The following is a 72,089-nucleotide window of genomic DNA, read 5'->3' as shown; positions in this document are numbered from 1 at the left end:
GCCAAGGAAACCTGCTTTTCCTGGATCTGATCCCTGTAACCAAGCAAGCTTTGTGAGTTCCTTCTTATAATTAAAGCTTTCACTGATACATTTTTTTCTCTCCAAAGGTTCTAGACTGGTGTCACTGCTTTTAAAATTAATTAATTACTCTTTTCCAACATCAATTTTGTGATTAATTTTCAATATATATCCTATAAAATATACAGAGATGAACTTTCAAGGATCATGAATTACTGGGCAGAATTGGCAACACTGAAATACAGTTCTTCCATTTGACCACAAAAATCTTTATATCTTAGTTGTCACCAGTTTAAAGAGATGATTTAAAAGCAGTCAATTGGCCTTTAAATGCCTTCAGAGATCCCACATAATTACACAGATGCCAAGCTCTACCCACAGGCAATCTGCAAAATTTCCTAGTGCTCATAAATTTCCTCCATCTAGACTAAAAAAAGAAACTATTATTCTTGTTAATGTATCTGATTTTAAAATGACCCAAATCTCATAATAAATCAATTTTAACTTCCCTTCCTTGTTAATCTTTAAAATAATAAAATTTATAGAATATTTAATCTTAAATTAAAAACATTTATCCACTAAGAAAATTTATTAAGAATGGAAGTCAACATTACATTATAGGTGTCTCTTTATCAGTTGAGAAGTACTTCTTAGTCAATGAGGAGGGCAGTTAAAAACTTCATTAGCTTCATACAGAACAGAGGGCTTTCTATTTCAGGAATATCTGAGGAGAGTGTTCTGAAGTATCTTGTAAGAACACTTAGTCTAAATTTCCTATGTCTTGTTTTGGTCCCATCCTGTTTGCTTGCTTTGTAAGGTGCATGGGTCATATGTTGTTAATTTACTGTTATTTTACAAGTGTCATCTCTTATCCTCAGCGTAAATGAGCAATGACTGCCCTTGACAGTCTGGGGAGTTTAAAGGATGCAGACGTATAGCTGATTAGTAAAGAGTGGAGCTTGATCCTCATCTCCAAAGCATGCAGGACTGAAAAAGAAAATAGAGAAGGTGTTTGACACAGTGCATGGGAAGTGCTGAAAAGGCTTTTGCACTAGTGCAAATACAGAAGCACGGAAACACATGCAGTTTCAAATACTAAATATTTAATATCATGGCTGTGGAAAGGAAGGCTCCATCTAGACCCTATAGTCACATTTTCCACATGTGAGTGTATCTGGCTTGCTAAGTCTATTTCATACATTTAAAGTAGCACTAGCACAAATCATACCTCACCTGTCTAATTTGTCACTGTTAAATAAAAACATTAGAGGACTGCACATTGTTTGCAGTGCTTTGGATTTTTAGTTTTTTTTCCCAAATGATGTATTGGTTTTGCATTTCTTGGGTTTTGAAAATGAAAGAAAACACAAAATTGATCTGAAGGAAATCCCAAAGCCAAAAGCAGGGTTAAACATGCAGATGATCATTAATGAGAAAATGCAGAATATTTGGAAACATGGCAAAGAATCTGACTCTCTGAGTCATCAGGTAGCATGTACACTAGGACTCTCAGTAGCTCAATTTCTAATTCAGAGAACTAAATGAAAGTTGTGGAACTTTACATCACATCCTACGTTAAAACAATCATGTACAACACGTGTTTATCTTAATCCAGGAGCTAGGCGAATCCTATTTTTATGGGTTTATGATGCTACTTTTACCCTTAAAAAGGCCAAGTTGACTTGCCTGTGAAACCAGAGCTGTCGTCTCAACTCCCACTGAAGTTTTAGCTAACCTCCCTCTGAGGTTAGCAGTTTGTGAGTAAGTAGAAGCTTGCTGCTGCTACTACGTGTAATTACCACATAGGTAAACAGTAAAATTAAGACTACAACTTGCTCCATAACTCTGAAAGAAAAAAGCTAATTATCATTAGATAGAAAGAAGCAATGAAAGATAAACATGTTTTTTTAAATTTGTAACAATGCTTTTATCTTAAACTGACAAGAGCAGGAAGGAAAAATGCCAAAGAACAGTAGTAACTCAATGTGGGAATAAAAGAGGTCTTGCAAATAACAGCTGAAAAGGCATCACATATTTATAATGATTTTAGGGTATACGTATAGTACATTCTGTAAGAGAACAGGAAGGGAAAATAGTGACTATATGTTTGTTCAGCTGAGAACTTCAAGTTCTTAAAGGGAATAATGTGACTAATTTACTCTCTCATAAATCTAAACCAGAATAAGATTTTTTTTCAGCACTTCACTATTTTTAAGAATTCCCTCATGATAATTTTTAAATGTTCTCTTGTAACCACTTCCTCACTGTGGGATTTATTTATACATTTATTTATATGTAAGATTAAAAGACCTGAGAATTATATACCGAAGGCAACACCCAATAACCCCTTGTTTATGCTTTTTTTTTTGTGATCTTTTTACCAAGAGCTGGGCTCTGTGGACAGCCTGTAAGGCTGTCAGCCAGGCACGCATTCAGGTCAACGTGTTCTGGCTGATTGTCAAGAGCTCTGCTGATTCACAGGCCTTCAAATGGTTTGCATCTTGGAAAAAAAGCAGAGCTGTTCTTTAGGTTTAGGGGTTTGGATTTGTTTGGTGGATTTTCTGCGTCTATGACTGTGTGCCCACTCCTTCCTGATAAGTGGATATAACCTCCAGTTTAGCTGTGTGGCATGTCTCAGGACCACAGCAACACTATTCTGCGCATTCATCTGAAGTTGCTCTATACTGATCTTTGCATTAGGCTAAATGAGTTTTCTCTGGTCCAGTCTTTCACCTGAGAATGAAATTTCAGCCTGGTGAATCACCATGATTTCAGCCATGAGTCGGGCAGTCTCAATGCCCAGTCATTCAGTTACCAAACTGAAAGAGAAACTTCTTATTTCTTCTTTTTCCTTTCCTTCAGGTTGTCTACACAAGTGCCTCTCAAGTCATCTACTTGACAAAACCTGTGGGTTTGGAAGCAACATGTGTACTTTTCAGTACAACATTTCTGTAGTTTGCAGGAAGCAAATCTTGGGTTTGTACCTTACAACACTCCTCAGCCACAGAATAAATAAAGACAGTAAAATGTTCTGCAGTTTGTGTGATGGAATGCTACTAATCTTGCCCCATGTCTCCAAAAGTATAGGCAGTCAAGAGATGGAAACAAACTCCAAATTATTTTCTGAGTTGACATGGTCTCATGAGCTACTATTATAAAACAGCAAACCTGGCATTCAAAACAGTCTAAGCTGTCTGCTTCTGAGATAACTCTGTTCATTTTCTTGACTTGCTTTAGCACAAAGGTATTCTTATTTTCTGATCCGATGGTTCTAAACTGTGTAGGCTGCCAACTCAAGTTGCAGTAGGAAGATCACCTGTTAATCTGCATTAGTCAGAGGCTCTGTGTCAGCCAAAGGGAAAATTCTATCAGGGAAAACTGCTAGAACTTCTAAGAGTTCGGGTGAATTTGCAAATCAGACACAAAAATGTAGAAAAAAAGAGGGAATTATGTGATTTAGGATTGTTTTGAAAGACCTGAATGTTGATGATCTGTAATATCGTTACAGATTAGCATTTCTGAAGTTTTTTCCCACAGGGAATGATTGCTTGAGCCTATTCCTGTAAATAGTTCTTTAAGCTCAGCTTAAAATAACATTTTTCCCATTTCTTACATAAATTTAAAGTTTCCTCTTTTGCTCCTGCCCACAAGAACATCTGATTATTGGTGTTCGCAGCAATCTCTGTGGGAATAAAATCGCAACTAGCATTGTGCTCTGTCTGAGCTCATTCACTTGATTACTGTCTTTGACTTCTGATTGCAAATGAGCTTGTAACAATAAAGCCATACAAAAGAAATGAGAAAAATGTCAGCTCCAGATCCACCAGTCCCACCTGAGGCCTGCAGGATTGACAGAAATACCCAGTACAGCTGATGAAATGAGAAAAATGCCTTGTCTTTGAGCTCTGAGCTATAAACCTTCCCACTCAGCTGAGCTCACATTTAGAAGGATTGTTTGTTAAAGCATCCTCTGTTTCTGTGTTGTCTCTCAAATGCAGCTTAATCGCATTTATTTTCTTTATATTTTAGAAAGATAAGTTCTTAACATTAGGGAAAACTGATATGTTGGGTTTTATTTGACAGTTCAGAATATTGCGAAGGACATTGCATTTCATGGAAAGCTGATCTAGGGACATCAGTGAGTGGTCCTGAGTGCCAATTTAATGCTTCCAAGATTCTCTGTAAGTGAAAATTTTCTAGCACAGAGTTTTGATTCATCAATAGTAATTCCAGTTAACATCTCATCTAACTCCCCTTCTGTTCCCAAATCCAATTGCCTTACAATTGTTTGCTTAATTTTTGAAATGTTTAAGTGGCCAGTGTGGCTTTCAGCTGCTCTAAATCTTCCTATGCACCATTCTCAAAAAATGCCTTAATATTCACTGACAGAATTGAGCTTCTCTCAAAATAATACTGCAATATATGATCCTTACTGCAAAATCCATTAATGTGGCTTTTAGAGAACTTCAATGTAGGAAAGAGAACTTCAGCTCTTAAATCCAAAAGAATTAAATTCCCTTCTTCCAGCCTATGAGAAGATTGTTCAGGTCACATACTCTAGTAAGAGTGGGAGCACCCCCCGTCTCCACTTTCATCCATTCTCCTGTGTAGAAAATGATTCAATTGATTGAAAGTGCAGTCAAGTCAGATCAGATTATTATAGACCAGTATTTAAGGCATTTACCCTGGAGAAAATAGTCCATGGTTCCAGTTCCTTTAAGTACTTTTTAAGAAATTACATGAAATATTTCTTGAACAGAAACCATAAACTAGCTTCAGAGCTTCAAAATATTTGACCCCAGCTAGATTCTGGCTAAAAGGCATTTCTTACTTTCCAGTGAATAAGGGAGTCAAAGTTAATGCTCATGCTTGCCGTCATTTTCTGGTTTCACAAAGACAGGCAACAAAGCATATCAAGGTTTCCATAACTGGAAAACAGAGTAAGATGAACAGGTTAAAACTCCGTTTATGTACTGCATGTGTATTTGTATTAAGGCAATTTAAATTCTCAAGCATAGTGTCCTGGGTTCAGCAGTAGCAGTCATGTTTTTCCTTTGTGTTAGCTGGTGCAGTGCTGTGTTTTGACTTCTAGCTTGAGAACAGTGTTGGTGAAGCCGATGTTTTCGGTTGTTGCTAAGTGATGTTTACCCTGACCAAGGACTCTGTGAGGCTCGTGCTCTGCCAGGGAGGAGGGGAGGCTGTGAGGAAGCAGAGACAGGACACCTGACCCAAACTGACCAAAGAGGTATTCCATACCACAGCACGTCATGCCCAGGATGTAACTGGGAGTTAGCCGGAAGGGCTGGGAGACTGCAGGGTTGGAGGAGGTATCGGTCGGAGCTTGGTCGGGCTTGGGGGCGAGTTATCGGTCAGCTGGTGCTGAGGTGTTGTATTCTCTTCCCTTGTTATTTCCTTTATCATTATTATCATTGGTGGTAGCAGCAGTGATTGTGTTATACCTTAGTTACTAAACTGTTCTTATCTCAACCCGTGGGAGTTGCATTCTTTTCGATTCTCCTCTCCGTCCCTCCAGGGAGTAGGGGGAGGGAAAGAAGGGGGGGGGGGGGGGGGGTGAGTTAACAAGTTACCTGACTGGGTTTAAACCACGACACATAGTTATGATGTATGTCTTCTATGGAGACATGATTAAGCTGGAAATACCATTATGATAAATGATAATAACAGTAAAGAATGGTGCTTCTGATATCTAAACACTTTTTTTGGTTTTTTTCTACTTATGACTTCATTTTGCAGTTTTACAGACAAAGAAGTCATTGCAGATGGCTTGCGGATTATTTCTGAAAGCATTTATTTTGAAAGTCAATTATTTTCAGTGCTAGCTTCTTAGGTTCCACAGATCAGGATTTAGATAAAAAGCTTCTTCTCTTGCCAGGGAATTTGTGTGTTTTGAGAGGTAATACTCATTCATAAACACTGCTTCTATTCGGCTTTACAGGCAAGATACCTTTAAGGGTATTCTGAGGTGCTGCGATTTTAGGTTAGAGTTGTAGAATTGTTAGACCTTCTCTACTGTCATGGTTTAACCCCAGCCGGTAACTCAGAACCATGCAGCTGCTCGCTCACACCCTGTCTTCTTCCTCTCCCAGCTCCCAGAGGGATGGGGAGGAGAATCAAAAGAATGTAACTCCCACGGGTTGAGATAAGAACAGCCCAGTAACTAAGGTATAACACAAATCACTACTGCTGCCACCAATAATAATAGTGATAAGGGAAATAACAAGGGAAGAGAATACAACCGCTCACCACCCGCTGACAAATACCCAGCCTGACCCGAGCAGTGATCTAGCCCTTCTGGGTAACTGTCCCCAGTTTATATAGTGGGCATGACGTGCTGTGGTATGGAATACCTCTTTGGTTAGTTTGGGTCAGGTATCCTGTCTCTGTTTCCTCCCAGCTTCCCCTCCCCTCTGGCAGAGCATGAGACTCAGAAAGTCCTTGGTCAGTGTAAGCATTACTGAGCAACAACTAAAAACATCGGTGTTATCAACGCTCTTCCCAGGCTGAAAGTCAAAATCACAGCACTGCATCAGCTGCTAAGAAGGAGAAAAATGACTGCTACTGCTGAACCCAGGACAGTATCCACCCCTTATTCCATACCATTCACAGCATGCTCAGATCCCACATTTTCAATATACCGTCACTCTTATATATATATATATGTATATATATACACATCTACTAAAGAAACATAGCCTTTTAATACTGATCTAAGAAGTAGATCACGCATTCTGAATAGAACATCTGGGGTTTTTTGTTGTTTTTTGTTTTTTTGGGTGTGGCGAGTTGTTTGGTTTTTTTTTTTGGTTGGTTGGGTTTTTCTTTTTGCTTTTTTTTTAATTATTATTATTTACTGAAATGAAAAAATTTCCATCCAAAGAAGGTTGCTTGGTAAACATTTTTGCAACCATTTAAAAACAGAGTAATTTGGTATAATGCATTCAATATTCTGTGTTTTGGAGGCAAAAAATGATGAGCACATCTGTAGAAATGGGAAGACAGTTTCTTATATAGGTTTTTACTTTTTGCACAGATATTCCTGAAGCTTCTAACTCTCATTTTGTTCCATTAATGTTTTATCTTGATAACGTGTGTTATTTTGGTTTGTCCTGAGGCTAAAGTTGAAGTAATGTCACTTGGGCAAACCACTGCTAGGAGTGATTTAAAAACCTTTACAAAATCATACTTATTGCAGAATCATAAATTGATGAAGATCCTCAGCATTTGTTCACTTGGAATAATTCCCAGATAACAAAATCAAGTAAAATGGGTCATTTTACTAGAACAATTTTATTTTGCTGAGCATAAAAATTGAACATAGCTGTTTAGCGCTGAAGTATCTCTAACATAATAGAGTAGGTCACTGTGAATCCTGTAAATAAGCTTTGTTTTGACAGTTCAGTGGTTTACAGGCAACATTTGAAGTCAGTCTTTCTGCAGAGACCAGAGCTCTACAGCTTACTGTAGGTGTGTACAGTACTCACAGGATATATAGTGGTTCACATTTTATACATAAGTACTAGTCATAACAGAAAAGCACAAAAGGAAAACAAATTATTCAATTGCAGCCTTTTCATATTAATTCTGATTGCTATTGTTAACAAATTATTCATTCATCTAGTGATATATCATGTAACTAGAGGTGGGCTTTAGAATTACAAATACTCAGAAAGAATACACTTGCTTAAGTGATCAGAATTAATCTAAATTTCCCAAGTATGAAGTAGTCAAAATAAAGTCCAAATTACTTGGATCCTTGAGGGTTGAGCGTTTCCTGTTTAAATATAGAGCAATACAACATCTGCTGGTAGTCTTCCTTAAGTGGCCCATTCTCATACTTCTCTGTTCAGTGAGGCAAAAAAGAAATCAGTTGCAGTTCCCTTGCTGTGGATTCCTATACAGTACAAAAGGGACCTCCAGGAAGCAGAGAGTTATTTCTGTGTAGAGCTGGTCAAACATATCTTTAACTGTGCTTTTCTGGCTATTTTTCCTTTGCAAGTTCTTTGTATTGTATATGTAAAAGGCTCCTCTGATTCTGAAGTGTGCTGAGGTAACACCTTGTAGGAGTTCTACTTTATTTTGCTCGTGTCTATTTATGGCACATGTAACAGACAAATGCTTTGATGGGCATTCCCAGATGTGTTGTGCTTCCCTCACAATGTGCATGGAAACATAAACTGCATAAAGACTTGGTATACAGAAGATAAGAGCAGAAGGCATACAGCTGTGTTACTGATGAGGTACCACAGCACTTGAAGGTACCACTTCAAGTATTTGAAGAAGCAGAAGACAGCTCTTATTCCTTCCTGTCAGTTTTGGCATATACCACGAGTTCTCCTTGCAATTTGATTATGAAAAGAAGCTGGATGGATAAATGGAGCAGAGCTTGTCATGCTCCTGTGGTTGATAGGTGATGGAGAGGTTGTTTGTTTGGTTTTTTTGCATTAACCTAATCTGGAACTGCGTTACACAGAAAGATGCGTTTGTTATCTGTCTTCTGCTGTGCTGACAGGAGCTTGGGGCATTGGAATACTTGACCCTGGTTTCAGAATGAGCTGCTGGGAAAAAGCTGTAAAGTGGAAATCTTTGCATCTGTGGACTGTTCTAATGCATGTAGTGGGTTTTTAAAGTTATTTAATTTAATGTACATTCTCTATCTTTTTCCTCAGATGGAATATGCAGTAAGAGCAAAGTTAATTACTTCTGCCTTTGAAACTTTCTCCCATGAGTCATTCTCTCTATTTTTGCCTTTCTTTTCCAGAATTATAATTATTTTGCAACTGGATTTTTTCCCAGTTGTATTTCTCTGCATGTTATATCATAGTTTTGCAGTGTAGCGCTAATATTAAACAAATGTATGCTCTAAACATTGTGTTAAAGCTTGGTGTGAGTACCTAACAAATAATCAACATTTGTTATACCTTATATGGATCTAAGATGAAGGGGTAGCCACATAATTCTCTGGCACTGGCTTTTCCAGCTAATTTTTACCTCCCAAAGCAGCAGTTATTATGGCTGGCTGAACAGAGCAGGACAGAACTAGCATTTGGTGTGTCTCAAATTTACCAACTGTTTCATCTGTACCAGAAAAATTGATGAGTTGGCAACAGAAGTACTCCTCTGCTTTCAAAATCAAAACTGTAGCATGTTACATAGTTGCAGACTTAATAGAGCACCTTCAGCAGATGGAAGCCAGCAGTGTGTTCTGCACTGAAATACCGTAGTTTACCCACTTTAATCACATTGCACCAGAGTCAGATTATGCCTGAAAGCGCTTTCCAGTCAAAAGAGCCAGGATGATTTTAAATAAAGCCTTATATTCTTCTGAAAGCTGTGTCAGCATCAAAATAGCAACAGTTGGACTCTTTCCATCTGTACTTTCTGTTGCTGGATTAATTTTAGATTTACTACATATGGATTACGCATAATTTCCTGGTCTTGTTGCTGCTGCAACTAGCTCCACAGTAACTCTTCTGGGAATTTCATGTTCCAGAATGCAGGCCTTCTACCCTAGGAACAGGGAGGGAATACATGTATTGAAACCTAAAAAGTAACCGTGCATCAAAAATCAACGTTTGTGGCCCTAAAGATACCTGTGTCTGTGAACAGGAGAAGCAGCCACCAGATTCCATCAGTCATGACCAAGTTGATTGTTGTGTTTTGTCCAGAGCTGGATGTTTAGTGATGTGCTGGGCATCCCCTACTTCAACTGGGGAGCTCATGAAATTATTCCTCTCTGAAACTCTATTTAATTAAGATGCAAATAACAAATCTAGTTTAATTTGCTATAGTGTCCCTCTACAATATTTTCTAGTAACTTTTTTAATGATAATAGAAACAGAAACTGGTGGTTACATGACAAAATTATACCCCTCTGGTAGCTATGTCCCAGTTTTACTGCATAGACTGCCTGTATTTTACAGCTGCTGGTTGTTTAAATAGTAATGCTGTGTTTATTGCCATTTACATTAATCAATAATTCCTTTATCACTGAAAATACACCTAACACAGGAAAATGGGACTTCTGTTTTCTTTTAATTGAAAAAGTCAAAATCTTACTTTAGAAAGATAAGCATCCTTTGGTGATAACGTTCACAGAAAGTTGTGTAAATGAAGCCAAAGAAGGCAGTGTAGCCTTTTAAACTTGGAACCTTTCCTAGCACTGCACCCTTCTTGTAAAATATGTACCCATGAAGAATAAAAAATACTGATTTTTTAAGGCACTTAATTGATTTTTTTATGGATAGCCGTTTTATTTTTAAAATAAAATTTACTGAATATAACGAGAATGAACAATTTAAAGGGGTTGTTTAGTCAGCAGACTAATATTAGTGTTAAAAATCTCTTTGAGTTGCAGCTGCACCCAGCTGCAGTGGCTGGATGTGATTTTTCCAATGCCGACAGTGTGCCGACATTTTTCCAGTGCCTTCTCTTTGGCACCATTATGGGTGTTGTACTCTTACTATGTTTCTGAAACACAAAAATAGAGTACACAGAATGGAGTTTTTCCTTGAAAAATTACAATGTCCTTTGCTCCAACTAATGGAACTCAAAGACAATGGGTTCAGGGTCAAGGTTCTCTCCTGTATCACTCCAAGATGGGAAAAGTGATGACTTATTCCAGTGCTACTTTCTAAAAGATTAGACGATGTTTTCTGTGCATGTCCCAGCAAAGCTGCAGCAAAACAGCTGGAATGGAGAGCAGACCCACAAATGAGGTTATCACTGACTTTTTGTGGTGGAAGAGAGACATAGTGTTTCACTGTCATTGCAGGCACGGGCAATGGAGGTGTGCACCTACAGCACTTTAGTGGAGGGTGTTTGAGGCATTTCATCAGCAAGAGTTAATAATTTGTAAAGTTAAGATAGGGACCAGTTCAGAGTAAAATACATGTGAATGAATGCAGCATAGAAATGTTTTCTCTAGAGTTGTGTGAGATGGTATGAGCTGATCTAACCACTCAGTTTGTTGGCGGAAGGGAGGCTTTAGACCGTGCTAGATTCTGCACTGAAACAGTTGTGGCCCAGCGGTAAGCCATCACCTTCCCTCAGACAGCCACACATGGAGGCAGGCTCTTTCTTCAGGCTAGACCACTCTTGGTTAGCTGCTGCTGCCACTTGCAGCAAGCTCCAGCAGCTGCTGGAGGGTGGCAATAGCACAGGGTGCACTCTGGCCAAGAGAGGCAGGAGGGAAACCTCTCACTCTGGCTGTAAGGAGCATTTTGATTAGCTCAGCCATCTCTTATAGCTTTTTTATAACCTTCATTTAGCCTCTTAAAATAGAGAAATTACAGTATTGCCTTTAGACAAGCAATTCCTGGGCAGAGTTTAAGGGGTGGTTGCTTCACTGGATACTGCTGCTATTCACATATAGAAGGACCAAATGAAGAGGACTTCACTTTTCCAATGAGCAACACAAATTTCCCTAATAAGAGAATCTTGTTCATACAGATTTATGAACCAAGGAAAAATAAACCCACAAAGGCTTGTAAAATAATGTATACATCTTTTCTTTAATTGGTAGCCTGTGTCTACAGGTATTTCTTACTCCTCTGCCTTTGAAATAGATGAAAGATAGATAGATAGATAGATAGATAGATAGATAGATAGATAGATAGATAGATAGATAGATAGATAGATCGATCTATCTTTGGGTCCTCTTCCAGACCTTTGTGTCCATTCAACATCACATCCATTGCAAGCACGCTTTATTTTTCTACTTATGCTTGTCAGTATTTTGGTGCAGTCAATACTGGCATTTCAGCATAAATCTTTAGCACAGCATGGAAGAGTCACAAGTAAGAGTTAAGTTTTAGTACACCTGATAACATTTTTACTCTGTGTAACCTTTTCTCTGTATCTAGATTTCTCATTTCAAATCTAAATTCTAATTAAACTTTGTAAAAAGAACTTAAAGCCTGCTTTGTAAGGTAACTATGCACTGAGCTGAATAACAATGGCAGGAGATAAACATTAAAGCAGTAGTTCTTTAGAGTTTCCTATTAATGAATGCTAATGCATCTTTTCAGACACTGTAGCATCTGCAGTTGTCTTTATGTGCCTTTTTGGGACGAAGTATACATCAAAGTGACAGTTACATGTCAAATGGCAGGTGGAATAGTAATATATAGTTATTTTGCTTTCTATACAATTTTGTAAAAGAAAAGTTTTATTTTATGCAAATTGTAAAGAAAAGCTTCTGTCCTCATAATGACTCCTCCACTACTGCTTGCATAGAACATAGAATGCAGCTTTTCCTCTTGTGCTCTGTGGCCACTTTGTTAAGTAAAAGGGCTGTTTGTGTAAGGTTGTTGGAAACTTATAGACAGATAGGAACAGCCTCAAACTTGCAGGCCCTTGTTCTCCTGGAGGACTTCAACCACCCTGACATCTGTTGGAGCGACGGTACAGCCCGGCACAAGCAATCCAGGAGGTTCCTCGATTGTGTGGAAGACAACTTCCTTCTGCAAGTAACAGAGGAGCCGACAAGGAGAGGTGCCATGCTTGACCTCGTGCTCACCAACAGGGAAGGGCTCGTTGGAAGTGTGACGCTCCAGGGCAGCCTTGGTTGCAGTGACCACGATATGGTTGAATTTGAGACACTCAGGACAGTGAGAAGAGCGTGCAGCAAGCTCACTGCCCTGGACTTCAAAAGAGCAGACTTTGGCCTCTTCAGGAACCTGCTTAGGAAGGTTCCATGGGATACAGCCCTAGAGGGCAGAGGGGCCCAAGACTGTTGGTTGATATTCAAGGATCACCTGCTACAAGCTCAGGAGTGTTGCATCCCAACCAGAAGGAAGTGCAGCAGGAGGGCCAGGAGACCTCCTTGCATGGATAAGGAGCTCCTGAGGAAAATTCAATTGAAAAAAGAGGCTTATAAAAGGTGGAAGCAAGGACAGGTGGCATGGGAAGAGTACAGGGATGTTGTCCAGGAAGCTAGGGACCAGGTTAGGAAAGCTAAGGCCCAGTTAGAATTAAACTTGGCTAGGGATGTTAAGGATAACAGGAAGGGATTCTATAGGTATATAGCAAATAACAGACAGAGTAGGGACAATGTAGGCCACCTCTGGAAGTTATCAGGAGAACCGGCTACCCTGCATTTGGAGAAGGCTGAGGTTCTCCATGACTTCTTTGCCTCGGTCTTCACGTCAAAGGCTCTGACCAAACCACCCAAGTCTTGGAAGGCAGATGCAGGGACTGTGAGAATGAAGACCTTGCGCCCACTGTAGGAGAGGATCGGGTTCAAGACCATCTTAAAAATCTGAATGTGCACAAGTCCGTGGATCCTGATGAAATCCATCTGTGGGTCCTGAAGGAGCTGGCAAATGAAGTTGCTAAGCCATTGGCCATCAGATTTGAAAGATTATGGCAGTCAGGTGAAGTTCCCGACAACTGGAAAAAGGGAAATATAACCCCCATTTTCAAGAAGGGGAAAATGGATGACCCAGGGAATTACAGACCAGTCAGTCTCACCTCTGTGCCTGGCAAAATCTTGGAGCAGATTCTCCTGGAAGGCATGCTAAGGCACATGAAAAACAAGGTGCTTGGTGACAGCCAGCATGGCTTCACTAAGGGGAAATCCTGCCTGACCAAGTTGGTGGCCTTCTATGATGGGGCTACAGAACTGATGGACAAGGGTAGAGCAGTTGATGTCATCTACCTGGATTTGTGCAAAGCATTCGACAGTGTCCCACATGACATAGTTGGACAGATATCAATTTGATGGATGGACCACTCGGTGGATAAAGAACTGGCTGGATGGCCACACACAAAGAGTTGTGGTCAACGGCTCAATGTCTGGCCAGAGACCAGTAACGAGTGGTGTCCCTCAGGGGTTGGTGTTGGGACTGGTCTTGTTCAACATCTTTGTCGCTGACATGGACACTGGGATTGAGTGCACCCTCAGTAAGTTTGCCAATGACACCAAGCTGTGTGGTTCGGTTGATATGCTGGAGGGAAGGAATGGCATCCAGAGGTACCTTGACACGCTTGTGAGGTGGGCTGATGCCAACCTCATGAAGTTTAACCATGCCCAGTGCAAGGTCCTACACCTGGGTCAGAGCAATCCCAGGCACAGCTACAGGTTGGGCAGAGAAGAGATTCAGAGCAGCCCTGTGGAGAAGGACTTGGGGGTGTTGGTTGGTGAGAAAATGAACATGAGCTGGCTTCAGTGTGCGCTTGCCGCCCAGAAAGCCAACCGTATCCTGGGCTGCATCAAAAGGAGCGTGACCAGCAGGTCGAAGGAGGTGATCCTGCCCCTTTACTCTGCTCTCATGAGACCTCACCTGGAGTACTGTGTGCAGTTCTGGTGTCCTCAACATAAAAAGGACATGGAACTGTTGGAACAAGTCCAGAGGAGGGCCACAAGGATGATCAGGGGACTGGAGCACCTCCTGTATGAAGACAGGCTGAGAAAGTTGGGGCTGCTCAGCCTGGAGAAGAGGAGGCTGCATGGAGACCTCATAGCAGCCTTCCAGTATCTGAAGGGGGGCTACAGGAATGCTGGGGATGGACTCTTCATTAGGGACTGTAGTGATAGGACAAGGGATAATGGGTTAAAACTTAAACAGGGGAAGTTTAGGTTAGATATAAGGAAGAAGTTCTTTACTGTAAGGGTGGAGAGGCACTGGAATGGGTTGCCCAGGGAGATTGTGAATGCTCCATCCCTGGAGGTGTTCACGGCCAGATTTGACAGAGCCTTGGGTGGCATGGTTTAGTGTGAGGTGTCCCTGCCCATGGCAGGGGGGTTGGAACTAGATGATCTTAAGATCCTTTCCAACCCTAACTATTCTATGATTCTATGGTTCTAAATTTAGACGCCACAGATTTTGGCTCATGCAGGATGACATGAATGATATATGAACAATGTTTTTGATGTATGAACAATGTTTTTGATGTACGAGCAATGTATTCAATGTATGAACAATGTGATCCCTAAAATATTGGGAGTAGCTAAAAGTTTGGCTAAAAATCCTCACTGCTCATGTTTGCAAGTTTAAATGTAGGTTTATAGTATAATGCTGAATATACTTGCTATATGACATTGCAAATGCTGTAACTTTATAGGTTGTATTTTTCATAACAAGAATTCCATATATTATTGCTTATTTCCCTACAAGTGCTGAATGGCAGTTGGTCACATAAGGAATATTAGTGTATGTTGGGAAACATCCAGAATTTCCTGGGTATGTCAGATTTTATCAGTAGGATTAATTTAGAGTGGATATAACATTAATGTCCAGAAGTACGGTTTGAGAAAGAATGTCCGTTATGTAGGAGAGCGTGCCCTTAGCTGTCTACTTAGTATGCAAAAGTCTTAGGGAAAATAAAAACTGCTGTCTTAGATAATTAGACTAATTCAGGTGGAAAGTCCAGAGTACACTTTGATGAGAAGTGAGCTAATGAAGATTAACAGCTTTGTTCTTTCTCCAGTTATTTTCTTCTGTCACGCTAAAATTCTTTTCCCACACCTTTGCTCTCCTCCTTAGGATGCAGCCTGGGCTGTTCTGTGATTCAGTGATATTGCTGCTCCAGTTTAAAGCCACCTGTTCACCCTCTGCATTCGGGCAGCACTGTGAGTGTTTTAGCACTAGATTTTTTTGACCTTTAAAGGAGCATCAGAGCTATTTCTTCAAAAGTGGGCATAGAGTCCCCAGGGGAAGAAAATGAGTTACAGTTTTCACCTACCATGTTTCATGGTTGTGCTCTAAGCTGCTCCTTGCATTCCCACAAAAGATCAATATAACAGCCCCATCTTCTTGTTAAGTAGTAAATGGAGGGGTTTCATCTCTATAGTGTGTAGGTGAACTAAGTATAAGGGACTGTTAGGGATGCTTTTGAGGGTGCTCTTAAGCAGAAAAAACATCAGCAGAAAAGTCATAAAGTTTCTCCCATGAGAGAAGAAGAGGGCTGAAGCTGATGGGCAGTTAATAAAGACAAAGGATGATGGCATGGTGTTGTTAGAGATGGCCATCACAATGGGATAATCAATTGCAACTTGGATGGGCTAAATCATAAAAGGAATTCATGGGCAATGAGAAGACTTGCAGGGACAAAAGGGCAACCAGCACAATAAAGGAGCCTAGAGAATCTACAAAAGTTGTTTCAGTGACATTGTATTGAACAGAGAAGAAAAAGTTGCTAGAATCAAGGTTTTAGAAAGCTGAAGTTAAGCATATTATGTTGAAGGTTTGGAGTGTGTATGGAATGACAGAAAGGACGATGCAGTCGTTCAAGATGCGTAGGTAAATAAAACCAGCAAAACCTGAAGAAATACTAATAGAGCAGATCCAGAGGAATTGTGGAAATTATGAATTAAATGGAGAAAAACTTAAAAATTCCAGGACTATTATAAAATATATATGACAAAATAGTCATATAGGCTGTTTAGCTTAACTAATCACCTACCAGTGAAATATCATTAAGACTGTTGTGAGAAGAGCAAGCTATAGCTGTAGTTTACTAAATCAAACAGAAAAAAAACAGTTTATCTGGAATACTTTTCTCAGGCAATTTAATTCCAGCACATGCAAGCTGACTTCAAGCATATCTAATAGTAAAATGTTTTCTACAATGTGATGATAGCAATGCATCACCTTGCCACCTCGTTGGAAATTATTTCTCTGCAGAAAAGCTTACCTAGGAGAAATGCAAAAATCAGTTTCCCCGTCATGGTTATCTCTGCCTGACAGCAAGCACTATCACTGCAGAGTAAGTTATGTTACCTGATGGTCACTCCTGCCTAAATGGCTAAATGACATTTTTTTTGCTTTTATGATTTCCTTTACATCTTCCTGGTTATATATCCATTATTCTCAAGTATCCACAAAATATTTAAGGCTATCACCTTGGTTATAATTATGCTTTTATGATTAACTAATTATGATTAATTTCATCTTTTTTTAACACTGTATTTTATTTAAGTATATTTTTAAAATAATTTAACCTGCATTTAAACTGTGTCAGGAATGTTACACTTCAGTGTGAATAATTTAACAGTTTAAATTACATAAGGAATCTTCTCTAGAGCGAACTGATTTATGAAAAATTATAACAGAGAAAGGAAAAAAATAATATATAAATAAAACTTCTTTTTTTTTCCAAAGTTGCTTCCTAAAAGTCCATTGATCTAGGATAAAAGTTCAGTGTATCACTAAACTGAAATTCACTCTACCTCCCATCAATACCTGTGCTACAGACACTAGATACCAGAAGTGCTTCATGGATCAGAAATAGCTTCTGAGTTGTTTTTTTCTGTGTAATACAGAGAGAACACCACAGTTATGGTCTCACACAGATGTTTTTATATTTAATTATGCCTTGGAAATAAAATCCTCAAAGAAAATATTAGATAAACAGAAGTTGCCTTAGATTCAATGATGTTAATTCCACTCTCTCTCCTCATTTTTGCTTAATGGGGCTCTGTTTCATCAGACCACTTGAGCTCCACTTTAGCCTCATTTGATTTCAATGAGACTGACACATGATTAAATGCATGTTTATATGCTTTGCTTACTAATGAGAGAATTAAATATATGCTTAAGCAGTTTACTGAAGCAGAACAATGTTCTTTGCTTGCCTTTTAATTGTGGGAGTGTATCTATATATTCGTATCTACAAATATCAGATCTAGATGATCTTAAGGTCCCTTCCAACACTAACTATTCTATGATTGTATGATATGAAATGTACACAGGCACAATACCAAAAGAGTGCCTAGCCAGCAGGGCAATAAACACATTCAGAAGTTTCCCAGAGCCAAGCTGTCTCATGATTGGAGTTACACCTCACCAGACTTTTGCAGCACAGACCTTTGCACTATGGAAAAGTGCTGCATGCCAGACCCTCTAGAGAGGACACTCATAAGATTTCCTCTCTCAGTCAGACCTGACAGCAATATACAGTGGGTTCTGTTGTTGCCAAGATTTTGTAGGAGCTGGAATGGACTGTAATAATGGTGTCAAACATTCTCGATGTGGTAATCATATCTCATCTCTTCTTCAGGTGGGTTTATTTGATGCCCAATACCTAAAGGCATTCAACAGTCCTGAGAAAATATAGGAGAGTTCCCTGGCAATCCTGCTGTCTCTGTTTTGGGAAGGGCTGTAATTTTATTTTAGATGTTTTCTCACCTCTAAATCTCCAGGTTCCTGGTACTCTGCATCAATCTTCATACCCTTTATATCATTAATTTTGCCATTCTTGTTTCACTATGTGCTCTTATTTTTCAGCCATGTTTATCTTTTAGCATCTCTTTTTCATTCAACCTGCATTTGTTTCCTTGCTTCCATCATGAGTTATACTCTTATGTGCACATTCTTTAATTTCAAGCCTCGTTTACTTTATCCCATTGATCAGTCATTTATGGTACTTAAAGTACAAGTTGTAGCATACATCTAGCCATCTGTAGGGCCCTATAGCATTCATATTCAAGGTTTTATTACACCTTGTAGTCTATGCTATTAACTGAATGAAGAAGGTGAATGGGATATTCAACTTACGCCACATTCTCTTGTTCCATTTCACTCCAGGTGTTGCTTAGTTTTTGGCAGTCCTTCAGAGTTAAGGGATCTGTTTTGCTCAGGTTATGTCTGTGTGGACACAGCACCGCGTATATGTAACTCCCAAGCTACACGCAGCAGCTCAGTAGAAAGAAAAAAGCACTGTTCAGCCTATCTGAGAAGGAAGCTGAAGCTGTCTGGGATGAGCACTGGCTGGTGCTACCATGGTGGGTGATCATGCTGGCACAGCTTTATCATGCTCCTAGCATATGCCTTGCTGTACAGGAATGTCAAGTTTGAACTTTAATTGCTCAGTGATGTGTGTTTTGAGCATCTTCACAATGAACTCATTTGATTTCACTCAGACTCTCTTAAAGAAAAGCTCTTCTACAAGCTACTTGCTGTTTACAACCTCTATCTTTACCTGTTTTTCCTGGTCTGACTCATTCTGCATCTTTAGCCAGACAGGAAGCATTGCACTTCAGCTGATGGTGAATTTGAAATCTGGGATTCCAGGACAAAAATCCCAAGAATGTGTTAAACTGAAGTACCAACAGCCAAAACCACAACAAACACAGTACAAGAGAGTGAACAAGGATTTTGTTTTATGATACTGTACTAGAAAAGCACTTGATGTAACCACAGTTTTGATGAGAGAACTCCTTATGACTGTAAAAATAAAAACTTAATAATTATTCTCAGAGACACAAGTGGGTTCATAATTAACCTGTAGATGTTAAATTATCTGTGCTGACTGGATATCGAAGTACCAGTTAATAATATTGCATCCTGAACCTTTAGAAAAAATAACAAATAATTACCCTTTATTGAAAAATAGTTTCATAATGGGATATAAACCACTGTGGACTTAGGGAAACAGCAAATGCATGTGCTAACAAACCAACCCTTTCAAAAGTGTTTTTTTTCAGAATGCAGTTCATTCCCAAAGGAATAATTAAGTAGCTTGTAGAAAATTCAATTTGGTGTCATCCTTCAAAGTAACTTATGCTATTATTACATGCCTCCATTGAAGAACCTGCATTGTTGCTGACATAAGGTAGAAAGCTTAAGCATAAGGCCACAGGATCCTTCTTTTGTTCCAGTAGTACAGAAGCCTCTACAATATAGTCTTATCAGTCTATATGGCTCTGTATTTTACTTTCAGTAATAGTGGAGAGTACTGAGGCAGGTTTAGATTTATCTCTGAATTTTCTCAGTTCTACTGATTTCTGCAAGAATTCCCAATTTTCCCTGGTATTATAAATGTGGAGTTTTTTTGCCCAGCCAGGGGGTGTTTCATGCAGACAACTGAGTTTAGATTTAACATAGCTCTCATTCGCAAACTCCTACATCCTTTGCAGTATATAACGTGACTGTTAAATAAGGGGATTCATTTATTGCAGCTGTGTGGCAAAAAACTCTAAGGTAATCTATCTATCAGCCTCAACAACCTATGAAGGTCTTCTGATACTGTTATCAGTGCAGGATCAGATCTGTTATATCCTAAACAGTTCCTGAAACAGAAGAATGTTGATGGAGTAAATCCTTTGTCTGAAACCTACAGTGTTAAGATAGGAACATGTATTAGGTAAGAACATTCCTTTAAAATTAAAGAAATTACTATTTTTTCAGTAACAACCCGTGGTATGAGTTTGCTGCCATTTTGCATTGCAGGGAGTCATATTATTTAGTTGCAGTCTCCAACTGCAAATCCAACACCACAGTGTTTTTAACTGCCAGGCCAGATTTCGTTAGATATGATCTTGGACAAGATGCCCTGTTTTGAGTGTTCTCAGTTTAATTCACTGTAAAACCAGGAAAGCTTCTTTTCCTCTTTGGATCCATGGATAAAATGTGCAAGTACTTGTTATGTGAATTCTGAAACACTAAAGGACAGAAGGACCAGGAAAAAATTAAGTCAGCTCATTAAGTACGGATCCTATTACCATAGGTTAATAAATGAGCCAGTTTTTGAAATGCAAAACACTTATAATCCTTTCTCCTCTCAGTCAATTATAAAATGATGTTTTCCTTCAAATTCATTAAATTTGAGTTTCTATTCTAAAACAGTTTGACATACAAAATCAGTTAAAACAGCTCTAATCTGTAGCTCAGATCTGTTAATATTTAATTAGAAATGTAAATCACCTGTTACAAAACCTAAAATGTAAGATTCTGAATACACGAATATTAAACTATATAACTCCCTGACCATCTGTATCATACCCTTTTGGTCAGCAAAGTCAAATTTCACATTTAAAGTAAAGGCTGTATTTATCTGTGAATCTGTGTATGTCAATAATTTCTAATTTATGAGACTTAATTACTCCTTTTAAAAGATAGCAGAAAATGCAAATGCAAAGGCTAAAACTCATCCTTTAATCCAAGATTTTTTTGCTTGCTGGTTTAAATCTTAAATAAAAAAGACAATTTAAGAATTTCATCTTAACAGTATTGCACAACCACTAAAAATAGGTTTAACTCTAAATTTTTAGACTCATTTTGAAGAGAAAGTGATCTTCTGAAAGTGTAATTTTTTTATGCTGAATCATCATAGTGGCAGATCAAAGGAGATATAGTCTGGTCCTTTGTGACCTTTCATAGCCAGCATAAACTGGAAATTAGTAATGGCTGGTAATTTGGTGAACAGGATACAGGGATACAAAGAGGATGCACCCAGACACATCTATGCAACCCATAGCATATTTTATCAGTCACAGGCCCATCCTTCTGAGCTACTCATGTGTTTGAAAGAAGCCCATACCAAACAAATTGCGTGCTCTGATTGTCTCTTCCTATAAGAGGGAGAAAACAAATCCTATGTAGTAAAACATTCTCATAAAACACTGGAACAAATTTGTTTCATGGGTCCTCATAGGTGTAAATTATCCAGCCAGCAGACATATTTGTATGTCCCCAGCAAAAGGCAAAGCAGTTTTTTTCCGCTATAACCCACAAAAGGATTGATGTGCTTCAGTCTCTTTCAAAGTCTTTGCTAGCCAAGAAGTAAAATTCTGTACTTCAAATTAAAAATATTGAAATATTTATCAAAATATTCTAAATGAAATACTTATCCAAAAGGCAGAGGACAAAGATACCCATATAAGTTCATATCCTAAATAATCTCAGGACCATTTTCTTAAACAGAAGCTTAAACCTTCTCAGTGCTTTATCAAAACCAGTCAGTCTTTTCTACTACCTTGTTCACAAAATTACAATTTAGGCCCTACAGGCTGTATCTTGCAAATAAGAGTTTGAAGTCTAAATGGAAAAAGGTATATCTGAGTGAGCTGCAGTTTAGGGAACTATAGCAGGTAAAAAGAAATACGGTTTTGGAGCTCATTCAGTTTTTATGCTAGGTATGCATTTTACAGCCTGCTGCACTGTTTAACCAGCTAAGCAGGTAGGCCAATTCATGGAAATGGAAAAGATTTGATCTATTTACAGCCTCTTCTATGTGGTAATTAAACTCGACAATGTTTTTTCACCCTGTCAATTATCCGGGACAGTTCTAAAGGGAGCAATTTTAAAGGCTATAGAGTTCCTTTGCAGCAACAGAATATTTTTGAATAACATTTTAAAACTTGCTTTGATACAAAAGCTTTTATGCTTAACATCTGAAGATCTTTCACCCAGAAAAGTTATATTGGAGCAGAAAAATAAGAGGCTGCACATTGGAAATCTTGCTGTCGATTTCGAAGTTTTCAATATTGTATTTTGATATTTTTGGAGATGTTGCCTAGGCTTACCCACCCAAATCCAAGTTTATACTATATAAAATATTAATATATGATATGAAGCAGTTACTTTGTTAGCTTCATTACGCTCTGCTTAAGCATTTCTGAACTTCTGTGGGTAGCTAGGAATCAGGGAAAAATTCACTAGGCCAAATTCAAATAACAGAGCTTGCCCAATTTCTGTCATGAATTCCAAATGCTGAGTGTTAGGATGCAGAACATTCTTCATAAGGTCTCACTGAAGTGAGTAATATCACATCATTATTAATGTAATGGTTGAATAAGTGCCTCTGCTCCAAAGCCCTCCCTGTAAGTTATATTTTTCAGGTTGTGTTTAATGAATATTAATAACACCTGCTCAGTTTTTCATTAATGGGAAAAATATCAGTGTTTTCTTATTAGTCTTGTGAAGTTTCATCCATCTCCGAGATGTGAGGAAAACCCACTTTTGCATTTTGAGAGGATATTTTTAAATCACATCACAGACTTATGCTGTACTAAACAGTCAGAGGACAATGATGATGTCTCAGCCCTCTCTAAACTGGTCTTCCTCTCTGGGCTCCCTCTTTGGGTTTATATGCCTTCATTGCTCCCTGCAGACCTTGCTACAGAAAATTCACTTCCCCTTCAGGTTTTTTCTTAGGGTTTCTAGGTTGTTTGGTTTGTTTTTTAGTAAAATCAGCTGTCCTGCATTTTCCTAAAGCATATAATGAAGAGATCTTGGTATTGCTGAGGTAAAATTTAAGTACTAAATTATCTTAAACAACATCACCTTTAATATAAATGCATGGTTCCTTTTGCATGGCAAATATCAACTGCTGGTCAAGGCTAAAGACACAGCGATTGAACTGTGGTGTAGAGGAAGATATCCCAGCTTATAGGCTCTGGCATTATAGTGGCAAGGTCATAATAGGCATTTGGGTTGGTCTGGCAAAGAGAACCTTGGGGGTACAAGGAGAACTTTGGAGTAAAGTGTAGCCATAAACTTTGACAAAGGATTTTCAGGAGAGTCCTAATTGGCAGGCGGCTTTGATAAGAAACATCAGTATTTTACAGGGATTGAAAATAAACTTGCATTGAGAAACACTGTGAGGAAATGACCTGTTAAGTCAGTCAGTTTTCTGAGTATATGCATACATGTAAGATGAAATTGTGCAAGGGAAGGCATTTGTTACAGCCTGTTGGCATTCTCTGAGAAGCAAAGTGATGTGTGTAGCAAGAAAGGGCTGGTGGCGATCTCATCATGACTTTGAGTAAATCCATTTTCTCAGATTTTAAGTGAATAATCAATAATGGATCAAAATATCCATAATGAATATTTTTTTTTGTATCCAGTGAGTACTTTATGTGAAGAGCTAGTGATGTGCAGCACTAAAGACTCTGAAAAGTAAATATGAATCAGTAATTCAAGCAGCAATAACACAGAATTCAAATTTTTAGAGAAATTACTTGCATATACATATCAGTTGATTTTCATCCTACAGAAGTTCACTATTTATATACAAATTATGAGTAACACTGGTAATTATTCTTATTTACCATAACTTCAAAATGCATCATAACAAACAAATTACTACTGTTGCTAATAGAAATATGTCTTCAAATACACACAATGAAAAGTTGCAAATGAAGGTTTAAGTTGATCTCTGGTAATTATACTCATGAATATAATCATTCACGTTTTTATTCCTGTGCTAGCCGCAGAGTGCCTCTACAGACTTAGTAATTTTCGTTATATCTTAGTTGATCCTCAGAGAAAACAGTTTATGTTTTCGTTTAGTTAATTGAAGCTGGTAATATAATATCCATGACTTCATCCTCATGTTTATGCCAACATACTTTGAAAATAATTATATCAAATCCATTGCAGGACTTCTTAAGCTCCTGATGCCCAAAATGAAATGCCAGTTCCTATGTTAGGTATATAGGCTACTTCTGCACTGTCTGAAGAGGGCTGGGAGCCCAAAGGTGGAACCTGAGAGCATTAACTACTGTATTATATTTGAAACTAATTTCTGGATCTAGAATATGCCTACTATTTGGGGAGTTCATTCCTAGAGAAGGGCATCTATGCACTTTTCTTTCAAAGAAACACTTGCTATGGACTATGATTCTGACCCTAAGAAAGCTGATCCTCAGCTGTTACTCAATAAAGCACCAAATTACCAAGGTCTTCTGGATTGGTGATGGAATGGTTTCCCTTTCTGCTATTGAAGAATGCTCTTTCATGAGGAAAAACATTTATTTATGGCCTAACAGAATCTCTAGAGTCTTGATTCTGTGGGATGGAGGGATGAAGCTCATCTGGGAAACAGTAAATTTCGAGTCCTGGTTTCTGCTCCCAGATTTCTTTTTCCACAACTTTGACTGTACTTTTACAATATATCCACTGGATAAATAGTAAATTAACATCTTAAGTAGTATGCTATGAAGTCAGTTCCATTTTGGCCCAATTAACATTGAATTGCTTTCTGCAAGGGTCTTTACCAGAAGAGATAACTGCTTCTGTCACTCTGCATAGCTTGCTGGCTGGAGCCCTCAAGGGATAAGGAGTTTGTGGATTAGATGTGACCACTGATGCCAGATTTTCCATGTGCTGTGTAAGTGCTCTGATCATTTTGTAAGAAACCTCGATATACCAGGTATCACCATGACCTCTAAAAGGAGGTGACTGGATCTTTGACATGCACAGCTCTGCTTCTGGTTGGTGCACAGTCCATGTTCTCACTCTGTGCTCGTTGGACTGGCAACTTGAGCAGAGGATTTCCTGTCCATATGGGAGGGCTCTGCAGTCCTCTGGCTCAGGAGCAAACCTGTGTGCTTGCAGTCAAACAGAGGAGTAGCTGTTTAGAGATGTCCATGATGCAGTGGCAGACAGGTGTGTGTTTATTGGATTATAGTCCTAGAAATACTTTATTCAGTCCCACAAAGGGACTGAGATAAGATTGTATTATATATACCATATTGCGGTTCAAAAATTACTATTTGTTGGTCATATGTATGGCAAAACTAAAGCTTGGTTTCACTTTGTTATCACACTCAATTTTGAAAGCAAGCTTTTCCAGCGTGGGAGGTCTTAGTGATTTGAAACACGCAGCAGCTTTTCTACAGTTCTTCTCCTTCTTCTTGCACTTGCTGCCTTTTTCAGGAAACTGATCATGCTCCATATCTTGTTCTTCATAATGTTTTAAATGGGAGAGAAGCTTGTGGTTGGGCATTTTTATCCAATGATTCATCTATAAACCATGATAATGAATCAAATAATTTTATTTAGCTAATTGCTATCCAGTTGTAAGTTGTTATTAAAATCTAGTTTTCTACCAGTAGTTACTCCTCAGAAATCATAATTTAATCAATCTGTAAATCTACTGCACCGTTCATAGTGCTATTATACCTGTGACATCGTAATAGCAAGAGTGAAAATCAAATCAACATTCTACTGACAGAATAAGAGCAGTAAATGTCAAACTAATGAATATAGAGTGGGCATATGTAAATGGCCTAGGAGAGCAGATTGTTTCTTGGCATTTCTCCTTTTAAACATAGATCAACCTAAATTTCACCATGTGAAAGAAGCTTACACAGTTCATCAGCCCCGACTGTACCTTCATCAGAAATCATTTAAGAAGGGTCTCATTAGCCATTAACAGATGTGTAGCTTGGCAAGAATGAATTAAGAACTGGGACAGCGCAAAGATTCCATTCAGTGAAATGACAATCAGAAGGATGGGAACCGGAAAGTTGAGCCTTTTGGGCTCTGCCCCATTCCCACCAACTACCTCCTCAGAGGGATCTGGATGAGACCTTTCACAGGGGATGCCTCTCAAAGAAGAGAGGGCTAATTGTGACCAAGTGTGCCCTGGGAAATAGTTTGGTGACCTGACTTTGGGTGTGTAGGTCTATCTGAGCTCCTTGGCAGTTTTTGATTCAGGGTGCAGACTTGCTCTGTGGTGTGCTCCAGAGCTGACCTGAGCAGAAGGCATGTTGACATGTGCCACATCTTGCTAGGTGCCCATGCACTCTGCTCCCCTCCCCATGGACACAGCAGGGGGACCAGTGCTGGGGAGGAAAAATGCACTCAATTCTTGTGGTACACACCCTAAATGTACATCCGGACTCAGGCACTGGGAACAACTCTAGACTGAGAACTCAGGTACATAACCTGCTTCTTTGGTTTCTGTTTGCTCTGGACAACTATGTCTGCATGCTTACTGTCACAAATACATCTTTCAACAGCTATTCTCTGATGTGATTTCCTATCATGGTTTGTGTTTTTGTCTTTCACCTTTTCTGAGTCTGGAGTAATTGAAACTGAAAGGATGTGGTTTGCTCAGAACTACTCAAATGGTTGCACATAAAAATTATTTCTGAGAGCAGTTTCAGAAAACTATGGCTTCTAAAAATCCCCTTTATGACATGCTGAAAAAAGTAATCAAGTGATCTAATGTGGCAGTTTCAATGATTGGTTCATTTGGATTCAACTGGAAATCATCTCTACTTATTTGAGTAAATACCCAAGTTAGAGGGTATTTTAATGGAATTTTTGTGTTCTTTGTAGCAGTGCTTCTGCTGAACAAGCCAAACAACCCCTTCATGAGGAGAGATGTTGAAATTTCACCTCTCGTTCTTTCAGTTCAGTGCTGTCCAACAAGTGTAGGTACCTTTCTTTAACATTTATTTTGATAAAGTAAGGATTTTAAATGAGTCAAGCTGAAAACAATCACTTTCTTGTCACTGAGAATGTCTTCCATGAATCTAAATTAAAATCATTTAAACAAAAACATTCTCTATTTTCTGTAGCATTAGTTCAGAGAAAGCACATGACACAGGGTTTAGTATTCACTAGACTTCCCATTTTATTATATAAAAGTAATTACCTTTTAAATACTATCCAAATTAACATTTTAATATCCCTCTGGGCTTATACATTTTAAAAGCATAATGTAAGTCAGTACCTGATGCAGAAGAACCCTGTTTCCTTTTCTACTAAATTAGTCTGCTGTATGAATCTTAATAATCTTCAATGCAAGTGGCAGCAACTGGGTTTTTTTAACAAATAAGACTTGTATTACAACCAAAAACACTCAACATTTTCAGCACAAGCTACTTGCAACTTGAAGAGCTTAATTTCCTTGTATTTCTATTTCTTGGTAAGGTATTTGTAAGAAAGAGTGTCTTAAGTTAACCATTTTCATGTTTTACTATATCTTATCAAGGTAAAAACGTATGACTTAAAATATGTAGAGTTCCAACTCTCTAGTGACTTATGCATATTGAAAGTCACAGCTGACTGAAATAATATAGAAAATCCACTTTTATCTATTAAAATCATGAAGAGCATTTGGGTGTTTTCAGATTATGCGTAGATATGTTTCATGCTTTCATGTAGCTTTTTCAACAGTGCATCTTGTGATAATAAAAATAATTTTCTTCTTTTATTATCATATTTATTTTTTGCTCATGTCTAAAGCAAATTAATCTTTTTTCCTATGAATAAACCCAGCTCATTTATGAATAACTTTATATTAAAATCAGGAGGGTGGCTAGGAAAATGCTTTAATTTTGTAGAGAACAGATCAACCTGGACAAAAAACAGATAATTAGAGTAGGACAGGAGAGACATAATAAAGGTATAATAAGCTGGTCCACCAAATGTCTCAGCTGTCTGTTGACCCCAAGAACACATATGGAGAGCAAGACAGGCTAGGATGCATAGTAAAAGATCAGAATGTTTGCAAAACTGTAAGGAAATTAATTTTATTTATTAAAATCAACAAATGCAGTTATAACTACCATAAGGCAAGCCTGTGAAAATGCAAACTCCTCAGTGTCGCATCCTAGAACAGGTTTGGTGACAGAGCTAGAAAGGCATCTTCTATAGATCCAGAACTGTGATTTTGAGCCTTGTTTCTGGCATTATTCACTCTGCTAGTCTTATAGCTGCAGTCCAGGGACCTGGATTAATTCAGTGTCAGGCAGGTCTGTGTGCTGCTTTTGTACTACTGGCTACAGACACTATTTAAAGCTCAACTCATTGTCCCAGTAGGCCATCTAATCTCTTGACTTCATCACACTACTTTTTCTCTAATCCTCTAAAATATTGTATGTATTATTTGTTAGTCTTGGATATGCACTTACCCTTTAGTGACTCTTCTAGTTACTGTGTGGGTTTGTCTGTTGGTTTGAGAGAGGTGACAGACCTGACAGTTAGATGAGGAAAAAAATGAGTTTCATCTTGTATGACAAGTACCATTACGCTGTAGTTCCCAATGTCCTTTGTGTTGTTTACATGTCTAAAAACTCCTGAACGAAAAAAATCAGGCAGAACTGCAACTTTACAGATCCATGATGCTACAAATTATTTTAAAACATTTGCATAATTTCTGCAAGATTCTGGGAATTTAATAGATGTTAAAATAAACAAATGTTTATTATGTTATTATACTTGTTGCTTTCTTTCCCCAAGGCATTATCATTCTAAACTATGAGGGATGGATGTGGGTATTACATATATATATACATATATCTATCTAGAATTGTAAATCCCCAACAACTAAAAGCTTTCGGATTCTTTTGCCATCCATTATATTTATCCTAAAACATGAATTTTTACTTAGGTGTAAAATAACAGCATTAAAAAAAAACACAGAAAGGTGTCATTGGTAGTGTTTATTTGTTGGGGGGTTTCTAATCGTTTAAGTTATTCATAGGATGTATATTTTTTTCATTTCAATTGAAGTTCAGGTTATGACACAATATCATGAACAGAGAGTCTAATTCATCTGAGTAAAACTGTTTCAATGCTTTTGTGAAATGAACATTCAAGCGAGATCGTACAGCTTAAAAATCAGTTTCAGAGCATGACCGCTGCCCTTAACTTTCAGGTTTGTTTTATTAAGAGAAGAAACAGCTTTTTAAAAATTCTACTGTTATATTTATGGATCTATCATCTCCATTTCTCATCAGGTCGAGTTACAATATTATTTGTCAGAATAATTTTGACTTCAGCTGAGTTCCTCTATATTCTCATGTAATTCAATCAGAACCGGTTCATTTGACATTGACAATAACTGTCCCATTTCCTGTTAAATACTTACAGCTAACCAAGTAAAAATCATTGCTGTGTGATTCCACCTGGGAATAAAGCAAATTATAAGACTCGTTTTATTTCAAATGCAGAGTTCACAGTGATTACTTTTAAAAGCAAGCTACTGAAAAAAGTCTTGCTGCCCTAGAACAGTGAAAATATGTGTAACTAGAGGAGTTAGCTGTGGTACAGCATGAGGACCAGAAGACAGGTTAGGCTCTCTAACCTAGGTTTACGCAGGCTTAACATGGATTGATTTGCATTCCACATTTATCTCTTGCTGCTAAGTAATGAATTGGCCTGTGTTGGCATGCCTGTATCCTTATTTATATAACTCCTGCAAAGTTGTATATTAATTTAAGCAAAGGAAATCAAAGCTGTAATAACGTGTAGACAGTGGATAATTTACCCGCAGCATTTTGGTTAAACTGTAAGTAGGAGACTGTTACCACAAATCAGAACTAAGACAAGTGTTTATCTTTAAAAAAGATCATACAATCATAGAACCATAGAATAGTTTGGGTTGGAAGAGACCTTCAAAAGCCATCTAGCTCAGCCTCCCTGCAATGAGCAGGGGCATCTTCAGCTGGGTCAGGTAGATAGCTTTTATGAATGGTATATTTTGCTGCATTGTGGATAGTCTAACCACACATAGTTTAGAAACTCTGGGGAGAAATTAATGTGACAAGCTCAAAGGCATATTTAAGGAATGATCCCTTGAATCAGTTTTCCCTGGAAGAAATGGTCATTAACACGTGCCTATTTAATTTTTGTCAACTCACAGTGGTTTATTTTAGTTATAACCAAACAATGGCAGAAATAACACTTCTTAAACACATTTTTAAAAAATAGCAAATGTAATTCTCAGTCCAGTCTGGTTAGCCAGTGAGACAAAAGCAAAATGCTGCAGAAATTCTCCAGCCTCTCGTAGTTATTGATTTTTTTTATGTATAAATTGGCAGATCTCAAAAATTACATTAAAGCAAAGCAATCATATTTGTAAATTAATTGTGGTGTAATACCTGTGCATTCTTAGTCTGTCCCTTAACTTTTGTCAGAGCATAACTGAAGGCAGCTTTTTAAAAGGTTAGGAGAAGAAACCATGTGTATGTTAACAAGTAAACAGACATTTACTTAGTATGCTAGAATGCTTTTATAAAAATCAGTCTTTTATTGTTGCCTTTCTCAATCCCATTCCAGGTGCATAGTATCTCTTAAACATGAGACCTGACAGCACCCACAGATCCATCATTTGCTCGAAAACCTCTTTTTGTAGTACAAGAAAATACATTCAGTATCACTGATGATCCCAAATATTAATACCAGTGTTACAATCCACAAGCATGGTAAACATAAATGAATGCTCTTCTGCATTGTTTAATGTGGTGAAGATCTGTACAGTGTTTTATCTTTGAGCTTTAGTTGTATTTTTTTCCCCACCCTGTGTGCCGAACTCTTATTGCTGAAACTATTTGGCTTTCTCAAGCAGAAAAATATTTTCGTTTGTATATAGCAGTACTTTTCTCGGTAAAAAACAAGATGTGACTAGTTCCAATAGAAATGTATTAAATGTAATGTATTGAGCTCAGCGAGTATTTTTAGCACACTCCCATCAAAGGAAGATGAAGTGTACATTTCATAAATCTACCCAGCTCTTTAGAGGCCAACTTTTCATTTTTGTTCTCCTGGTTCTGGCTTGGCTTTTTCAAGCTGCTTTGATGCACATTTGCTTATGACTCTTTTTCCCTGGAGAAATCAGAACTTCTCCTGTTTTTAAAGAAGTGGATGAATTAGATGAGAAATGTCCTGGAGCAACTAAAAGTCCTGGTCCAGATACCACTGAAATAAATGGAAACATTTCTTAAAAGGCTACTAGAACATGGTTAATGAGATAAATCTCAGAGGGCCTGCATAAAGGAGGAAGCTAGGAGAAAGCAGAGGATTCTGATGATTTTCAAGTCCTTTGTACTTATCATATTTTGTCTTGCTGTGAGAACTGAGGAAGTTCCTAGTCCATTTTACACAATTTAGTGGCAGAAGCCCAAAATTACTTCAGATAATGTAGCTGGTTTTACTGAGAGCCCCACATCTGGACTAGCTTCCAGCCTCTGGTGGCAACACAAGCCTACACATCTTACTGCTCATGGAGACCTCCCACGTTCAAGAGCAGGAGAAAGGAGCCAGAGCAATAATGACAACTTCCCCCTCAGTTTCATGAAATCCTTTATAGACAGATAATTACTGGAGAAGCTTTGCACTTATACATCTTAGCTGCAATGATATTGTAGCTGCAATGTTACTATATTTTATCCTATCTGTAACATCATCACTCTATTAGGGCAAATTTCTCCCTCTCTTCTCAAGTTTGAAGAAGGGAAGAACCAATCCTCTACAGTAACCATGCTGAAATGTTGTAGCAGAAATACCTGTGAAGTTAAAGGATGGGTTTTCAGGGCATCCCAACTCCAGTTCTGCCTGGATGCAGAAGGTAATTCTTTGTCTCTTTACAGCCTCCCTGATGAAATCATTAAATTCTTCACACCAGTAAATGTATCCAGAACACACATTTTTATAGGCAAACTTGCATTCTCACTTATTTCAAATATTGTATTACAAGAAAAGGCATCTTTCAAAAATGGATCAAAATTAAAGGCAGGCACGCTGGTAGGAACTTTTGAGAACTGACCAGCTAATTATATCCACTTCCAATACTACATATAAATGAAAACAAGATTTTTTTTTAAATGTTAAGTTTTAGCTAATTATAGGTGTTTTTTAAGCCAGAATAAAATTCTGAATTATATTTCATTTGCCTTAGGAAATGTGGGGTTTTTTTTTCTGTTCCTAGATTGCATTAATTGGAGGAAAAACTCCAAAGGAAATAAATGGACAGGAGCTGTTGAGTTGTTTCACTATTACGGCTAAAAGTTTGTAATTCCAAACCATTTTGGTGCTGAGGATCTTGGTTGTTTTCTGTCTGACAGAGGATTATTTTGGAAAGAGAAGACTAATCTTTAAAAAAAAAAAAAAAAAAAAGAAAAGGTGGGGGGAGTTTATTTTACAGCATTAATTTGATCTAATTGAACAATTTTGTATTTACAAGTTAAAGGTCCTTGATACGATTTTCACTTGCTGAATTTACTGCTTTGTTTGAAGAGTAATATAATTTATGAAACTGCCAAAAATACTTACTGTATACAAATTAAGAAAAATTACAAGTATACTATAAGGAACAGATGGGCTATCTGCATGTTCAAAATGAAATATCCAACTGGCTTCAAGTTCCTTGTGCTTGTTTGGTTCCCATGTTACTTTTTTTGTCATTTTTGTTATTTATTCTCTATCAGGATAAATATTTGGGCTTCTTTAATGCCCTTAGCTTGGAGAGACAATGGGTGCCTTGAATAGGTCCACGGTAGTACATTAGTATACAGAAGGTGCACATCCTCCTCAGCTGCACTTGCTGTAAGGTACAATTATTTTACTAGACCGCAAAACCACAGCAACTTGCTCCAGCGTTCCTCAGTGAACGTCTCCATTAATTAAATATACAAGGGAAACAGTATCCAACATTGTCGGTAAGTAGCTCTTACTCAGTTTGGAAACACGTAGCATTAAGGTATTAATTTCTGTATTTCTGTGAAGCAAGTGTAATAATTTGTTATTGTGCTGTTCAGGTGTTGAGATTACAGAAGTATCATCGTTTTTACCTGCTGGGTGGGGTTGTTTTGCTTTTGCAAATAGAGTTGGGAAGTAAAAGTTCATTTCATTTGCCTAGTTTTTTTCCTTGCAGCCGTCTTCAGGATGGTAGATTTGACTGAAAAGCCTCTGCTGAAGTAAATGTACTACAGTGGCTTTCTTTCACTCCTCTCACAGAAAGTAAAAATAAGTATACTGTAAACACAGTTTTCTGGAACTATCGAGACCACACAAGTACTGAATTAATGAAATATTGTAGGTTTTGACTGAGTAGATAGAAAACTAAAAGCAAAATATTTATTCAGTCTGGTATGTCTGTTTATGAAAATGCATTGGTCTCTTCGGGAAATTTTCATACATCTGTATGCATTTATTTTCTGAAGTAACTGGACTGTTTTTATGTGAAAGATCACAAATGACAGAAATAATGATTTCAATCAGGAAAGCCACGAAGTTACAAATAAGCAAAATATTATCCCTTACAGTAGCCGCATATTTATATCTTAGGGATTTTTTTCTTGCAGCAGAGACTAATGAATCTGTGAATCTAAAGCCTTTCAGTTTTCAGTAAGTAAAAGCCATTCTGCCCTATTGGAAATATCACTTCACAAGGAGGAGTTTGGCAATACAGCAAGGCAGCTGAAATGGCTGCCAAAATAACGAGTATGGGGAATGACAGGCCTACTTGGCAAAATGTTTAGAAAGTGGGTATACAAAACAGTATTAATTCACTTCAAACTCATGTTGAACCCACCCTTTAGTGGCAGTAGCTACTTAAGAGATTAAAATCCGTAAGGAGGGATATAAATTTGTATTTCTTACACATCACAAAAATTGCTCTTCTAATACAGCTTTTCTGAGGCTACTTTTTCATTTATTTACTTGAGCCCTCATTAAAAAAAATAAAAATCCATTCCTCACCATTCCTACCTCATCATATTTTGAAATAAGGGGTGAGTGTCCTCTGTTTCCAGGATATTAATAATTCTGCACCTTAAGATTATTTTTCATGTCTCTGAATTTTCTCTTTTCTGTCTCAGTGCATATTCCTGAGAAACATTGTTTTAAAAGACAAGAACTGGTTCCTAAGCAATCAGAGGACAGGATTTGATGATACACTGATCTTGCACATTTTCTGAGAATATTATGCTTTGAATAGTTTTTTCTGAAAGATAAGAAAAGTAGCATGGAAAGCTAAGGGAAAGTAACAGAAAAAACAAAACACCTTCCAGTTTTGTACCTACAGCATCTTGGTCAGCAATCCCCAAACTTACCTCAGTAATGTTCTTCTAATGCTGCTGCACTGACCTCAGTACCTGGAGCAGGGGCTGCCTGGAAATCCACTTTCCTGCCATAAAGCAGCAGGGAGGAGGGGTGTGAATGGATCCTGTCTGCATTATTTATAGTATTAATTTGATAAATAATTCCCTTCTCTGTGTCTCATTGTAGTAGATTTATTTCCCACTGTTTGACATATCTTTCTGCAGGTGGTGTTAGCTAGTAAATCCTCAGAAGAGAGCATGAAACATATTGGTTTTCATAAAACTGAAGGGTGAAGCAATGGACATAGAATAATGAGATGTTATCATAAATTTACTTTTTCTATTATTACCCAGTAAGACTCTTGCCAAACAGAGGAGTTTGGTAGGTGCCAATACTGTGTTAAACCTACAGGCTGGTAGATGGCGGAGCTGGGATAAAATGTTAGGAATGAGGCTTCTACCACAGTTTCCTTCAAAACGGTAGTACTAAGTGAGCAAGCGGAGTGCAGTTTTCACAATGTAATGACACTGCAATAAACCCTGAGTTTTATTTGTATGAGGAGGAAGAATACAATGGGGATTATTATATTTTGTTACTGCCTGGTTCTACTGCAGAATAACTGCTATTGTGAAATGGGAGAGTGGAAATAGGTGAGAACATTTACAAAAGCAGTTGTCAGCAGGAATGGCAATGAAGAAATATGGTCATACCTGAGAACCTCTGAGCAACAGTTACTGATTAGACTCCAGTCAATTAACTCAATGGGAAGAAACTGAGATGGGAGTGTGCACAGTGGGCAGGGAAAGCTGCAAACCAGCCAAACAAACTCTTCACGAAAGCATTGTCTCAAATTCTACTCCAAGGGTATTGCGTATACTGAGGAGAGTTGTTCAGCCTAAGTCTGTTCATCTAAAGCCCTTACTGTAAGCTGCTTTGTGTCCTCTTTAAGATTACACAAATTATGCATCTGGGCAGGGTAAGACTAGAAGGATGCAAGGAGCTTCCTGGTGAAATACAACCTGTACATTGGCTGCTATTACTTGCATGAGGTATGCTATGGAAAGACCATTTCAAGTAAAGGAGGTCCATCCAGTACCCCTCACCTGGGATCCATGTACATCCAGTGTTACCTTTATGGGTAAATTATAGATAGGGTATTGTTAATACCATATAATGAGCTGTGTAAGGGGAGGGGAAGCAGCTTCTAGAGCTTTGCTCTTTGGCTTTTATTTTGGCCACAGCTGATGTTTATCTTAGATAAAATGTGCTAGTGGTACTGACAACGTGGGCTCAGGGAAGGATCTCTGGCATAGTTGTGACTAAAACTCCTTTTAGTGAGCTGCCTCACACAATGGCTGCTCTCAAGGCCCTTTGCATGCCCTTTAGAGGTGAACAAAGAATCATGTAAAGTAAAGAAAGTCTGACCAGTATCTCCCTGTGTTGATATCTAAATAATTCTGGCAGCAACTGAAGATCTCAGGCTGCAGGTGAAGACTGTGACTGAGTGGCTGCTTGTGCTGTCTGAAGAGGTGATCTGGATGCTGTCAGCAGTTGCATAGCTGCTTCCTGATTTCCTCAGCCCCTAGCACAGACTGTGGCAATCACTCTGAAATTACTGCCTGAGCATTTCACAGTATCACCTTGTTTTTCCCCGTGCTTAGGCAAGGGGTAGCTGAGTGATCATACCCTGAGCCAGTATAGCCAGCTACACTTCTGCAGAAACACCAACCAGAAAGCGAAAAAAAGCCTAAAGGTGCTTTGTGGTGTCTCCTTCCCTCCCTGAATAATTCCCACTTGAGAGCTATAGAGGTAAATTCCCACTTGAGAGCTATAGAGGAAGCAAAAAGGCTAAACAGCTTCATGAGATCCTGGAAAGCAAATACGAGTCCAATATGTGCATGAACTAAGCACAGATGTTTCAGAAACTTGTCAATCTAGTAAGGCAATTGATCCCAATTTCAGAACTACTGGCTGCTAGTATTATGGCCATACAGCAGTATGACTGAGCTTTCTAACTGGAAATACTGCATATGAGTACTGTAGCTAATAAAAAATGCTGCATTGAGTTTCCTCAGACAAAAAATCCAGCTGGGGCAAGGCCAGGTCTGCACTACAGTTAATGGGCAATAATACTGTTCTCTAGGATAGCTTTTTTCCAGCCTTATTGGTTAGCTAGACTGAGCTGCACTGTGCACCTAAGGACCTATTCCAGCCTTTCCTGTCAAACACTTGAACATTACACAAAATGACAGCTACCTTCATAGAAAGCCTGAGATTATCCAGTATTTCAAGTCTTTCACACTCTGTAGTTACCATGGGACTTCTCACATCTCACACTGTGATGAGATAGCTGAAACCTTCCAAACCTCTCAGGGGTGGGGTATAGAGTTAGCTGTCACCGCCATCCACATCACCCTCTGACTATGCTCTATGGATTTAGATAACTGTTTCTTAAAAAAAAAAAAAAAAAAAGATTGCTTGTATTTAATTGTTTTTACATCTCAACAGATCTTACCTAAGGTCAAGATTCCCTTCATGCTGCTATCATTTTTTACAACACCAGGCTTTTATTAAATCCAGAGCAGTGCTGACCTGCAGAGCCCAGCTTCCCTTTAAGCAATAAGGTAGTGACAGTCTTTTCAGCGGAACTGCACAAGCATATTTTAGAAAGTTTTGCATCTTTAGCTTCAAAATCTTGGATATGTACCCTTGTTGCCTCTACATTTTTTGCATGTTTTCCCAAAAGTAACTATCCAATCACAAGTCTGAAATTTAGAACTGCTTCTGCATCTTGCTTCTGATGCCACATTTCTTTTTCTCTGTCCTTGTTCAGTTAGTGCTATGCTGGCCTCCCTATGATCTGGGTTATTCTGGGAGGGTTTTTTTTAACTCTTTTTTTTTCACAACCCCATCTATGTGATTCACCCCCTTTCATTTCTCCTAGAAACCTCTGAAAAGACACACAGACCAAGAGAGCAATTTTTTCTACGGTTTGGTATTAGCACGTACCAGACTGCATATATGATGATGTTCACTTCTCATTCACACATTCACCTTATCTGTTGGCAGATGAGTAGTGAATAATCTAATTTAAGGAGAAAAAAAAAACCCAAACAAACAACCTACTGCTGCAGTTAGGTATTTTTCTGCAGTTTTATTTATTTATCTTTAAAAACAAAAGTCCTGTTCTTGAACCTCAGCAGTTATTTCCTTGTGCTTCTTATCTAAGCCTCTTTCAGTTAGAATTCTGTCTGAAAGCTTTCTCCTCTTCTCAACCCTGTGTTACCCCTGTGCTTGAATAATGGGGCATTCTTCTAATATCAACTTCTTCACTTTTTCTTTCAAATACAGCTCCATTTAACAAAAGCTTCCCTTTGCCACACAGCTCTGGTTTTGGTTTAGCTGCATGAAGAAACTGGGTTGTTTGTTTCTTTTTCTTTTCTTTCCCAACACATGCAGAGATGAAAGGTGACTCTTTATCTCCAAATACTTCAAGGATTGACACACAGCCTGTAACAACTCTTGCTCTTTCCTGGGTTCTCATTACCTGAAACAGATGGTAGAGGAGAGCTGGAGAGCTGAAGGATGCTTTCCCTAGGGAAAGCAATTGCCTTTAGTGACAGCTGGGTAAATGCTGATTTCTGACTCATAAGACATTTATTTCATTTAAAATAAAAAAAAATATTTGGTGGAAACACAACTTCTCACTTTCCTGCAGAATAAAAAAGGCTGAAACTTCTGGCCAGAATTCTAAATTCAGCTTCAGAGTTTCACAAGTCCACTTGGAATCTTCACAGAAACATTTATTTGTATATTCTCCTATATATCCTGACATAGGGGAAAAAAATAAATTACAGAAGGCCTGTGAAAATTTCTTTTATGTAAGGAACTCAAAAAATGCCACTCTGATAGCATTAGAAACATATCAAATATAGAAAGTATGCTTGAGTTAAGATGAGTTCTGCTCTCTACTTCAGAACTTGCAGGTATTCTGGACCACAATTGCTTCTCATCCTACTGTGCATAGTACTTTTGGAATATTTAAAAGAAACTGGACAGTTCCAAAACAATGTGAAACTTCCTCAGACAACTTTTTGAAAGCTGGGATATGGTCTATCTCTTACTATTACAAAACTGTGATCCTTCTCTAAAAATGAGGCCAAATGTACTTCCTACTGTATGTATCCTAGTGTACAAATACATTTAAAATGGCTTAAGTCTTTTCCAGTACACATAGCTCAGCACATCAAGTGTTTGCAATGATGTCTGTATGATTTGAACACGGAGTCTGGCTGAACTTCTCACTCCTTAGTTGAAAGAAACATTACTAAACTCATTTAAGTAATTTTGGCTTTATACTTGAGAAGGTGGGGGCAGAAGTTATCCTGAAGTGTGATTTGCTGCTGAGGCAATCTGATAATGAACATGACTCTTCATCAGTGTCCTTATACCTGAAAAAGTAGATTGAGTTCTGAAACATACGTCATTCACTTCATTCACCTGTGCTTTATCTGGAACATGGTGTGCAGTGCAAACTTGGTCCAGGAAAAGCATCTTGTTCTTATGAGCTGTTTTATTATTATTTGAGGTTGCTACAGTAATCTATTACATAATCAGTGCATTTTATATAAATGCATTACTAGTAATATATTAATAGAATTAATGCACTTACTGTTATTAAATTTAAAGTATAAATATTGTTATAATATTTGACCCTGCTCCACTGAGGGAAGAGCTTTGTTACCAAAGTCAGAAGTAGAATCAAATACTTCAATGAGCTGCAGTGGTGGGGGAAACAACTTGAATTAGAAAGAGTAAATTATTTTGATTCTTACATAAGTCAAGGTTTTAAACAATCTTAAAGCAAAGTGATGACCAAAATCAGTTTATAAGCTCAGATTTCTCCGACTGTCATAAAGTCTTAAGTTTATTTTTTCCTTACTGACTTCAGAAAGGAAAGAAATCCCAAGAAGCTAGAAGAGCTTTCAAATAGACAATAAATTAACTACTGAAGTGGAACGAGGACTAGCTGTATATCAACAGAAATTACCTCAGCATGGATAGAGTCTCCATCTGGATTAGAGAAGAGCTCAACTGATAAAGCCAAGAGAATAAAAGAAAGAAAAGATGAGCAAAGATCAATCAGCTCCTGAAATAAACCTTAATCAGGCACATTTGTTATGTTATGTTAGAAATATAGGACAGATCTTTATGTGGTATAATTGGCATAGCAACACTGCACCTAATTGTGCTGCATGACTGCATGCAGCAGTAGATGTTGGTCCGTGTGAACTTACTCATACTCTTATATTCACATTGGAAGTGTAACATTCTTTCAGTGCCATAGTTGCTGAGCAAAGGCAACATTAAATTTCACAAAGGACTTTATTTTCAGACAATCCAGTAAATTAACATTTAATGGACATATGTTCTTTTATAATGAAGAGTATTTCTAAGCAATAGATGTTCTTTGATCCAGCTTATGAAATGGTTTATTTTTATAATAACAAAGTGGAAAGCAATGAATTATACTGAACTTTTCACCATTCTCAGGTCTTTATTACAACAAAAAATCTCTAGGATACAAAATGCATCCAATATTCAGACCTTCTAAATTTGTCTGGGGCTAAGGGACAAACAAATGATTTAAACAAACTTTGTTCTTTCCTCACTAGCAACTCAAACATCCTGCACCCTCCCCTTTCTGGTATTCCTCTTACACCCAAATTCTTGTTTCTCCAGGCTTGCTAGGACTGGCAGGCTGTACAAGAACTAACCTTGCTGCCTTCCAGTTTCTTGATGACTGCCTTAAAGTGCTCAATAAGCCTGGTTCTTCCCACAACTCTTCTTTCAAATCTGTGGGGAAAAGCTAATGTGATAAAACAATAAATTATCATAATAAAGGATGAATGACCTTACAGAACAAATTCTGGCTTTTCTGCAAGCTTCAGAGCCTCATGCATCCCTGCAGCTGATAGCTTCCGGTTGATATTCCTGTATCTGCATTGCAGGAGATTGCGATAAGTTGTTCTTAGGTCCCGATTGAAGAAGGCATATATAAAAGGGTTAATGAGAGAGTTTGCATAACCCAACCATAGAAATGTTCTCTCAACCCACAGTGGGATACAGCTGCATGTTGTACCACAGATGAAGGGCCTGGCGGTTGAGAGGAGGAAGAAGGGCAGCCAGCAGACAGTGAAAGCCCCAACAATAATTCCAAGCGTAGTGGCAGCTTTCTGTTCTCTTTTAAAGATGGAAATGTTTTTCTTGTCAGGCTTTAGGAGTCGTGAAAAATTAGCACATTCTTCAGATTCCTTGTGCAGTTTTACAACTCCATTCATAGAAATCCCTTCTATTTTTTCCAGACGGGGAAAACCAGCAAACTTGTGTTTAGCAGCACTCCTCTTGGCAGCTTTGTAAATCTGATAGTACATGAAAAGCATCACTGACATTGGAATATAAAATGCAACTGCTGTGGAGTAAATGGTGTAGCCAAAGTCTTGACTGATCAAACAAACCTTTTCATCATTCACATTTTGAGCCCAACCGAAGAGTGGTGGTATAGTGATAGAGGCCGATAAGAGCCATACACACAGGATCATTTTTGCCATACACTTCCCATTCTGCCTTACAGGATACGTAAGAGGTCTTGTTATTCCCAAGTACCTAGAATGATAATGTAGAGTTACTACATAGTGCAGTGGTTAACTGATAAGTTATTTCACGTAGACTGCCCTAAAATAAAACATCTTTGGCTAAGGTTTCTATTTTACATTTTTCAATCCTCTGTTTGCATGCATTTCAAACTAGTAAAATCATGTGGCTTTCATATTAAGATTTATAATGCTATTTTGTATAGTGATATCCTGCATATAAGGTCTTTTATTCTAGGAGGAAATCTCCCGTTGGCCATAACATACTGTGATTTTAATGAATTTGTACAATCTTCATGCACATAACTCATTTTTTTTTGGCTTTTAAAGAAATTCTGAAACCTAAATTTTATTTGGCTAACCTATGAAATCTTGGTAGTATAGACAAATGCTTCCTCCACAAAGCCTACTGCTTTTTTGTATTGAATACATGGTTAAGTTAAAACAAGCATGCATTCATCTTCATTTTTCTTCCTATTCTACAGTTATGAAGATCCCTGCCACTAAACTGAGATGATGAGTTGTCTTTCTTACCTTTATGTTTCAGATGGGAACATCAAACTGCAAACTTGTGAAAAGAGTAGATTATTTCAATACTACAACAATTCTTTTTATCATCATATTATTAGAAAGGAATTATATTTATTCAGTGTTCAAACTTTTACTGAAAAAATAGTAATCTACTACACTGTCTGTTCAAGAAGTCCTTGGACATGGGGAAAATACATCATTTTCCCAGGAGCTAACTTTCGGGTGGTAAATTGTAAAAAGCCAAGAAATATGTTTATAAGGTGTCAAGTTTTAATAGGGGAAAAAATAAATCAGTTCAGAACTTCTACTTTTCCCAAGCTGTGATAGCTTAAACTATGTGGGGTTTCTAATTAAAAACTAAAAAGTGCTATGGCCCTATACAGCTGGACAGCAATATCCTAAGTTTGTGCTTACTCTCGACTATAGATAATGTATTTAATGCTTCCCTAGCTATGGGAGGTTTCTCTTATATTGAATTAGAGATGATTTTTTTTCTTACACCTAACATTTTTACTTTGAAATTTGGTGTCTGCTCAGCTGGAACTTACGTACCAATTCGTGTTAACTTCTCAAATTGTTCCTTCTTTCCTCTCCCCAAAAGAAAGAATTCTGAGAAAAATCAGGGCAATTCCCTCTGTTACTTGTAAAAGAAATGGTTTCAAATTATGTTTCAGGACAAAATTTTGCTTTCAAGAGCTACCAGTGTTTAGTTACACAGTGAAGGTTTAGGAGGGTTACAAACAAGATATATAGTAACATGTTTAAATTTTTTTTTTGACTATTTTTTCCCTATTCACCCAGCAAATCAAATCAGAGTATTTGCCTGGCTCTGCAGAATGCTGCATTGTTGATTTTACTGCAATGCAGTAAATTATGGCCAGTGCTGCTGCTTTATACAAGCCTCCAGGTATGCTACAGTTCTGGAAGTAGGAAGAAGCATCGTTTCATGATCTCTTCTGATGGGTAACAGCAATCTGTCTCAAAAACATCATTGATTTTATATTAGTGCTGTGGCAAGTGTTACACAAAGGACAGAACTGGTTTATTATAGAATCATAGAATAGTTACGGTCGGAAAGAACCTTAAGATCATCAAGTTCCAACCCCCCTGCCATGGGCAGGGACACCTCACACTAAACCATGCCACCCAAGGCTCTGTCCAACCTGGCCTTGTACACAGTCAGGGATGGAGCATTCACAAGTTCCCTGGGCAACCCATTCTAGTGCCTCACCACCCTTACAGTAAAGAACATCTTCCTTATAGACAGGGTGCCCTATTCTCGACAGCATGCACAAGCACATTACAGCAGGCCAGAATTTTACCAGTGAAGCTGTGCCTAGTGGGGCCATAAACTAAAAACAACTATTAAAATCATTTCACTTTAGAGCAGTGCAATACATGGACCACTCTATTATAAAAGGCTGCTTCTTGTGCCCCTCACCATCAGCATTAGAATATAGTCACTGGAACAGCTCTGCAGACTGTGGGCACCCTGTAGGGTCCACGGAAATTTCTGGTTTACAGCATCGCAGCTGAAACCATTTGTGCTCCTAAGGAGCTGAGTTTTCCAAGGCACTCCAATATGTAGAAGAGCAGTTTCAGAGTCTGACTACCTAAGGGCTACATTGTACTGCTTTAAGCAATGTAACTATAGCAAGGGTAAGTTATTAGCTGCAGTCCTTCTGGGACAAGAGTTGCACGCATTTGTCTGAGAACACCACAATTTAGGTATAAAACAATTGAACATCCTTTGTGCAGGAAGATTACTTGTAACTTACAATGTGTTATTTTCAAAAAAATCTTTAAAAAGTTGCCTGCCTTCCTGAAGTATGTATTTTTCTAGCAATTACCCAATTAGTCATTAAAAATAACATGAGTTAAGCTTTATTGTGTAGCTAAAAAAAGTTAAACTGGATTTCTGTGGAAATCAGATCTGTGCACACTCTGAATATCTGCTGATGCATTCTAATGCATCAGAATATAACAAAAAATTCATGAAATCAGAAGTATACTGAAAAGAATTGAAATTCATTAGTTTTGCCCTGGCACCACTTTTTTGGAAGCTATCTGAGCTTCAAAAATGCTATTTGAAATTAAAATACATTAATTAACATAAAAATACACCAGCATCCTTTCTGCTTTATCCACTTTGCTAAATGTAGTATGGTAGAGCAAAGAAGTCAGCAGACATAAAAGAAGGAGCGGTATATTTTTATCTCTACACACAAAACCCATTACCCTTGAAAACTTACTTGCAACTTCAAAATAATGTAAATCACTACTGTTGTCTAATACACTAGAGTGTCCAAGATTTAATAGATTAATGAACTTCAAAAGTATTATGTCAAATTCATTGCAAAAAGTATGCTTTGTAATGCTTAATCTGTAATTACTGCCTTCTGAAAAAATTACTAAAGGTAAATCTGTCTCAGCTTCAGATATCATTCAAAACTATGTAACACCTTAAGACCTTACTGCTGCGAACAAATGAGGTCAAATTCCCTAAAAAGACTTCCTGATGTATCTCAGCTATCCCCCGCAAGAAAGAAGTGTCTCAGACTTGTTATTCTGAGATTTGTTTCTTTTATATGCCACAGATGTTCATTTTCATCTTGGTGGGAAAGAAACTGTGCCTCAGTTCTCACTTGCAAAAGAAGGGCAATGCTATTTCCTATTCCTCCTCCTCCGAGTTTCTTGAGTATATGGCTCTGCTAGACAAGCCATCTATCCATATTACACCCACCACAGCAAGGACCACATCTAGGTTACTCCCCGAAAGCACAATATTGTATATGCATAGGCCTAATTTTCTTATAAACTGGTAATGACATTCCTCATTCAGCATTGCCTAACGGTGTAGGCCAAACACCAAAGTGCAGGATCCTACAGCATGTCAGGCAACACTATGGGAAGCAAAACGCATACTCCAGTCATGGTCCTGATGCCATTCCAAGACAAAAGGCTGTGGGGTGACTGGAGCAAAATGAGAAGGGAGAACCTGGCACAGGTATCTAGTGGTACTACAACAACAAAAAGGTGATGGGAAATTTTTTGTACTACGTCACTGAAATCTGGAAAACAGCCCCCTGCTCAAAGAGCTCAAAACGAGAGCCAACAACACAAATCAAAAGAGCTAGCAAATGGCAAGGGACAGACTAAATTTCTTTTTAAACACGTGTTTATACACACAAGTATGCCCCCATTCTGCACTGGTTTCTTATGATTTTTTCACTGTCTCCTCTGCTGGGGGATCAGAAACTCCCCCTTTGCCTCAGTCCCATTCAGGTGTGAGGTGCATAAAGGACGTTCAGCTCGAGGAAGGAAAAATTATCTCTTGCCATCCTCTTTCTGGAGCTCTCTTCACATGTAGGTGGTAGGTAAAGAGCTCCCTCCTTGGCAGGGTGCTATAATCAGCTATTGTACACAATTGCCATTTGCCACATTCACCCAGCAAACCCCAACAATGGAAAAGATAAAAGAACAAGTCCTTTTTTTCTTTTTGCTTGATAAAAATCTGGCTCTCCTGTGATCCAGTATTCTTTCCCAGTACCTCTAAATTCTCACCATTTAATGACAAGCAATTGTACATGCAATTTAATATAAACCCATTATAGCTGTATAGGACTGCTCCTGAGATCATTCAGTTTGTAGGTTTTTTTCATTCTGACTTTTTTTATACTGATGCTTTGGCTTTAGAGCAACCACACAGAATAGATTTTATTCAAAAGGGCTAAAAAAAGTCTCTGTTGTCACTTGAACTGTAGATCACAGAGGCATTTCTTAATACAGTGTGCTTAATACATTAAATGATACAGCAAGTGTTAAGATGTAATGTATATGGAAAGTAGAATGGTGTATGGCAGAATGAACCAGCATCCACTGACCCTGGTATCTGTTTCTGGCACAGCATTTTATCTCTTTGTGACTCTTTGTATTCCCTGTCCCCATTTATGTTTGTCTTAACTATCTGCTTGTTGTGATAGCTGTTACTGCTTGCACAGTGATTATCAAAGTAGAAACTGGACCACCACTGTGTCCCCCTAGATGTTACTGTATTTAAAGAATATGAAAGGTTCAATACTGTTTCTTTTCTTCTAAATATATTCACTTGATTCTCTAAGCTAGGAAATTGTGAACAGTTTATTTTGTCTGCACTAGAGTGAAGAGTGTTCAGATGATAGCCAGTTATTTAACATCTACTAGAGGAATTTTTCAGGAAGATTTTCCATGTTGCTGAATTGATTAGTGATTCTATAGATGTAGAAGAAGATACCAAAAAGGAAAAAAAAAAAATATCGGCAGTGCCAGGCATGGTTGCGTTTCAGGCTAGCTAGGCATGACTTTTCTCTGTGCGTGTGCCATGAACCTGACTTTTTTTCAGCAGTAGAACAGTTTGTTTCTTTTTCTTTGTGGTTTGTTTTTTGTTTTTTTTTTTCCTGAAGAAGCTAAACATAGCTGCAATATTTAAGCTGTAAAAATGATGAATTGCTCATAGCTACATTGGAAACTTTGACACAGGTCTAGTCCTTGCACCTTTTGAAATATCCAGAAAGTTAACTGAGACTTAACAGGAGAAACTTCAACAATAGAAAGCAAATAGCAATAGGATGGTCAAATTTGGGATCCTCTGTCCAAAATCTTTCTTTATAATCTCTGTTATATGGCTGAAAGATAAAGAAGTGAAAGGCCTTGCAGCTCACTGTGATCAAAGTCACAAATAGAAAACCCAACAGCTAAAAGCATTAAAACTGTTTTGAGGCCTCCTGCCCCAACAAATTGAAGTAACAAATTGAAGGCACCATGACATCAGCATTACTCGTGCCACTTTTGAAGCACACACATGTAATTCCTTTGTCTCTGGTCTCCATGTGCTTAATAGGCAGATAGAATTCAGTTCTAATTAGTCCACTTTGGTTTCTCAGAATTCACTGACCTGATTTAACAATTATTTCAGAATCAGATTAGAATCTTTCACTGTCTGCTTTTATGAAACAGATTATGGAACAGAACCAGAAACATTGTACTGGAAATGATACGGATGTGTATTATAGCTAATTCTACCAGGAACTTCAACATGCTGTCGTTACCACTTACCGTCTGTTTAGAAGTTGCTCTTAACCTCAGGTTCTTTCAGTTCTATTTTTTGTATTTTAAAATAGTCATAAAGCTGTTTTATTTCAAAGATACAAAAATGTTTACTTCTTTGCTTTTGTGCTCTTTTTTCTAATAGAGCAGCTTTCTGGATTCAATACGTATCGCCTTGTATTAGTTTCTTTGCCAACCCACATATATAGAATCCTATCTAATGATTCACTTACAATAATAACTTACTCTGAAGAAAAAGATATTCCTTCTGTGGCTATGATTCTCTCATGATCTTTCAGAATTTTTCTGTTTAACTCAGTGCAACATTAAGAGACACTCCACAAGAATAGGAGCACAATGACATTCCTAAAAGCTATCCAGCATTCAGGAATATGCTCCCTAGTACAGTGATTGACCCGAGCTGATTTTATTTCTTATACTCTGATATATTAAACAATAGATTTAATGTAACTGTAACAAGTTGAAACAGTGATTACATCTGTTATTTCTGTTATGACTACATGAAACCACCTAACAGAAATTTAGAGAACAGAATTGTTCTCTTCTTTACAAAGATACTGTGTTTACACTAAGCAAAAGATGCTGTGTCCCACAGACATGCTTTTAAATAGAATAAGGTATACAAGCTGATCAGAGAAATACTATTCCCATTACATATATAAGTAATTGACATGGAAGTAAAGGGATAGAAACATTAAAAAAAAAAACCAAAGATTTAAGTGCTGAGACATGAGCATTACAGCATACGACTGCGGTGCTGTGATGTGAAAAGTAATCTTGTTAATCATTGTGTGACAGTACTGACACTTGCCTTTCTACAATACAGACTGGCCTCATAATTACATTGTGATAACTGCCAGTTTATCATCTGGGAAGAGGAGGATATTTGAGAAGCAGTAAAATACTTTTTCTACTTTCCAGAAATGAACAAAGTTACTGATTTCATTGCATATATGACATCTTTCAGAATACAAGTTAGGTCACTTCAAAACCTAACCATTAAATATTGTGCAATGTTTGAATGAGAAAGCAAAATAGACAAAATCAAACCCCTATTCAGTGGAGAAAAAAATACTTTGTTCAACTAGGTTTGTGCTCCATCTAGTTAAATGTTGCATCTTTTCTATGTGGTGAATCAGTACAAAGTTTATAAAAAGTCCTAGCACAGTGGCTGGCTTCCACATCTTAACTGCATTTGCTAGAAATGGTTAAAGCTCTAGTTCATCCTTCTCAGTTGATGGTGAATGCAGTATCATGGAAGATCTTAAATGTGTGGTTTGGTATCTATTATTTAACGTGCTTATGCTTCACATTTCATTCAATTTCCACATTATTATTGAAGCAGCCATAATTTAATTTTAATACTTGGAAGAATTAGAATGAAGTATTTGTTTTGCTTTCAGTAAGGTTAACACTTTCCATTATCCCCATTCTTGCTCTCAATTAAACATATTTCCTTAACTTCTTTTTACAAGTGGAAGACATTCATTCCCACTGTTCTAGTGGGTACATATTGAATACAGTACTATACTTTTATTGCACATAGTAAAAGTTCTGACTTGATTTTTCTTTTTCTCAAAAATCATTGTAGGGGGTTATTTTTGATAGAGCTCAAGAAGTGTAGGCTTTCCTGGCAGTGGAGGAGGATTGAGTCAATCAAAATTAAATATCTGTTCATCTAAAAGAATGTAATTTGCATAGTAGAATTTTATGTTCTCCTCTCTTACGTTTCTTTTGGTTTCTCCGTACCTTTTCTTCTCAGATTGCAGAACTTCACAACTTTATTTTTTTCTATTTTATTTTAGCTCACTTTTCATTCTTTTAGTTCACTCATTCTATTTTTATTTCACTTTCTTGTCCTGTCTTATTTCTATTTCTCTCTTAGCTCTTTATTTTCCCTCTTAATTTTTGCTTACTTATCTAAAACATTCATCCCATAGATGGGGGGATGTATTCTACTTTCATTCTAAGAAACACGTAACAAATGTATTACCAGACAGAGATGTGCAATGCCTTTCCACTCAACTTTCATTATCTTAGTTGTCATTCCTGAAACCGTATTCCTCTTTCCTTTCAGACCTTAGCAAATTTATTTTACCTGTCCTCATGCTTTGCCTTTTATTTTTCCGTTGCATGACTGCTGAAATATTTGTCACCAGTCACTACCTTGTTCTTAGCTTTCTGACAAAACTGTTCAGTAGCCTTTGGTTTTCCACTACAAATAATATGCTGTTTGGAAGAAAAGATCCTAACATGTAATTGCTGATGTGTATCTTGCAACACTGCCTCAATGTTAGCCAATATTCTGCAATTACCCAAATAAATACTTTGTGTTATAAACTAAAAGCTCTGATTAACTGTCTTTGAAGAAAAAACAGAGCCTTTATATTTCCCATCTTCTATCTTCACCATAAATGATGTAAAGGTAGGCAATATTAGAAGGGAAATAGATTTCAGTCCATTGCATCCTTCACCAGCTTCCTAGAATATAGATGTATCTGAAAATTGAAAAGGTTTGTCAGTGAAGTACTTAGAATTAAATTGCACACTGTAATGGAAAACTTTCTATTTTAAAAATCTTCCAAAATGTCTGAGCTCCATCTTTGTGGATTTCTTCATCTCTGGTTTCCTGTATATAAGTGTGGTTTGTTTACTGAGTACAATAGGATTAATTATATACCGAACTCAAAGTGGTTCTCACCCCACTTCTTGATAGATAATCTGTATCACTTCAAAAGCCCTCTAAATCTCAGTAAGCCACACATAGGAAGAATCCATTTTCTTTACATTGTTCAACAATGTGCAAGGTCAAGGGAAAATGAAAAACAATTTCATGCTTTCTAAAATAAAATTTATTACTGTGCCAGGGGACACACTACCCACTTCTGACCTTTCACACCCCCTTCCCTAGATTATTTGCAAGCTCCCTTTATCTAACATTGATATAACTGGGGGGGCAGGGGAGGGAGGAGTAAGAAGAGAGCCAAAAGGCTCTTCATAAATTCTTCTTTCTTTTCAAAAGCAAAAACTATATTAATCAAACCATAAGATAAAGTACAATTCACAATACATATTACTACATTTCAGGAATATTCCCTAGAGAAGGGCTTCTCGTGTTTTTTTTTAAGCAAGATGTCAATTTTTCACTGAAAAATTCTTCATGGAATTCATCATAGTATACACACAAACTTCTTTACAAGTGCAGGCCAGACCCTCGTAAACTATTACAGCTTCATACCCTTTGGTGTAACTTACACTCATATACCATACAGCTGTCAATTCATTTCATCAGTCAAGGAGAAAAAGGAGAAGCAAAAAATAGTTTTTTGTTTCTATATTCAATATAGCGATTTTTATCAGAAAACACTATTTTGTTTAAAACTCACATTTCAGTTTATTCCATATTGAGCATCTTTTTATTATTCTAAAATACTTTAGACTCAGAGAAACAAATTTGCATCATGTCAACTGTTGTACCCATCTGAATATCTAGTTACATGTCATATGCAATTAGATATTCAGGTGTCTGTCTTATGTGACTTTTTCATCTTTATGTGTATGATGCAGTATCTCATTTTATTGTTACTACAAGATGCTTTGTCCCTTTTTGAGGGCACAAAGAAGACAGTTTAACCTTCTGATACTATTTGAGAAGACTAAGATAGGAGAAGACTAAGATAGGAAAAGCTTTATTTTAGGACAGAATTAAAGAGAAAACAGTCTCATTTATTTCTGTCTAGTTGTGATTCAATTTTCATTTGAGATTGGGTGTACAGTAAAAAAGTTCATGTTGGTAAGGCCCTGGTGGAAAATGCCATACCTCTATCCTTTCTTCTTTTTAATAACAAAACTGGGGAGGAGTGCCTTAGTACAGGAAGTCATTTTTATGGTGACCTTAGTTCCTGAAGCGTTAATCTCATGTTCTGGTCCTTACTCACAAGCATTTCTACCTCCTGCACAATAAACCTCACAGTCCTTCTGGCAATTACAGTCTGTCAGAAGACAGGTATTGACTATGGTCTTCTGCTGAATGCTTACATTTTTAAAGGTTATAAAGCTTTAGATGATTCATTTGCTCACTGGCCTGAGCCACCTATACAGCTGAAGATAAGTCCCTGAGCTTTATTTGAGCCTATGGGCTAACCAGTACAGAAAAATATGGGAGTTGGATGTCATAAGGATAACCCAAATTGCCCAGCAGCAGAAGCACTCCAGAGTTGATATTTGCTGAAAGAAAGAGCTTTGCCATTCCTGTGGGGGAGAGTAACTTAAAGCAAAGATATGTTTTCTTGAAGCACCAGCTGAGATGAAATTTCTACTCTGTTAGGCAGTTCCTGAGCAAAAGAAAATAGAGGAATGGAGAATAATAAATTTTGCAGGTTAAGAACTGGAAAATTCATGTTTTCCTCTTTTGGTTTCTCCCATCTTACCGCTCTTGTCCTTCATTCCAGGGGTATTGTCAAGGCCAGTGCAGATTTCAGGGTTTTGTCAGTCTACAGCACTTCTACCGTATCCCTCCCCCAGCTCTTTACTGCCTTCAGAAGGGGGTTTAGTTCTCAAACTCACAACTTAACTGCAGATCTCAGATCTCTTGCCCTCCCATGTCCTGGCTGGTGCTCTCCTGTGGCAAAGACAAGTGTTTGTGATTCCAGGCCAGCCTGCTGACTTCAGCCAGGCCAAAGCAGACATGCCAGGAGACAACCGCCAGACATACCTCAGTCTTGGGACCATCCTGTGCTGTGCAAGTATTCAAACAGGCTGTAATAAAAATTGCAGTGTGTTTTCTCTCAGTTCTGTACTCTGCCAGACACCAGCACAAGCACCCCTTACGTGAACAATGAGGCAGGCTGGTAACCCACAGGATCTGCGCCCATATTTTGGCCAGTGTATCAGCCTACAACCTTCTCCCACGCGTGTGGAGGCACATACACACACACAACATGACCCTTTGTAACTGGCAGCAAGGTGGATCCAGGATGTATATCCTACAAAGAAGCTGAAGCATGAGCAGATGCTAGGAGGACCTTCAGAGAGGGCACTGCAATGCTGGCAGACACCTGGCAGACACCCATGGGAGGATGTCTGCATGGATGCAGCTGAGGCAGCCTGGAGAGTTTCTCAGAATGACTGGTGGAGACTCGAGTTGGGGATGAGACACCAGGCTTTTAGATGGTTCTGAGGAGGAGGATGATGACAAAGCACTGCAAGGATGTCCAGTTCAACAACACAAAAATGCAGAACTCCCAAGTCTCTGCACCCAGCTGAGCACTCTGCCTGTTCCCTGGCTGCATCCTGGCATAAGACCCAGGCCTCCTGTGACCCTTGCTTTTTGCAGAAGAAACCCTAAACACACTAGGAGCTGCAGAGAGCTCTGCAGCTCCCTCTGTGATCAGGGAACCTGAATATCTGTGTTTGCCGTGAGCACACCAGGCTGTCATTTTAGATACAGCTTAAGTGGCCTGCCCAGAAGCACAAAATAAGCCTATAGACCCTGACCACTGGGCCATCACAAGCCAAGGTTGGTGCTTTAGTTGCATCATGAGGCTTCTTTTTTTGTGCTGCTTAAGCTATGCTAACAGATACCTTCAGCTAAAATGTGTGGGGGCTTGATTTCAGAGCTATGAAAAGCTGCCTTTTTTAAAATGAAAACTCTCGTCAGACTCCAATAACGTAGAAATGGCTAAGGTGATTTTCTCCAACTTTACTACGTGAGTCACACTTGGATTGACACTAAACATCAGCCTAAAAGGAATTATTTTGAAAGTTATAATGGTGTTTCAAAATGAAAGCCTCCTACAACTTTAACTAGAAAATTATGACTGATGTCTTTAGTACAATTAAATGAAGCATTTCAGAAACTTCCACAGTATAAGCGATGAATGAAATGAAAACGCACAGCTCATTGAACTGATAATACCACTGTATTAAAACAAAGTATCTTCAGGGAGTAGCTATTTAAATGTGGTGATATTTATGTCCCCTTACTTCCTTCCTTGAATACAAACAATTTAGACAGAAAAAACACCTAAGGAACAAGCCCCTCTAGAATACTTCTTCCCTCCTCCCCATTCTTTCACTTCTCTGAAGCGACAGGAAAGATACTGGAAGGACCTGGTCCAAACTCTTCTCTGCTGTTCCATGACAGCAATTTTGCAAGAGCCCTAAGGAACACCTGTATCATCATTATGGGTGAATCTCAATACAGAGCTAATCTACCTGGACGTTTTTGGCTTTGTCCGTAACTGTACTGGCCTGAAGGCAGATCTGAATTTGTCAAAAATCACACAAACATTTTGCTATGTTCTGCTGCATTGGGAATCGGTATAGAGTCTGGGTTTTCTCTATATTACCTGCGGATACATCAGCCAGACATACCTACTGTTCCTGCAAAATGAGCACTGTGGGGTTTACTTTGACTTCTTTCCTGAAAAATGTTTTTAAAACATTGTCGGTGTAGTTCAGAATAAAATACCGCTTTCACTAGCATGATCCTTTCACAAAGGAACTCTCGATGCAAATAGGTATGAAAGCAAGAAGAAAACCCACAAACAGAATAAAAGTGAGAAATGACAACTTAGGGTTGTAACTGAGGTACTAAAGCAGTCAAAGCATGTGAGTAATTCTGTTTCATAAAGAAGTCTGGGGTGAAAAAGGACCCTGTATCTCCTCAAACACCAATACATTCTGACTAACTTAGACCAGTGATGTTTTACTTGAGAATAGCAGCAAACAAAGAAAAGAATTTTTGTAAGGCTAAGTCAATTGGAAAAAAAACCCAAACAACCAAATAACAAACAACCGAACTGTCTAAAACATGACGCAGGGAGTTCATGATAAATTTGCAGGGTATGAGTAACTAAGTATAACCCTAGTCAAAGCATGACAAGAATAAGCTACCTCTGCTCAAAGTCACATACTGACAGGTATGTGGCAGTGCTGTGTTTCAGGAAAGTTTTCAAACTGGCCTTCATTCTGAAATTTATGAAGAAAAACTCTGAAGGTTGTTTTTTATCATGAATTGACTGGTTAGAAACAAAGGTACACTGAACCCTGCTTTTCACATACAAGCAAATGAACTGAACCAGCTTGTTCTGAAGTATCAGAAGATGACATCACCAGAAAATAACTGTGTTACTTTAAAAAAAATAAAACCTAGCAAAATCATCTTAATTTCATAAAATATTTTAATAACAGGACATCCCATTCTGATCCCCTGGAATACCAGCAGTTTTTTTAAAGTTGCAGACTCTGGAGTGGCCTGTTGTCTATGGAAGTAAAAGCTTATCTTGCTTTCTAATAGGAATAGGTCCTATCATAGGAAGAAATCACAACCTGGTTTGGAAGGAGAGGCAGCATGAGGGAAAGTGATCAAGGAAGGAAGCCCGGAGGTTAGATCAGACCACGTATCTGCAATCCACAAACCTTTTAGAAAAATGTTATTCACAGCCCTCTCCAACAAAGACTTCAACAACAGGGATGCATCAAAAGCTGTTAAGGTGATTCCTTCCCTGTAACTTATAAAAACAGCTATTTGTTTGCTTTATCTTGATATTTTAGCAATATATTGTTTATCATGTCTCATCGTCTTTCATGTCAGTGACTGTCAGGTCTACTGTAGCCACCACATCTCTCAATCATATATATTTCCTTAGTACTCACTTTAACTAACGTGTATTTAGAGCATACTTATACTCCAGGTTCCAAGTTATCCTTTCCCATGTAATCCTTCTGTCTGTTGTCATTTTCTAAAGAAAATGTCTTATTCAGTGATATTTTGGAACTTAATTTCAATAAATAAATTGGTCAGATCAAGCTCTCCTCTATAAACTGGAAATAGAAAATTGGTAGGAATTTAATATTACTGTACAAATATTTCTTCCCCTTGCAGTCCCTCAGAACACATAAATACACAGCCCAAGGTGCCCTTTAACTGAAGGAGAAGGTTGAAGGGGAGAAATGCCCACTTCAGGATGAAAAATAACTGCAGAAAACCCCAAACTGCAGTGGGTAAAACCTGTATGTTCAGCCATTCACAAACAGTATTTAATAGTTCATTTGTCAGAATATTTATTGATTTTCACCAGCAATGGGAATGAAGAAGTAATGGGCAAATGGTCACTACTTCTTTCTAGCTAACCAGTCCTGTAGTCAAATGAACTTTGAACCTCCTGGGGTTTGCTCAGACCTGCCAGGCTGAAATTCCATGTAGCTGGATTTTTCCAGCTCACTGCTTCAGTAAGATTTAATCCACATCCAGAAGTCCATACACCCCATTTCAGGTATCAGCAGGTCTACTTTTGCAAAGCCAGCTCTAAGTAAGCTTAGAGATCCCTAGCCCAGGAAACCTGAAAAAAAGATTAGCCAGGATAATGTGTCCTCTTTGTCTTGTTCAACGAGGGCCTGTCCGCAATAAGTTTCCACTACAGTAAATAGTTTCCCTTCAGCAATATCTTTCATAATTTTTCTCCTTTATAAAATCTTACAAAATCTGCAACAATAAATATTTTTTAAATATAGAACAAATTTCAACACAACACAAACTGCTACCTCCAAGTTCACAGGCACAAAACCAGCACATCCAATCTACAGAAACAATCTTGCTTTTCTCCTGCCAGGAAAGGAGTCTCTGGCCCTCTTTCACTGGGCTTTCTGTACAGAATGACAAAATTTGAGCCCAGGTTCAACTACTGATTATCCACAAATGGCCATTTGTGCAGCTCAGTGTGTGTGTAAGGGGGGATTCTTTTACAATGCCTTTTCATGTTCCCCAGAATTTAGAGTTATATCTTTGTGCTAAAACAGAAATAGATACAGCTGATGATAGACTGTCTCCTCCTTCAAAGTCTTTAAAGATAGCAGGATATGGGGATTATCAAGAATCCCAAACCTCTTTTCTCTGTTCATTTACACATTTACGCCACAAATGAAAGCAGTGAAATAAGTGGCATTTGTGGAAGGAAGCTCTTCTTCTTGTCTCTCAGTGAGTATGTCTTTCCTTTGCTTTTCTCATCAGCAAATTAGCAACTCCAAGGATGTTCTAAGATGTGGTGGCATCAACTTTATGTAGATAAAGACTGAAATACTTAAGGTTTGTTGCTGTGCCTACAGCTTCCAATAATATCAGTTCTTATTGCCAGGCTGACAGCTTCAAACGTGCATTTGAATTTAGGAGCAGAACTTTGGCATCAGTGTGGGATGAATCACCAGAGCTAGCTCATGGACAGCTCAGGGAGCTTACTGCAAACTGCAGGTGTTTCAGATATTTGATAAGATGCCCCCTTCATTTCAATACTAAGGCAGAAGTGCAGAAGCTTTCTGTTAAGTAACAGCCTTTGGAAATGTTAAAATCCAATTCACAAGCAAACATCCACTATGCTATTTTAATTCCAGTTACTTTTGAAAAAATTAAGATCATGTTCTGCCAAACTCATGTAGTAAAAATAGCTTTCTAATATGACACAATACACTCTTGAGAGATTACAATTGGTATTGTTGCTAAAACTGCTTGTGCTGAGAAGTGGGTCTCCAAATGCAGACTTTTAAAGGAAAACTGCAGTACATAAAAATGCAAAAATTAAGTCTTTAAAGCCAAAGCTGTACTATTTTTAGCATCAAAACATCTTACTAGACTATTAAAGAAAAGCTTTGCATCTTGTCAGCAGCTGTTTTGGGTCATGGATGTAAATATTTCCAAGTAACTTGTGGCCAGACAACACTCTTTGTTAATTGATTTAGAATTTTGACTATTTGTTAAATGTCAACTTACAGCAAATAAACAAAATTTAACAACCCACATGGAGAAATGTTACAAAAAAATATTCTGGCAAATGGTGCTGTGTATCTGAAATATTTCATGACAATCATAACATGTTCTAATGGGTTTTATTCTTGACGACATTTATGTCGCACCCTATAGAACAAATAGCTCCCAGTGTGAAAAAAAGCGTTACCTTACATATGGGTCTACCTCCACTTTCCACAATCTCCTCAATGGAACATAAAAAACTGTAAAAAAAAAAATTAATAACCAAATTTCCTTGTGGTTATATAACTTCCACTTCCACAAGCTAAAAAAACTTGATTTCAAGTTTTTGACCGTACCAGAAAACCACCCATTTCCTCAATATATCTCAGGAAAAAACTCTGCTGCCGGCTTTTTTCATCAAGACACAATGTACCTCTAAGAATAGACTTCACCCTAGTTTTTCCTTACTTTAAAAAGGTTATTTTTGTAATTTTCCTCCTTGTTTTTATGGTTTGGGTTGTTTTTTTAAAGCATTCGTGACCCTTTTGTGGTGAAATAGCTGCCCACGATGATGTTAACCCCTTCAGTGGTCTCTTGTGCTAGCTCACAATTTGATAGTAAAGAGCATATAGTCTGACTTGATTTCCCTGCACATCTCAGTTCTGCGTGTTATTAGAACAACTGGCACTATTGGAAAATGTCTGTACATTACCCAGAAAACTTATTTACTGTTAGAGGTGAATCACTACCTAATCAGCATACATGCTGATACGCACAGAACCACACATATGTATCAGATAATCTGCATGTGCTATATAAAGCCTCCTAAGTAAACAGCAAGGTGCAAGAAGAAATTCAAAGCTGCCACACTTTAGTTTTGTTATGTTAGTTCAAACAGAATAGAGATAAATTTTCCCTATGACATACTTAATTACTGGAGACTTTTGGAAACAAAACTTAATCTTTGTAATAAGAGTTCACTTAAAAACTTTCATCTGTTTTTCTATCTTCAGTATACATTGGAATAGCTATATTATGAATCAATCCTTTAGAAATAGTTGGCTATTTAGTACAACATGAAAAACTAAAACTTTTTAGCTTTCCAGCTGAAAGAAACTACCCTTACCTTACAAACAGCAGTGACTGAGGACAAAACCACACTGAGCATTGCTTTATGATGCTCATGCTTAATACAACCAGATATCAGAATTTGTGATTTTGATCCCCAGTCTTTCTTGTCTGAGTCTGCACCTTGGCAGACTCAATAATTTTTCATGTTCATCCAAGACCTTCAGTGGCCAGCTCTTTCTTTAGATTTCCTAGTCCACAGGGGAAGGACCAGATCTTTGTGTGATATACTGAGAAAAAAAGAGAGGTGTTTGTAGCTGAAAGGCAGAGCTAAATGTACAACATCAACTGCAGATGAAATGAGATGTTTTGTTTCAAAAGTTGCCACAAACACGTCTGATAAAATGTTTAAAACTCTACCACAATGTTAAAAAGAATACTGGATTTATTTCAAAGAAATAAGATATTTTCGTTATACAATTTACAAGAATTTTTATAAATAAGTTTCAGAGAAAATTATTCCAGAAAAGTCAAAGAGCATTCCTTGTTTCATTTCTGTTCCTCTAGAAGGTTGTAAGAGCATGCTACCAGTGATACAGTAATGTTGTTTCAAACACGGTATAATGACTACAGATTCTTTCTTGTTTTGTTCTATGATGCTCATTCAGCTCAAGAAGAACACTCTAGGAAAATACAGTTTGATGCCAGTGTACACAGGTTACACTAAACCATCGTGCCAGTATGATATGTATTTGTCTGTTTGTGATTTATCTTAGGATATATGTCTGAAAGCTCCATTCTAAAACTAAGAGGAGTGCTTCTAGAATTGTGTTTTTCCCATGAATCTTAAAACAGATCCCACCTCACTTACAGACATTTTTTTTGTGATCTTGACAGGAAAAAAAAAAAAATCACTTTTAACATGTCTGCAGAATGCCCTGCTTGGCAAAAATGTGAATTAATGTTCCCTTACCTCTGACTTATCAGGCTCCTTTGAAATGTCTGGATGAACCCCCAAGAATTAGAGACCCCAAAATCACTTCTGAAAACTCATCCAGTGTTAAACCCTGGTAGGAGCAAATAGAAGATAGTTTCAAATGTGGGGGGAAGGTGCAACATACAATTTCAAGAAAAGGCATTCATGTAAATGTGGTGTTAACTGCAAATCTCCTGGTACTGACTGAACTGTAATTCCCCCTTCATGCATATCTTGGAACATTACCAATCACAATCACCTTTTCACTGCCACCTCTAGATTATCTTGCATCTCCTGTGACTCCCTTTCAGTAACACTACTAGAAAGCATCCAGTATGTAACAGCAATAGAATAATCAATCTACAAATTTTTTCTAGAACATCTTCTAGCTTCCCAAATTTTGTCAGCCTCCACTACAGCAGCCAAGAGACACACCAAACTTCAGATCTTATGTCTGTTCCTGCTCCAGAAGGACAAAACTGCTTGTTTTGATGGTAAAGGAGCCCCCTTAACTCATGAGTTGTTAAGGCCTCACAAAATAGTCCATCTGTTTGATAAAAAAATCTTTTATTTGCTACCTCCCATCTTATTTACTGCGCATTTGGCAGTCTGGTCACGAAGCATTGTTTTGCTATGTCTGTACCAAGTTACAGTGTAAGTAACTGCACATCCTGCAGGCTGCCCGTGTGACATGGAGAAGATGCCTGCGGATGCCCCAGAAAGGTACCTAAAGAAGTGTGATCATTTTAGTACAGCAAAACACCCCAGTGTTTCTGGGTGTTCAACTTCCAATTCAATTTCTTCCTCTCAGGATTTGGGAGCAAAAATCTATGTAGTATCTCTTAACTGTAAATAATAAAATGGAGATTGCAAAAGTGTTTGGCAGGAAATTCTCTGCAAAAAGAATCTACAACAACTTGAGGAATATTCTTTAGATGGACTAAATTAGAAAAACTGCATGGAAAGGAATAAAGCCAAATCTTTTTTTCCACTGTAGTGTATCGGTGCTGTCTGTATCTTTCATAGTTAGACAAGTTATTTATAGACTCCGAAAAAGTACATTTGCTTATTGGGAGGAACAATGGAAAGAATGGCTCTTGTGATGTTGGTGGTGATCAGGAACTAGCTGCCACATTGACCCCAAAACTTTCTTCTGCAATATAGCCCTGAATTGCAGTAACTCCATCACACATTTTCCCTATGGTTCGTTTTAGATTTTTCCCGATTCCTCAGTTATTTCTGTGTAACTATATATGGAATAAAATCTCATGGGGGGCATTGCTGGTGGGTGTCCATTTTATTTATAGATCCAAAATGCATTACATACATGATTTTTTCATGTGTGTCTCAACATATGCATCCTACCTGTATCTCCTGAGGTAACTTGAGCAGGGCTGGATGAACAGACTGCAGGCTTTTCCACCCATGGCCTGAAGGCAGAAGAGTTTCACAGCTAATGGGAAGCCATGCAGGGCTCTTAGGTGTCATTAGGCTTAGGAAATCATTAGCAGGGTTTTGAGGTCACATTATCAGTTTTAGACGTAGGCAGAATTTAGACTCGTGTGTTCTACTGAAAGTGCTTAAGTCTTTATTTAAATTTAGCCCCAAGTTCTTCCTGTTAAGCACTCTGAGGCCTCCTTAGTTCCCAGGCATGCACCTAGGACACTGGAAATGAGTGAGTGAACTTTTAGGGACTAACATATTCTAAGGTGAAGCGTAAGTAAGTACTCATACTTACTTAGAGTACAGCAAAAGATACCAAACCGGGAGGGAAAGAGAACTGATCCTTGTGTATAAAAATCTCAGGATCAACAAGGATACTTTGGTATCATTTGCATACAAATTCTAAACCCTCATCAATTTAATGAAAGTCTGGAATACTTGTGAATTGTTGGCTAAGGTAGAGACTGGAAAGGTTCCCCCAAAAGTGTTTCATTACTTGTGTGGGTGTGGAGAAGTGTTATAATTCCTCAACTGTATCTGAGTAGTTATGTTACTTTATCACTTTCTAAGCCAAAGAGCTATTTTTAAATTGAATTAAAAATTGTTACTTATGCAGTTATCCAATGGATACTCTCCAAAAAGGATTTCTGTAGCTATCTTGGGTCAGAAGAACATGATGAATCAGCATGCAAACACCACCAGTTTAAATTCAATTAATTCCCTTTATATGTTCACTCACCCACTAAGATGTGGTTTGCCTTCATCCCTCATAATTAATTCCCAGTTATTCGCTCACTCTTAAATGTAAAGAAATCTAAATGTGGTATAATTTATGTAATTTAGAACCAGAAAAGTGGAGCCTTGAGAGAAAAAAACCCAAACACACTAATAAGAAATGCTTAAAGAAGGCTACTATTCACTGGTGCACAATTATCCTGCCAAATTCTCTGTTAACTCCTACTTTTTTCCAGAGCTACACACCTCATACCATAGGTGGTGAGTATAGCAAGGGTGATATTGATTGTCTGACTAGCGAACTGTCTTGCCTGTTACATCCTTACAAAATTTGAAAAGGGTGAAATACTCTGTTTCTCCATCACATCTGTTTTAGCTCTGACAGACCTGCTTGTAAGCAGATAGCCTTTTTCCAAAGAAGAGGCTTACATAAGATAAAGATACCTCAGAAATAACATGCTCATCTCAGGTCACCCTGATTTATGGGGGTTTTCATGTTGTGAAATAAAAGAAAAGATATGATCTGAAGAAGAGCATAATAGACCAAATCCTGGTATTGTTACAGACATTATCTCCTGATCTTCATAAATTTAGTTCTTTGTGGATAATAAAAAGATCTTTTCAAATAAGCTTCTTTCTTCTGTACCCTCTACAAAGTTAGAGATCCCCACAATAGCATACTAACATCTACTTTGCAGCCTTAATATTTATGCAGGCTGAGAGTAGAAATGACTTTAAAAGTATGAGAAGTGCTTGATGAGTCTGGCTAGGAAAAAAAGGTCTTTATTTTATATTTTTTTCAACAGAATGAAACCAGCCTGTTGTAGATTCCATGCTAGTCTGCATCTTTCAGAGCTTTCTAACTGATAAATTCAGCTGGAAAACACATCTACAACCAAGGGCTGTATAGCAAAATACCTCTACATGCAATAGGCCGGTCAGCTGCTGGCATTTCAGGGCTGTCTGTGGCATGAGCTGAGTAGCACATGTTTGTGCAAAAGAAACAAATTAAAAAGCCTCTTCAATTTACCCATTTTACCCTTTTTGAAAAGGCCTCAAAGCCTTTTTTTTTTTTTACCAACTATATTTGCTTGTTTAATAAAAAATAGCAGTATTCATATTAATAAAAATACTAATATTATATTGTATATTCATAAAATATATTAACTTTCTGTAAAAACTTTGCCTAAGAGTTAACGAACTCGTTAAAAAAATAGATTAATTCAATAGCAATATTCTTTCAGCTGTTTACCTTCAACTGATTCTTATATTTGTTTCATGAAGAACTTACATGTTAACAATGAAAATTCTTAAATATCCAACTTGATTGCTGTCTCTGCATTGCCTGCAACAGCCTCAGCCTCTTTCGCTTCAGGAGAAACTTTACTGGATCATAACAAAGGTTTCCTAAACTGTCCTAAAGAGTCAGGTGTCAGTGCAATCCCTAATTCTTCAAAAATGTTCCTTTTTGCCCCATATTAACCCTTCTCCCTAAACAAATGTCTTGTGCTAACTGTATCCAAAAGGCACCAAGAATAGCTGCCAGGTTGAAGGATGGTGAATTTCATTCACTCCTTCCCTGCTTTCCTGGTTCCTGATTCACTTTGGTTTTGTACTCCTTGGACTGAGATAATAAGGGCTGTATTATCAGAGATCTCCTCCTCCCAGATAATATGTATGCATGCATGCAAGTGTTACCATCAAAACTATGGAGAAATGACCCTCTAAAGCACTACACACATTGTGATTTGCAAGCTCCTGTACTACACACACCACTTCCCCCAGAGATAAATCATCCTCACTGATCATTGAAGACTTTCATATTGCATCAGTGTAAGAACCACTGCCAGTAAGTTAGCACCATTAAAATCAGTGCTACACTGGCAACATTTCACCATTCACATTTAATTTTCATCACTGCTCCCTGGTTTACATATCTGATATGCATTGACTATTCAGTTACATCCCAATCTAATCTTTGTCCTGACTAAGCAGTGTTACAGCAGTGTAAGATTATTTATTTTTAAATGGGATTACAAATCATGGAGATCTGTAAATTTTTTTTATTGCCATGTGGTAGAGACATTTTGCTAATGAATTGCTGGCTGGTCTCCTTTATTTATGACATTACCTATCTTAACTATATAATGGATTTGGGTAACAGAGGTTAAAGCATCGTGATTCACAGAATTTTGATTTCAAGTAGGGAGTAGACAGCAGTATAATGAGTTATGAAGAGATCATGTTCAATAAACATTCATGATAGAAGTAGGAATGTAAAGACAAGAGGAAAATAATTCAGTTTTAAACTAGCACTTGTTGACAAAAATAGGCTATATTTTTATCTAAATACGTAACTATACGTAAATACATAACTATATCTTTTGTTAGTATTTTGGGGGGAGAGGAAAGTGAAGAGAGAATGGAAAGATTACAGCAAGAAATGCAATTATCATTGTGACCAGTTCAGTCAAAGCCCCTGTTCAACACACAGCAGTGACCTTTAATGCTAAGCTAAGAAACGAAAAAAGAGTAAAACTAAATTACCCCAGTGCTACAGTGTGAATCAGACACATTCTTTCTTGGGTAAGGAAGCTTAACTATGTTAACCTGTCTTCAAAAGGCTATTAGAGATGGAGGTAGAGAGCTCAGAGATGGACAGCAAGATCAAAGAACTTTCCACTCTCCCACTTTATGTTGAGAGAGTGGAAAAATGAAATCACCTATCATAAAAATAAGTAGGATAGAAAATGAGAGAATAACATTGGGAAGGTAGATAAGCTAGGTAAGTTAAAAACCAGCAAATTTCAAGGCAGCAACAACAATAAAAACCCACCACCCTTTGATATTCAAAGTCTGCATGTGGATTTCACTGCTATGAGATGCTTTGCAGCATTCAGATAACTTCTAGCCATTAAACAAGTGATGAAATAGCACTGCAGCAGGAGATGCTTATATAAAAGTTTAAGTTTGGAATTTAATATAGACCATGATCTTCCTTGGCATGAAACAATCTCCAGTTACTGTGGGAAGTTCTTTTGAAAGACTTTCTTTGCAGAAATCTAATACAGAGTTCTTTCAAAAAACTTTCTGAAGTAGACAAGGGCAGTGTTGGATATCAGACTTGAACTACTTCTACAGTTTAGGAAGAACTGGGAAGTTCTTTGATTCTGCAGTGTGTTGTGTTGTAAAGAAAACAGTCTCTCTCTAGACACTAAAATTCTTGGCATGGGATTTACGCTGTGGAATAGGGAAATTAGAGGTTGCAACTTACTTTAGAATGGGACATGCAGGAATAAAGCAATCTGTTAGCCATGGACAATTGTGAGATTTTAAGTATGACCTTAACATCAGAAGTACATGTCTAAGATCCTCTTCTCCAGTCTGTATACATCTCCTTATTGCTTCACTGCTTTTATCTTTCAGGAGAAGACAGATTTCAATGAGTATCACTTGGGTTTTAAGAGGGCAGAATTATTTTTTTTTTTTTTTTAAAGAAAACATTTGAAAGCAATTTTTCCTTCAAACAAAACGTTATTTGTCGAAAATGGTTTTGTTAGTTGAAATGGAGCTATTGTGGGATTGTCCTAGAATAATGGTATAATTATATAATGATATAATTATACCATGATATAATGATATAATCCTAATGGATATAATCCTAACAGGTATAATTTCTGCATCTTCTCTGATCTGATAATAAAACTCCACTGAGCTCAATGATGTTACCAGCTTCGAGAGAACCAGCTCAAATCTAGCTGGGATATAAAGCAGCTTAAAGACATGTTGCAGATTTTAAAGCAACTACAAATGCCCCGTTATTTGTACAGAGACACAGTAAACCTATAAAGTTAGCTCCAGGTTTGTTCTGACGCGTTGACCCTAATCCTGGCAGGGAAGTTGCCCAGCGGGATAACCAGTTAACCTGGGCTCGCGGGAGTACGCATCGCTCCGGCGGGCTCCTTCGAACAGGAGAGTCCGCAAGGCTTGCTCTCGCTTCCCTCCGTGCTTTTAACGTGTCTGCAACTAATTTCCAAGGGACCTGGGAGAGGCAAACGAGAGCCCTGTCGGAACCGCTCCTGGCAGGTCCCATCCTCGCTGCCCGGGGGCCGGCGGGTGCCGATCCCTCTGGGCGCGGGGCAGGGCGGGCTGCGATCCGCCGGGTGTCTCACCTGTCGATGCTTATCACGCAGAGAGTCATGATAGAGGCCGTGCAGCACATGACATCCATGGCGATGAAAACGTTGCAGAAGAGGCGCCCGAAGATCCACTCTCCGCCGATGAGGTCGGTCACGCTTACGAAGGGCATGACAGCCAGGGCCACCGAGAGGTCGGCTAAGGCCAGCGAGACGATGAGATAGTTGGAGGGCTGCCTCAGCTTCTTCACGAAGCAGACGGAGATGACCACCAGGCAGTTGCCGGCGATGGTCAGCAAGGTGATGAGAGAGAGGACGGCCCCGATGACAACTTTCTCAACGTTGCCATAGCTGAGGATCTGCTCCCCGCACTGAGAGTCATTGGCGGGGAGGGGGCTCGCCGTGGGCAGCGCCGAAGGGGGGGGCGACGGGCCGAGCTTCGCCAGGCTGCGCGGGGGCCAGGATCCGGCGGCGATCATCCTGCCGCCGCCCAGCGCCCTTGGGTCCCCCAGGACCAAGGGCCGGAGGTTACCGTAGAGGTGGCTGCCGTTGAGGGCGAGTACCATGCTGGCGGGAGCTGCCCATGAAGCCCCGCCGCCCGCTTGCCGGTTCTCCCCGCCGCCCGGAATGCTCGGGCTCCTCCTCGGGCACCAGGCGCTGCCCGCCCCCTCGCAGCCGACTGCCCGGCCCGCGGGGGGGGGGAGGCAGCCTTCAACTTCTCCAGGAGAGGCCGAGCTTGCCCGCGACGTTCCCCTGGCGGCCGGGGGGTGGGCACGAAGCCATCGCCCCCAGCCCGCGGGGGCAGAGGCGGACCGGGGCGGGGGGGGGAGGTTGAGGCCGCTCCCCGCCCACCCGCTCCCACCCGCTGCTGCTTCCCTCCGACGGCGGCAGGGACCAGGGTGGGAGCCGCTCCGCCTTCCACTCCCTCCTCCCGCTCTGAGCGGGGGAAAGGGGGTGCGCTTCTTCACCACAGCACCGCCGAGCTGCGGCCGCGGGCGGCGGTTTCTCCTCCGGCTTCTCCTCCGCGGCAGCCGCGCAAACGGGGGACGCTTCGAGAACCCCTCAATATGTGTGTGTGTATATAAATATGTATGTATGTGTGTATAAATAGAAGTATACACACACACAGGTACATATATGTGGCACCCGAGAAGCTGCGGGCGGGGAGAAGCTACCGCAGGATGAGCGGGTCCGGTGGAACCGGGTAGGAGCCCCTTGCCGTGTTTGTCCCGTGCAGCTTCAGCAGAGCCTCTCTCCCCGATACTGGAATGTGTGCGCTGGGAGACAGTCGGGTCCGGCAGGAGCCTGGCTGCTGCCTGGAGAGTTAACAGTGGCTGCTGTTGTAAGATCTAAACCCAGTAACATGTCCTCTCTGAAGTACTTTGTATCTTCAAGCTTACAGATTCTCCTTCCTACTAAATCAATGTGAATCCCATTACCTATATTTTCTCTTTTATTAATATTTTTATAGCATTATCTTAAATTTATTCACTGTTGCATGTCTAATCCTTTCAGTAAAGTTAAAAACAACAACAAAATCCCATTGCTTTGAATTACCTGGTTTTCCTGCGGGTTCCTAGAACTCCTGGATACTAGCCCTTTTCTGGCACTCATTGACTTTCTCTGTTCTTTCAGTCATATTCTTGCTTCCAGGTGGGGTGAAAACTGTTTGAATTGGCAGTTACTCACAGGGTGCCATCAGATCACACCTCTTGGTGTAGTAACATGCTATACAGTAAGGATTTAAAACAGGAAACACCTGCCTCTGAGAGTGCTCTTGTATTTCCAGCAAGAGACAAAAGCCAGATGAGCTAAAGAAAGAGGAAATGACAGTTGAGCCCAGATAGATCAGTATCCATTGACCAATGTCACTGATGTCTGAATGAGAGGAGGTCTTGCAGGCAACATCATGATGGCAAGTTTTGTTCAAGTGTGCGCCAGACAGAGGGAAGCACTGTGTTCGTGGCCCAGCAGTAAGAGAGGCTGCAGTATGAGCTCACATCACACAGACTTAAAAATCTGCTTTGAAAAAAGACCTAACAAGTACCCAGATATCTGGGAAAAAAATCATCTAACACTCATAGGCACTACTGAAACATAAATCCAATAGCAACTGGGGCTTCCATACCTTGGCTCATGGAATGTCTTGGTTTTAATGAAATCTTCCATTTTGTTGGCATCACTTGTTCTTGAAAGCAGGCTCTTACGTGACTCTGCATTGGCTCAGCTCACCCATCAGCACACACGGGACTTGAGGGGTTGGGGCAGGTGTGGCATAAAATCTGAGCACAGGCAGAGTCTCTGGTGGTCAGAAACACAGCAGGCAGTGAGCAGAGTTTGGGAGTTCAGTTGCTTGCTTTCCCTTTTCCTTTTTTGATTCAGCTGAGAAAATAAAATAGGCAAGTCTCACATGGTAAGGATGAAATCTAGTTGGGCAGTTCTTTGACCATTATCAAGATGAAAGTGTTTTCCTATTCAGTCACATATTTTCCTACACTTCGTTAGCTGCCTCACTATGTCTATTCCCTATAGCAATAGGACAAGGGGGAATGAGATCAAACTTAAGCAGAGGAAGTTCAGGTTAGATATAAGGAAGAAGTTCTTTACTGTGAGGGTGGTGAGGCACTGGAACAGGTTGCCTAAAGAAGTGGTGAATGCTCCATCCCTGGCAGCATTCAAGGTGAGGTTGGACAGAGCCTTGGGTGAGATGGCCTAGTGTGAGGTGTCCCTGCCCATGGCAGGGAGGTTGGAACTAGATGATATTAAGGTCCTTTCCAACCCTAACTATTCTATGATTTTATTTAACCACCCAGAATATGTTCATGAGCCTTGAGCTTCAAGTGACTTACCCCTCCAAAGTGATAAAGCAAGTCCTTTGTCCCTCCTCCTCAGACAAGCAAATATTAGAAAGAAAATGATCTTTAGAAGTTAAAGGGTACATCAAAACAAGTTAAAAGATTCAGGCAAAATGTGGAGAAAGGAGAATATTTCCTTGTGTGAATAAGTTTTTTAAAAATAGTGTCTGAAGTACAGCTAAGGAGATAGGGAGCGGGTAAATTTTGTTCAAAATAGCTTTGTATCATAAAAGCTGATAACATTGTACAGTTTAATACTCACTGTAAAAGCAATTTTTCAGTTACTTAAAATGTCACTAAGGCAGAGCAAATTATAAGCCGGTGCTTCCTGCAAATGTGTTGACACAATTCATTAAGTCAGTCATTCTTCTTGACAGCTTTTCAATATACTCCTGGAACGTGATTCTCTAAGTGTACTCAGTGGATGATGTACAGGATCATTTGCATGTTACTCTTACCCATTCCAACTTGAAAGGACTATTTTAGCCTCATATTTTGTTCTGTGCTTTAAATTCCCATGCAGTTCATTGTACGTAGCTGATTTCTTTCCTTCTCAAAGGTCATATGTTCCTATTTTTTGTATTTACTCTCATAATTTTATCTTTGAAGAGACAAGCCAATTTAAGTCAATTTGCTTGCTGTTATAGGAAGGGGTTTGCTTATTATTGCAGAGAAAACATGGAGCCTTGGCAAGATGAAGTAGCTGATACCTCTTTAATTTTTTTTCCTTGAAAGCTTTTCAGTAGGACACATCTAGAATAATATGCCAGTTTCCGGGACTGGGCTGCATCTGGTGAGGTGCTTTCCTTGAGGGTTTTAGAGGCTTCCACATCCCCAGTGTCTGGGAAAGCAGAGAGCGTCCATCACTCCATGATGCTACATCTATTCTATGTATTTAAAATAATGCTACATGAAGGTAGGAGTTGATTCGTCCAAGTTTAGATCCTGCTTTTGTCCTCAGTGACCCTATTTACAAATTCTAATATGCTGTTCCAGACAGCATACAAAAATGAAACACAAGAATGACTGGGTGGCAAGAATAACAAGCTGACACTTGTTCTCCCTTAATTCCCCAAGATATTACTTTTTGACCTTCCATTAGGCTTCAATAAATATCAAATCAGTTTTCTCTCTGGGCTTAGTAACATCCTGTCCTTTGAGTAATTTAGGCTCTCTTCATATTTCTGTATACCTCTGACTCCGTGCTAAAGCCCTTGTTCATCCTTCTTCATGCACTTGTTGAAGTTAAGCTATTTTTTTCACACCTGATAATGTACTTTATTTGCAAATCTCTTCTTTGATATATCATTTTTGTTATAAAAAGTGTTCGGGATTTAAAAAAGAAAAAAAAAGCAAGGGAAGGGAAACATTTTCTTCTAATTTTCCTCTCAAAAAACAATTAACTTTCAAAAATTTTTTCCCCTCCTCCAGAAATAATGTTAGTCACGTATCTTATGCATTTGTGATTCATACTTAGAGTAGATTATAACAGAGGGTACTGGTATCAATTCTTTGTTCCTGTGTTAGTGATGTAAGGTAAGATAGACATCATCAGAGCTAGCTAAGAAATAAGGCCCCAGCATATGTTGACTTACTGAGGCCAGAGTGTATCTATTAAAGTGTCTGTGTTGAAAGAACTTGCACTCAACCCTAAATCCTTCCTCCCTCTCCAGAGGACTTAATGCTTGCAGAGTCTGTTGACACAGCAGGTCTTCACTAACTTGGAACACTCTGACTGAAATGGGTCAAGAAGTGCAGCACAGGAACTTCACCAGTGAAGGAGAAAGCATTGACAGTCCGGCATGGTAACTCTTTCCCCCACACAGCCACCTCTAGAAAACATCTTAGCATAAGAGCTTAAAGGCACTGCTACACTCCACTTCTTAAACAATTCTGCTTTGGATGCATGGCAGGAAAGTGACACAACAGGAGTATACAAGGTAATAAATAAATAGATATTTTTTCTTGCTTTTTTTCCTTTTTTATCATACCCATTTTTGTCCTTTCTTGCGTGCACCAATCTGTCTTCATAAACTGTTGTTTTCATTTGCCTGATGTAATTTTTTTTTTTTCCTTCTGTTTTCTTTTCCTGGAAACAAATATAAGACTGGTGAGGACCTGCTGTTGGGGACAATAAATAAAGTATAGGTATATGCTTCTTTTGCCTTGGGGAAATATGTTGTCAAAATGTTTAGAATATTTATCAGAGGCTGGTTAGAATTCCGTGGACAAATATTACTGAAACCTCGATTTTTATTCCCAGCATGTACTGTTCAGCAAATAACACACTTGTCCAACTTCTAGCAAAGATGTTGCAGCTGCAGTTTTCTTTTCTGTCTTTTCTAATCTTTGTGAAAATAAATCATCACCAGTGTGTAGCAGTAAAGCTGAGAGGTAACCGTTCTCATCTTTGGCATTTCTTATCATCGTCAAAATAAATACTTGCATCTGTGCAACTTAAATGTGAAATCATGTCTTCTCTTTTTGGAACTAGCAAATACTAACAACAGCAAGCTGTCATATGAAAAGAAAACAAACAAAGTGAAATTTATGCTAAAAAATATGTATTGCTTAGAAAAACAGAGCCCTGAAAATTCAGTCTGCACCTTTACAAGGGAGGTTATGATAAAAGTGACCGTGACATTTACGTTACTGAGACAGACAGTACCAAATAAGACATTAGCTCCCTAAAAGTGTTAAATGCAATACTAAAGCAAAACAAAATCTAAGAGTTGCTACCAGGGGCTGCCCTATTGGTAGGATTCCTGCATGCAAATTTCTGAAAGAATTGACTTGAGGTCTATGTATATTGAGAAAGAAAACACCTGGACAGAGGAGATCTGGCTCCATCATGAGATCTTCAGCATACTGATAAAACAAATCACAGTAGAAGCTTGTGGCTTAACAGTGAGGACCACAGATATTTTAAGTAGGTCAGTGGGGCTGGCCTGAACAAAAGTAGTAAGATTTGAATTATTCATGCAGGATATAAGATTGTACACTGGTCTGAATACATGATTCATGATACCTGATGGTGAAAGTGCTTCATACTCAGATTCTTACACCATTACAGCAAACAGGGTTGTGCAGATGTTCTGCATGAAGATCTGTTTAAATGTTCTCCATTTTAAGTGCCTTGAGGAAAGGTTTGTTTTGTTTGTATATTGCCAGACATAAAAGCTGCTTAATCCTGTTCGATGACTCTGACCGCTGCTGCAGCACGGCCATTCAAAAATAACTGATGCATGTTTATGGTCTGCTTCTTACATTCATTAAGACAAATTATGTTCCATCATATGCTCAGCCAAAGAAAACCTGGAATTGTATCTTGAGCTCTTCCATTTTCACCCACATCAAAGAAAAGCTTGACAATACCAGTCAGGATATGCTGATTGTTTGAAGCAGAGAAGCAGTGCTGACTGATCTGCCCCTTCCAGATGCAGATAGGCCAAACCAGAGCTCCTTTCCTGAAATATCTTGACCCAATATTGTCAAGAACAAAATGCTGCCATAGATGTGGCAAGAACAAAGGACCCTGAGCTCCTAGTCCAGCCTCTGCAGCCCAGAAGTAGCTTCTCTGTTACCACCATCCCAGGTCTTTGTAACTCATCAGACAGCAAGGCTAGAAACACGCCCAGAAGGCACTATTGTTCCTTGGTCATCCATTGCAAACCACAGGATCTCTGGTAGAAATGAACCATAAGTCCCCAGGCACAGCTGGCAGAAGCTGCACGGACAGATCCTGTAAGCAGGGACATACCAACAACAGGGAGTTGGCAGCATTGATGCCTTGGCCTTGGTTAGAAGCAGTTTTGCCTCAGTAAGAGTTTGGAGCTCCAGATGGCACAGATTTCCCTTCGTGAACATTTAGACCATTTTGAAGAAAGAGAAATCTGAGGATCCCCAGCCCAGCTGAGGCCCTGGAGTTGGATAGGAATTGGCAGACCTGCTGTCTGCAACTGCTGCTGAACAGAAAACCCCTAGTGGTAATTACCACCTGTATTTTACATATTCTGTGCTATTAATTAATGGTAGAAAGAGATATTTGTACTTTTTGTAACAGTGCTACACAGTGAATTTGGTTACTAGCATACTACAATTCCTCAATACTACAATTCCTCAATCCTTTTGCCGTTTAGGGGGTATCTCTTGACATGGGAGCTTGGGGCTTTAATTCAATTTTTTTTTTTTAGCTAACACAGGAAAGAGAAGACCATTCAATAACTAGAGATGATTCGGATTTTATTACTGGCAGTGTTGAGATGGAGCTCAACGAGTTTAACCAGTAACACGTCAGTCGAGCGAGGTAACTGCTCCACCTGGTGGGGACGAGGAGAGCGGTGTGCCTCGGCCTGCTCTGCTTGGCTGTGTGGAGGGACAAGAGCCAGGTCCCATCTCCTTCGGAGCCAAGCGTGGTGTTCCTCAGAGCCAGGTTTGATTTTCAGCACTCCGCCTGAGATCTGACACATTCCCCACACGGGCTTTCCCCTGCGTTATGGCGGTAGAGCACCTCCGATCG

The 72,089-nt window shown here is 38.6% G+C and overlaps 1 protein-coding gene across 1 annotated transcript; it reads right to left on the bottom strand.

Annotated features, from left to right (window-relative positions):
- Positions 1-39,392: 39,392 nt before the first annotated feature.
- Positions 39,393-65,382, bottom strand: HTR7 (5-hydroxytryptamine receptor 7). Its single transcript, XM_057400998.1, has 2 exons — positions 64,752-65,382; positions 39,393-40,988 (listed from the first exon to the last, which is right to left on the bottom strand). The coding sequence occupies exons 1-2, from the start codon at positions 65,279-65,281 to the stop codon at positions 40,238-40,240; spliced, it is 1,281 nt and encodes a 426-aa protein (XP_057256981.1). The 5' UTR covers positions 65,282-65,382; the 3' UTR covers positions 39,393-40,237.
- Between the last annotated feature and the right edge of the window lie 6,707 nt (positions 65,383-72,089).

This window comes from Pezoporus wallicus, unplaced genomic scaffold (assembly GCF_028554395.1).
Source record: "Pezoporus wallicus isolate ANWC-B61680 ecotype Strahan unplaced genomic scaffold, APGP_CSIRO_Pwel_v1 contig_5524, whole genome shotgun sequence".
In the NCBI taxonomy this organism is placed as follows: domain Eukaryota; kingdom Metazoa; phylum Chordata; class Aves; order Psittaciformes; family Psittacidae; genus Pezoporus; species Pezoporus wallicus.
The sequence above is the reverse complement of the archived record's forward strand: the minus strand, read 5'-3'. Positions and strand labels throughout refer to the sequence as shown.

Coding starts and splice junctions, on each gene's coding strand:
- HTR7 (XM_057400998.1), bottom strand. CDS start 65,281: ATGGTACTCGCCCTCAACGGCAGCCACCTCTACGGTAACCTCCGGCCC. Junction 40,989..64,751: donor TGCGTGATAAGCATCGACAG/GTGAGACACCCG, acceptor TTATCATTCTAG/GTACTTGGGAATAACAAGAC.